This window comes from Anastrepha ludens, chromosome 4 (genome assembly GCF_028408465.1).
Source record: "Anastrepha ludens isolate Willacy chromosome 4, idAnaLude1.1, whole genome shotgun sequence".
NCBI classification, from domain to species: domain Eukaryota; kingdom Metazoa; phylum Arthropoda; class Insecta; order Diptera; family Tephritidae; genus Anastrepha; species Anastrepha ludens.
In genome coordinates, this window is record NC_071500.1 from 55,441,363 (window position 1) to 55,513,451 (window position 72,089).

The 72,089-nt window shown below is 37.2% G+C and overlaps 1 long non-coding RNA gene across 1 annotated transcript; it reads left to right on the forward strand.

The window, feature by feature from the left end:
• Window positions 1–3,623: 3,623 nt before the first annotated feature.
• LOC128862397 (uncharacterized) lies at window positions 3,624–30,747 on the forward strand. The gene is made up of 3 exons (XR_008454479.1): window positions 3,624–4,262; window positions 4,334–4,543; window positions 30,462–30,747. It is a non-coding gene; the product is annotated as an uncharacterized LOC128862397 (long non-coding RNA).
• The last annotated feature ends 41,342 nt before the right edge of the window (window positions 30,748–72,089 follow it).

Consider the following 72,089-nt stretch of genomic DNA (forward strand, 5'->3'; position numbering starts at 1 on the left):
ATCAAAAAGCTGGTGTTATTATTAGTTATGCGCGAATAGCAAATTCAGCAATCGTGGCATCACATGGGTTTTCCGTGGATTTAAAAAAAAACCTCGATTACGCCGACGATATTTGCATCCTTGTGCACAATTACGACGACATAGCACGAAAACTAGAATCAATATAGACGCAGCATCCAAAGAGGAACTGAACATCAATGTCTCTAAAACCAAGGTCATGTGCATAAATACAAATAGCACCCGTTCATTCCTACTAAACTCAACCCCTATAGAGGAGGTTCTAGTTCTGTTGTCTAGGTTGCATTATTTCAATATCTGGCGGCTGCGCCGAAGACATCGGAAACCGAATAAATAAGTCACTGCAAGCATTCGGACAATTCAAAAATATCTGGAGATCCTCATTCTTGTCGCGTGGAAATAAATTAAGAATACTCAATACAACGCCAAAGCCGGTTTACTATACGGAGGCGAAACGTGGAATGCTTCACCTGTTTTCACGAATCGCTGCCTTAGGCGTACACTGAAGAGAAGGTGGCCAGAAATGATGTCCAACGACTGGCTGTGGGAATTGACTAACCATACGTTTATCAATACAAATATTCGGAACAGGAAATGAAATTGGATCGGCCATATGCTTAGAAAGCCTGCACAAGATATTACGAGGCAATCTATCGAAAGGAACCCACAGAGATCACGCAGAAGGGGACGTCCAGCGTACAATTGGAGAAGAGAGCTAGATGAGAAAAAAATATTAAGTTAATTGAATTGGAACGAAATAAAAAGAATATCATTGGATAGGGACAGATTTGTAAGTTTTGTTGTGGATCTATGCTTCACTATGGAGCTGAAGAAATAAATATAATGGACATGTGAGGCGCAGACCGCAGCACATACGAATCAATTTTTGTTTTGGCGCTAGACAAAGCGAGGTAGGAGTTTGCTGAACGTCAAGATCTAAAACTGTATAACAACAGATAAATTTGTATTAGTTGATTAAAAAACTAGGCATCAATAATTTATTCAATAGTTTTCTTGCTGGCATGAGAATTAAAATATTAGCAAAAGAATTTAATAGTCTTTCAAATTTGGATACTTTGTTTAAATAAACATTTAACTAAATTTGCACACAATATAGCAATTTTACCTTACAAATAAAACTAAGAAATTTTTTATGCGGCAACACTCAATATTTTCTTTTTTTTATTTTTATTTGCAGATAATCCGAGCACATAAAGGATTTCATGAATTCACTCACAAAGCAAAATACGGTCACAGGAAGTATGCGAGTAAAGGATTTGAATTTGCAGGTGTGCGTGGTTTTACATATATAAATGTGGCATATGAAGAAGCATACTGGTTCATTCTGGCGTAAACAAACACATTCAAAAGCCCTAATATGAACTTAATAACTCGACGATTTACTATTTTATCTGATACTTAAAGTCGATAAGCAGTAAAGTGCCGCAATAAAAGGGATAACCACGAATAAAAATTAAAGAAAAAAGTTTTTGCTGCACAAAATGAGCAGCAGAGAAGGGAATGAAGCTGCATTGTCGCAAACTTTAATAAAAATGCAAAAATTATAAAATGTGAACTCGTAAAATGAAAGCGGCAGCAATGAAATAATAATAGCAACAAATATTAATAAGAAAAACAACAACAGCAATGTCAACAAAAAAGCGTTTCGCAGCGTTGTAACGTCTGCACGCACACAGCTCAGACCACGCAAGCACAACAAGTAATATCTTTAATTAAACTTTGCCGCTGCGCATGCGCCGTTGCCAACTCAACAACTAGGGACTGCTGATGGTAATTGTTCAGTCCGGGATTTGCCCCGGCACATAATTTTTTTAATTTATTAGAAATGAAAAATAATTATTATTTAATCCGTCGTCGATTCGACGAGCACTGTTGCTTTTTCCATTTTTCTCTCCATTCGCGTGCCATATTCGATTCACTTTTTTTTCTTATTAAGGTTTATTATTATAGAAAATATTATAGCAAACTTATATGTTTCATACAAAAAGTCAAATATAGAAAGGACCACGTAGTTACGATGAAGATTACCTTTAATATCGTTCACCCTTAAGTTTTAGGCATGAGATAAATTCTGTTTTAAAAATTAAAACAATCAGAAAGAAAGTCCGTAAAACGCTCAAAAGAATTCACATAAGTCAAAATTGGTCCATCATGCAAGAAAAAAAGTTTGTCTTGAATCCCCTGAGTCTGCGAAGCGACACAACTTTAGATCAATAAACTTTAGAACAAAAACGAGTTTTCATAAGAAAAAAACATCGATATATACACCCTTGCACCCTTTATTAGGTGTTTGGACGAGCTCCTCCTCCTCATTCTGGTACGAATCTTGATGTTGTTCTACAAATGAAGGGAGCTACAGTGTTTGCCGAGTCAGAAGGGCAAATAGTTTTTATGAAGAGAAAAACACTCGTAGGTTTGACATTGCCTACCGAGGAGTGACCGCTATTAAGAAAATCTTTTTGTACCACTTGGTGTTGCATGCCCGGTCGCTTTCAGACTATAAATGTCGAAAATAGCCAAAAAAAGTACAAAGGCGAAATGGAAAAACTTCCTTAGCAAAAGTTGAATGATTTTTAGCGAGCTTTAATTTAATTTGCTGGCATTAGTGTGAGGGAGAGTACTGAGATCCGGTGGGTAAGTCTAGTACTTAGGAGCATTTCAGACCTATGCCATACTTTAAGATCCAACAGTAAATGACGGAGATATAATGAAAAATGTAAAATTTCGACTCTACACTAGGCAAAAAAAAAAATCAAAAAACAAATTCGAAATTATCTTACCAAAATACTTCAGACTTAGGGGTGTACTCCTAACATGTTTCTGCGGTACGGCTTACTGTACAATCGCAATGGCTACGATGGAAAAACTTGTAATTTGGATTAAAGTGAACATTTCTGGCAGTAAGACTTTACTCCAAATAGTAATTATTTTTTTTATGAAAAATATATTTTTTTATATGATTTATAAAAAATATATGCCACGACTCATATCAATTACCGAAAACTGGTTCCCGAAATCCCGAGATTATCAGCGCCAGTAATGCCATCACACTTTAGGCCGGAGACACTTACTAGTTATTTACCACAAAATAGCATTGCGTGTGCACATGCGCATGCGTGAGTGCTGTAACTTCATACAGCGATGCGTGTGTAGTAACGACTGAGTGGGATGGTGTTGTCGCGTTGCCAAGACTTCGGCTCCCAAAGGAGTGTAGACAAATTTTTATGGGAATTTATTAAACAAACGCATTATGCCATAACAAACAACGCGACAAGCAGCGGGAGGCGGCAACATGTGATCACAAAATACTTACATGTACATACACATATTTAGTATGCACTGTATTTGTTGCAGTTGTTGAGCGTGCATGTGTCGGCAGAAGTGAGCAAAGCAAGAGGGAACAACCCAAAGCCTAATAAAAATAACATCAAAGCGTCCACTTTAACAATATTAATTTGCGCATAAAATTGAGTTTCTTATGTTAATTGAATGCGCCTGTTGCCACAAGGGGCGCACGTGCAACAGCCAACCACAGTCAAGTCAACGCTGATAAGCAAACAACAAATGGTTATGCACAAACTCATTCAAATAAAATTTATAAATGAATGTAAAATGTGTACCTAATATATATAATTCATTCGAATTTTATTATTATTTTCAGTTAATTAATAGCAAATCGTATTTGGGCAAAAATAAATTTTATTTTGAAGGAGCGCAAGCAAAAATGAAATGAAAAAAGAATGCTGGCTATTTCTTGTGAACAAAAATTATATCAGAATAAGCATATAAAAATGGGCAATAGTTTAAAGTTAAAATAAAATGTTGCTTCATATAGATATTTAAGTGCGCACATACATAAATACTAATAAAAAAAATTGTTTAAATTTTACTACTCGCAATTGTGTAGCATAAACTTTGGCTTGAAATTCCCAATTTTACAATTGTTTTTATATTTCAACGAAAATCGAATGTCATAATTCATAAAAAGTGCCTAGTGAAAAATTGTTTATATAATTTTGGAAATGAGAAAAACAAACATAACGAAGCAAAGTACAACAATGACAACCACAACCTTTAAAAATAAAAATAAATCAATTAGGAATAAATTGTAGAATTTACAATTCGTATGCAATTAAATTAGTCAAAAGTGAAAGTGCAAGCTTTGCATGGATTAAGAAATTAATTGGAATTTGCTGGACGGCAGTGTGGAAACCAAAGAAAAGGTAAGTTGTAACATTTTTGTTTTTTACTCGTAATTTTAACGCACAATCTTGCTATTTTTCCTCAAAAGCAGTTCATCATTTGCCATCACATAATGTTCCATATTTCGGTAGGGTAGCGTACGAATTCCGCACCGGAACAACTCCTTGGCTGTTCAGGCAAACCATAAATCGAACCATTTTTTGACTTCATAATAAGAGTGAAATTGCTGTAGAGCCAGAGCATTTGCCATTGAACGAAATAAATTATAGATGGAGGGAGCAATGCCTGGAAAGTATATTAGGTGAGATAAGTCGTTCCGTTCCCACGATAGTCGGCACTGCATAACCGGAACAACCCGGATTTATATCAGGTCACTTCAGCAGCATTCCCCATATACTACTGTGGGCAAAAAGTAAGGTGAATTTGGTTGTAAAATGAAAAATCTTTATTTATACTTGTAAATCAATTTTATCCCCTTCAAAATAATCCCCTCTCGATGAAATACACTTATGCCAACGATTTTTCCAATCCCCGAAACATGCCAAATAGTCCATTTTCGGTATAGCCATCAGCACCTTCTTCGATTCAGCTTTTATCTCCTCAATCGACCCGAAACTCGTTCCCCGGAGTGGTCTCTTGAGTTTTGGGAATAGGCAGAAGTCACACGGAGCCAAATCAGGCGGAACGATATGCGTGGAATTTTTGGCGAAATGATCACGAAGAACGAGTGCAGTGTGAAGTGGTGCATTATCGTGATGCAAACACCAAGAGTTGTTGGCCCATAATTCTGGTCTTTTTAGACGAATTACTTCACGTAAATGACGCACAACGCTCAAATAATATTCCTTATTAACAGTTTGGCCAGATGGAAGGAATTCATAGTGCACCACACCACGAAAATCGAAAAAAACTGTCATCATGACCTTTATTTTTGAACGACTTTGACGTGCTCTTTTCGGTCTGGCCTCGCCTTTAGCACGATATTCGCTTGATTGGTCGGTTGTTTCAGGGTCGTAAGCATAAATCCAAGTCTCATCTCCCGTAATGATGCATTTGAGCTTGTCCTGATAGTCTGAAAGCATTGTTTCACACACATCAACCCGACGACTTTTTTCCAAGAAATTGAGAGTTTTCGGTACCAAACGAGATTTGACTTTTCGTAGGCCCAAATGGTCTTTCAAAATGGTTTTCACAGATCCTTCTGATAATCCGATCATATCAGTAAGGTCTTTAACAGTCAACCGACGATTTTTGAGCACTAACTCCTTCACTTTATTGACGTGTTAGTCATCTGTTTTACATTTTTAATGTACCCCCACAGTTAAAAGTCCGTTGAGGTAGGATCGGGTGACTTCAGTGACCAGAATAATTCACCGAAACGTGTTAGCAATTTGTTAGGGAATAAGTAAATCACGCAGTATCGCTATGGTACCGCTATGTGTGTACTGAAGGAAGGATGTTCTCTCACAATTGATAGCAAATAATCGTTCAGTATGCCTTGATAAAAAACACATTCCACACAAATCGCTTGCCTTCAATGATTTTCAAGAAAAATTGGTCGAATTATTCCACTGCTTGACAATGCATGTCCAATCGTCACTTTGGGACTGCGAAGTAACTGTTATTCGCTCCGTTTATACGTTCAGCAGATAAGGAGAAGTTTAAGATTTAAAACCTAATTCTGTCACCGCACACCCTGTACATTTCTTCACGGCTTTTGTGGCTGGAGGTCGAGCGAGTTAGAAGTTAAATTTGACGTGCCTCTCTTGATACTGTGAGCGTTTTCTTTAAGTGATCGGCTCGAATGTTTTATAACCGTGCCAAACAAGTTCTCTATTATGATTTTACTTGGTTTTACTAGTTTGTAATATATATCTCGTTGACTTAGCTCCCCCAAATATTTCCCCCCATTATAACCTATACTGGTTCTGGACATCAAAATCATTGCCCTTAAAGCGTTTGACACTCGCAAAATATGCTTTTACTAATCAGTGTAGTAAAAAGTTCTCAAACTTATAATCTCATCAAAGCGGGTCCAAATAGTTTTCTGACTAATCTTCAAGCAGTGGGGAGCAGTGATGAAAGAGCGCAAAAACCGTTCCAGCTCGAGAATTTCCATTACTTCGCACTTTGCTGTTGCATATTTACTGTTGTTATGCTGTTGCATTCTGTATTGGGTGCATTATTTTGGATCATCTTGGGTGCATCATCTTGGTCGTAGTGATGTTGAGGAATGCATGCAATTAGCACAATAGGCAATGAGTGTATTCGAATCTCCCACCTTTCTTTAGGATTGGCTTTCTAATTAGGTATTTCGCAATACAGTACCGATGCATTTCGTAAAATTTCTCACTTTTTTATTCACAAAACTTTAAGGTTTACATAGATTTCCTTAAATTCTGAATTTAAGACCATTTGGTCTCCAGAAGTTATTCAATAAGTTTTGCGGTTTTGCCAATTTGTGAATCCAATGTCAGAAGTGAGAACTCGGAAGAGCTGCAAAATATGCTCCCACAGCTGCTATACCCTCACTATTTTATGAAAAACGCTTTCCACGCATGAATTTGATTAGGTCTGAAAATAAATGGAAGTCGTTTGGGGCCAAATCTGGTGAATATGGTGGATGCTTTCATAGTTCGGACTTTCATTTTGAATTCCTGGATTTTAGCGATTGGCAAAATGCTCTTGTGACACAGTGCATTGCTATGAAGAATTTTCTTCGTTTGAAAACTGGGTCTTTTTTCACGAGTTTTTTTCTTCATTTGGTCTAAAAGGTTACAATAATATTCAGAATTAATTGTTTTACCAGTTTGCAAGTAATCTACAAACAAAATTCTTTTCACATGAAAAACAAAACTAATGCGTACACCTTCGAACTCGTTTCGGAGCCGACGAGCCAGATTCACACCACTCTTTAGTCTCTTTTTTTGATTTAGGATCATCTTTAGTGATAAATAGATGCACAAAATTCACTCTTTCTTTTCGAAAACGCTCAAAATGTTGTTAAGAAAGTCGCATTCGAATGTGTTTTTTTGTTCAATTGCTTGCGAAGGTGGCACCCATTGCGCATATAGCTTTCTGAAACCCAATACTCAGTCAAGTAATCGCTAACACTGCCCAATGAGATTCCTAAGCCTTCTACTAAATCTATTGCAGTAACTCGACGATTTTCCAATACGATATTTTGCATTTTTTCTACGATTTCTGGTTTTGTTGCTGTTCGTGACATAGATCGTCTCCAAGACTTGTACGACAACGTTTAAATTCAGCAACCCATCTTTCTACTGGGTGAACGATATGAAATGTTGCCTATTCAAAACACCATAACTTTTTTGTGTGAAATCAGTTTTTATTGATTTCAAAGACAGAATTGTTCAAAAATGATTACAATTTTAACATATATTCACTTTAGCTCGATATGACCACCTTTTGCCTTGACTATAGCCTTGAAACGGTCAAAAAATTAGTTGCATGCGGCACGAATGTGATCTTGAGGTATTTGGCCCATTCTCGTATAATCGCTTTTTTTAGCGCATCCATACTGGCATATTTTTTAGTCCTCACCTTGCTCTCCAAAATGGATCAAATGGTATAGTCCATCCGATTTGCGCCTTGCGAAACCGAAATGTTTGCGTGTCCACGGCTCTAAAGCAGCTTCTAAAACATTTTCCCGATAATAAGTCACATTCACTTTGACATCAGACTCGATAAAAACGTTTGGAGAGAATCCATCAGCGGTCACTGCGGCCCAAACCATTACTTGCGAAGGGAAATTGCTTCGAGTGGCCATACGTAGGCTCAAATTCTTGTATGAGCGTTCGGTCAAGTAAACACGATAGTCTTGAGTGTTTATGAACTGCTCAATTGGGAAATTTTTTTCATCAGAAAACACAATGTTAGGAAATTCGCCACGTTCGTGCAAGCTCAACAACTCCTTTGCTCTTTCGCACCGAACTTTTTTTTGCTGGAGTGAAAGATCGTGTACCTTTGTGTGGGAACTTGTAAGCCTTGACCTTGAGTTCATTTTTCAATATGCGTCGAATGGTGTCTTGCGATATTTTCAGTTCTTTGGCCATTTTTCTTCCACTTCGACGTGGATTTCGGCCTCCATAGCGTTTTGCAATACTACCAATATCAATGTAACGTTTTATAGTGCGATACACAAACATTTTATTCATTTTGAGGTGACTGAGCTCACGAACAATGGTTGGTTGTGATTTTCCAGCCAAATATAACGCAATCACACTATTACGTTTGAATTCCATCATAGAAACAAAAAATTCAACAAAACTGAGACGCAAATGCTTTTGATGGCTTATAAACAATATATTGAAATGTCATTAGAACAATTTTGATGTTGATGTCGTGAGCTGTTTTACAGATACAAACAGTGTGAAGTTAGTAACCCTTCATATCATTCACCCTGTATTATACTAGTTGATGGCAAAATGTGCTTATACACTTTTAACATCCGTTCATAAACTTCCATTGATTTCAAACCTTCCAAAATAAAATCAATCACCGGACGATACTCGATTTTTTCCTTTGTAGAAAATACTGTGACACGTCGATACTAAATGGCTTGAAAAGAAAGAATGAATTGACAGATTAAAATCAAACGCCACTTATGTTCATATGAAGAGTGGCCAACATAACAAAAAACAAATGTTGGCTAGTAGCAAAGTAATCTCTTATCGAACCGTAAAAGTTGTTGAACAACTTAGTATATCGATGTAAAATTATGAGTGTTATCGACTCCATGTGGTTGCAATCTGTCATCTTTATTGTTTTACGATGATACGCATAAAAAAATTACTGCATTTGCTTGTAAAAAATTTATTCAGCATTTTAATAAATTGAAAATTTCTTCTTTGCCCGAAAATTTACTAAAATCATTGGAGCACATTGTTCCAAACCTCTTTCCTTCTTAAGTGATGCGCCCTGCTGGTACACAAATATTTTGCTATCCGTTTTGTAAATCAGGTTACATAAATTTACGAAAGTATTTATTTTTCAATTTGCCTACTGCATTGAACGAGTGCACCAAAACAAATAAAAATCATCAAAACTCAATAAGAAAATAATAATTTAATGAAAATCAAGTTATTTAAATATTTTTATTTGCAATTTATACAGCCTCCACTCTTGCCATATATCTGCACAGTTTGCAGAATCCACTTTCACAGAGCTGATAAGCTATTGAAAAGATTAAATAAATCAGACCCGAATCAATAGCAGTAGCAGTGCGCACAGACAGCTTCAGCTTTCGTATAAATTGCATATTTTTCGGCAGATCAATTCCATGCATAACCCATGTTGCAGTTATCGCTAACAATGTGCTTTTAGGTCAGTGCAAAAACTGCAAACACTTTAAAAACCAACAAAGCTTTATTGTAAAAAATAAAGAAATAAAACAAAAAATTAAATATATGCATAAATAAAATATGTAAAAACAGAAATAATATTTTCAATGCATTCTCAAATACACCCAAACAAACATATTCACATACAGTCAGTTGTCGGTGGATAATACATGGTGCATATATGTATGTATGTATGGATTTATATGTACGCATATGTGTGCACAAGTGCCTATATGCATAAGTAGTAGTATAATATATTGAAACAAATATGTAGATAGTAGTATACAAAAGGATGCATAGAAGGCAAACGTAAATCCCAACGGACAGTAAAGGCAGAAAATTTGCATTCAATGGGCGGAAAATCTGCTGCCTTTGTGGCATAGAGAAAAACGCAAATTCACTGGAGGTGGAGCGAAATTATTTGCACGCTGCTGCACATGTGTGCCGCCGTTATGGTGGGCCGACACGAACACTCAACTCACCCATATATATATGAGCACATAGGAAGGTGCAACAAAGTTTTCAATCAAATTTTATGCATTTTTTATATTTTCAACCCAAAAATGGGCAGAGAAAAATGAACTTTCTTATTTCTTGTTTGGTTATTTTTTTGTTTTTTTTTTGTTTTTGAATACAAAATAGGAAAATAAAACTTGTCATAAAAATGCTGAAAAAGTGTGGAAATTGTTTGCTAATGCGACCTGAAAACTGGGCGTGCCTCAACACCAACTAACAGTCGTTCTACCATGCCCACGTAATCTTGTGTATTATTAATGATGCAGCCTGCTTGCTCAGCCTCCGTGTATCTGCACGAGAAACGAAAGCATTGAAAAATACGTGGCAACTATGCACACGCGATTGCAATGTGGGTCATTTAAACCACGAAAAGTGCGCTAACTGAAAAGCGGGTAGAACAAAGTGGCTTAGGGTTGAAGCGAAAAACTGCTTGAGGACTAACGAAATTATTTGCTGAGAAAAACAGTCTCTTAACGAAAGGGAAAGAAGCTCGGCATACAAAATTTTACTTTGCGAAATTTGAGAAATGTTTGCATTGAATAAAAAAAAAAAAAAAATTGTAAGAAATTTATATGGTAATAAGTGTTGAATAGACATAGAGAGCAGCGCAGCAAAGTAAGTAGCGCCATCAATGACTTAGAGGCAGAAGCAAAGTATTCGCAAAGGTTTTGTGCTACAGTGAAAAGCTGGTAAGAGGAAATCAAACAAAAAACTTAAAAAAACAACTGTGCTAACTATTCAACGTTGATGAATTTGATTGAGAAGATGAACAAGCGCTGATAAAGAGATAGTGGAAATTTTATTTTGTTAAGTGCACAGATAGCGAAATCAAGTTGCCATGCAAACGCGGAAGTAAAGAAAGTAAAACGGAGAAATAATTGAATATTTGGCGGTAAAAACTTATAATGAGAACACAAACTGGCAAAAGACAAAAAACTTAATAATGGTAACTTGAAATAGTTTTTCTTAGTAAAGATTTCATCGAAGATATTTCCAATACGAGGTGGGGTTACTAAATATTAGCAAGGCGCGTACAATCTCGTTTATTTTAGAGCAGATTTTACCTTAGCAAGCAGTTAGGAGTCGACGGCTTGATACGAGGGTTGCTGTTTATATTTCTAGCCTAACAGTGGAAAAATAAATTGTTGTGGTTGAAAGTCAGTTTATTGTTTTTCAAAATGATGAGTAGTTTAAATTTTCATTCATTCAAACCAATTTTCGAAGCACTTTGTCCAATCGTGCTTCCAGGGTGTTTTTCAAATTGTGTGGAACCATACGCGTGCACACCTTTTTTACCACAAACTGAGCATGTAAAATAAAACTGACGCTCGTCATACTAATGCCCAGAGATGCCTCAATTTCGTGGTTTGCGAAGTGAAATTTTGCGCACAGTATCACTATTTCCTGGCACAACAACTGATTTTCTGCGACCTTTCCGGAATTCGTCGGTGCGCGAAATGGGACCACGAGAAAGTTTATTTCATCCGTTTCTTACAATTGATGATTGCTCGCCTTATTATGGTTTTAGTTCATGGCTACATTTTTACCTTATTAATATATTCGTACGTCAAAAATCCTGAAAAATAAGCGCACGGTTCAATATTCACGGTTTAGTATCATTTTTATATCGAGCTGAGTTTTTAGTGCCACTGCAAACGGCGCTAATATGGCTCACACATCAAAACGTTCTGGAAAGATATGTCAAACTCTCCAATGGAACTCCAGACAATACTAGACGGACCCAAAGACAGAAATCCAAGTAGGAATCCTCGTATTGAAGAAAATTATTGGAATCAAAGACTTTGCGCTAAATAGCTGCCGATCATTGACATTAGACATAGCCATACTTCTTCTTCATGGGCTACTGTCGCCTGTGATGATACTAAGTATGATATTTAATTCGAACCCGTTAGAATAATTAGTCTAGGGACTATTTCAGAATTGTCTGGACTGATTGCAGAAAATGCTCCAGTGAAAGGTGAAGGTAATTTGGGTAGGTTTATTTGCGGTTAGCAACTTATTATACATATTTTATTCGAATGTTTTATAAGGGGTAATGAAAATTCACATCTAATACACATCTTCAGCAGCTTTCGATTCATTACTTACTTACTCGTACGTATTTATGTGGAGCTACAACCGTATGTTGGTTTTGGCGGAATCCAAAATAGTGCGCCAACTGTTTCTGTAATGCTTCGCCTTGCTGGAACATTCATACGAGCCCAGCCAGCGTAGCCGCTGGATATTTACTCGCTTAACTATTTCAATGGCCCTATATATATTAGCTCATACAACTCGCTGTTCCACTGCACGCTGTACTCCTCACTAACGCAATGGGGGCCAAAAATCTTACGTATAACTTTTCTCTCGAAGGCACTCAAAAGCTTCTACTCTGCTGTTGGCATCGCCCATGCTTCTGCGCCATGTAGCAGGACGAGAATGATGATCCTTTTGTAGAGTGTCAGTTTGGTCCTTCTGGAGAAAATTCTACTTCTTAATTTCCTACTGAGCCCAAATTAACACCTATTAACAATAGTATTATTGCCCCTTTGATCTCCGAGCCTGCGTCATTTCTGTTGTTAATTCTAGTCCCAAAGTCGACAAAGTCCCTCGCAACTTCGAATCGTTGATTGTCAACACTTATATATTCGCGTCCAAGACGTGAATGAAGTGTGTTGATAGCTGATACTTTTTTTACCCTCATTTACCGCAAAACCCACGTTGCTCGCCTCTCTCTTTAAACTGGAGTAAGTCCAGCATACGGCGCGGTTGGTTTCGTCGTTAATGTCGACGTCATCGGCATTTGTTAGTAGCACGGCACTCTTACGAAAGATTCACCAAGTCATCCCGGTGATTACTTTTCTCTTACTTACATATGTATTCACTAGCTTCCTCTGGCTTCTTATCAGATCGTACAAGCATTAATCTTAACCTGAAAAATTGTTCAAAAATTGTTTCCGTGCTCTCTAAAAATGTTTAAGCCTTAGCTGCGATGGTGCTATCGATCTCTCGATCTTCAACGAGTTATATATTACATAACAAATAATAAAAAAGTGTTTTGGATGATTTAATCCGCTCTACCCAGCTGTAACAAAATAAAATAAAATGAACAGTAAACTTTAAAATATTTCTCATAATCTTATTTTGTTAATAAGTACGCTACCAGTGCAGAAACACCTTTCTTGCTTTCTTCTGTAGAATAGAATCTCGTGAAATATTCCGAAATAATTATATCCACAGAGAAATCATGGAAATGAATAGCAACTTAATCTGTATTCTCTTATCTTAGTCTCCTTATTTTCCTCTCCACCTTTTCCTTGAAAAATTCCACAATGAGCGTATTAAAGTAGACCGTAGAAGTCAGGGCAACCTTCTAACCTATATTTAGTTTAGAAGTATGGCGGCAGCCGAATGAGTTGGTGAGCCATTAACATTCAAAAGAGTACGGGTTTGAAACACCGGATATGAAAACCTAATAATTGAGGAGGTGTTTTATAACAGCGGTCACTCCTCGACTGGCAATGGCAAACCTCCGAGTGTATTTCTGCCATGAAAAAACTTCTCACAAAGCATAATCTACCATTCAGAGACATCATAAAACTGTAGATCTTCCCATTTGTGACAAAACATCAACACGCACATCACAAAACTCAAATAATTCTAAAACAGGATAAAAGTAAAACCTTGAAATCGTTTTCCATTCTCTGGTGAAATTTTTACGCTGCTGCAATTTTAAATTTGCAATATTTTGGTTAAATGTCTTTAGAATAAAAGAAAGAAAGAAAGAAATATGGTTAAGATAAAAATAAATAAATAGTCAAAGCTTTGCAATATGTCGCGCTGCTATTACTGTGCACGCAGGTGTATGTGCATAAGTTTGAGAGAGAAAAATATCTGCATTATTATTCTCGAATTAAAAAACAACTAAATCTAAAATATCTCAGTCTAATATTGTATAAAAAAAAATAATTACTTTAAAATCACGGAAATGCGTTTCAAAATTTGAAGAGGATGCTTAAGTTCCTCTCGTATGTTCCACGTATTGTATTTTTTGCTTTCATTTTTTCTACTCATTGCTAAACCAGCGTTAACTTTCTCAATAAAAATGTTAATTTATGCTCGGTAAAGGTATGCATTAAACAACAACAAACAACTTGACACTCGCACAATCTACTTCAACTGCCAGCAGCAACAGCAACTTCAAATCCAACGAGACCAAATCGCAAAGTTCACTTTGTCTTTGATCGGTTAGCGCTGCAACGTCGCTTTTGATACTCCAAGTGTTATTAGTGGTTTAAATTGTTGTTGTTATTACTGTTGTAATTAAAAACTCTAATGGTTGTTGTTGCAACTGCTTACTCCTCTCTTAATGTTGCTATGAACATGTACATCCATTCGTACTGCCAATTCCCTCTTGCGCTCCCTTAGATTTAAATTTGCCGTGTAGCAGCGATTAGTGGGACCAATAATAACGCGCAGTTGTTATTTTGATAAATGTTATGATGCGTTGCAGTGTAAAAAAATGGAATGGAATTAGTTAAACTAGGAAGTTTAGCTTCATTTCTTTCTTTTTTTTTTGTGTTTTGTATTTAGCAATCAGTTTTTAGTAACGAAAATTTTGTGTACTCTTTACGTACTTGCCTATTAACTTGGCAAGGGCTCGCTTATCACTGTTGCGAGCCTCAAAGCGAAGGCACTTCTCTGCAGATGTACCGATTAGTTCATCTACTCTGTTAGTAGCTGTGCTAGCATTACCTCAACCAGTGTCAAAAGGAGAGCCAATGGGACTTTTATACTTGGACTTTATTTCCTAAGCTCTCATACATACCATTTCCTCGCCCATTCGCTTGTTATTCTTATTTGGCGGTACAGGTCTCGAACTCCATTTCTGGAGCTCCAAGCTATCGCAGCCCTCGAGCATTTTTTCAAAAATACCATAGAGTCTTTGGTAAAACCCAGGGTCTGAAACCTGCTGTAGTTTTGTGAATTTACTTGTCAGACCAATCATATCTTATACCTGTGTAGTTTGGTGGCGTCGGATCATGGTTAAGTCCACTCGTTAGGAACTATACAAACTGCAAAGAAATGCATGTTTATTAGGCCGGGTCTATTTGTGGGGAGGCAAAAAAATCGCCCATTGCTCTGTGAAAATCATATTCTAGGGATCAAAATAAGAAACTTTGCCGAAGGAACCATACCTCTAAAACGAATTCTGATGTCCCCCAATTTGGGTTGAACTTTTAGTGCCTTTTGTGGGGAGGCAAAAAAATCGCCCATTGCTCTGTGAAAACCATATTCTAGAGATCAAAATAAGAAACTTTGCCGAAGGAACCATACCTCTAAAACGAATTCTGATGTCCCCCAATTCGGGTCGAACTTTTTAGTTTCTTTTCTCATGTAAAGGCCAAAAATGGTTATATTTGAAATGATTGTATGGGGAACCCCCCAGGGGAGTTCCAGGGGGTGTGCCACTGGCATGGGTGGATCGGCCGTCCAAAGTGCCATGCCGTAAATGCTATGCTTGATTCGGCTCCTTGGATCTTAAGATACAACAGGAACCAATAAAAGGTATGTGAAGACTCCATCAATATGGTCGCGAAGACGGGATTTCGGCCCACAGAGAGATTTGGAGATGCTATCTGAGCAGTGTCCACTGTTTTTGGCACTTAAGGATGATATTATGCCCATAGTTTCATTTGGAAAGAAGTTTATTGTCAAATGCGTGCGCATTGGATTAATCCAGAGTGCATTTAAATAAATTTAAGCATATTTTCTTTTCCGATCGGTCCAAGAATGAAATAGATTCTGCAGCCGAATGGTACTTAAACGGTAGTATTTAAAAAGTATCATTACGCTATGGCAGGAGTGGAAACTGTTTTCCAAACGAAAACTGTTGCCATTCTGAAAGTAGCAAAATGGATAATTGAGAATTTAATAAAAAGCTTATTTCTGTTGCAAGACGAAATAAGCTTTTGCTTCTAGGGGTTCAAGGGCATCGCGGTGTTCAAGAAAATGAAATTACCGATTAATTGGCCAACTGCGGATCAGCGGTTATCACATAGGGACCAAAGGCCATAATTGGATTAATTTCTACAGGAATCATAAATTGGATCAGCGATTATGTATGCTATTTACATAAAGTGCGCTGCAGAGCTGCAAAGTGTCTTGTAACAAACCCGAACAGAAAACTGTCGAGCCTTCTTGTCAAACTTCAACTTGGAAGAAAAGACTTCTAAAACTCGGAAAACTCGGTTGCTGGTCGGAATTATTACAGGATACAGCTCATGGAGTGAGCATATGTCCACCATTGGAATCATTGGGAACCCGATTTGCCTATCTTGCTTGGAGGAAGCGGATATCACTGAGCATCCGTGTCCGTTTAACACCTTTTCGTCATCACTAGACTGCTCTTGTTCTCAAAAAAAAGGTTTGCTTTTTGCTGCTTGTGGATCATCCAAGCCTGCGGCAAATACCTAAATCGTGTTGTCGTCGGGACACCACACCTTACTAACCTAACATATCTGACTGAAATTTAGTGCCCAAATAGAAGTGAGACATACAGACTTACATATGCTCACGCTTAGTGTATATGTAGAAGCATGCATTGAATATTCATATGTATTCCTCCAGTTATAATGTATATATATATAATGTCACGTGATTCATATATTTTAATTTCCAGGCATAAAAGCTTCGAGGCAAGTCGGGCTAAACAATTTGCACATTTCAAATTTCAAGTGAAGCATATTTGCAGTGTAGCCATCGGCGACGTCAAACGCAAATATTTATAAGTACATATGTGCAAGCCTAAATGTATGTATGTATGTAGTTGATATACCTATGTATATATGCATATGCATGCGATTATTTATGTGTGTGTTTGTGTGCGTGAGTGTGTCATAAATTTTAATATATTCATTCAAATAAACGCCTCGGAAACGCCTCAATGTCTGACAGCCACAAGCTGAGACATACAAACTTGAATTAAGCACCATACACACACGCATACATGCAAATATGCATGCTTACCTATACATACATAGGTACATATGCACATGCATGCAAAACAGCAAGTATGTATGCAAGCATGCATGGATGCATGCACCAGAATGTGCGCACATACAAGTACAAATATAAATACATAAATTACAACAACAGTAACTACAATAGCTGCGCGCTTTTAGGTAAAACACCGATTCAAGCCGATGTAGCAGCGTGGCTGTGGCCAGTCAAGCGCATCGACGCCAACAAAAGCAGGGCGTTGAAATTGACACCTTGAGACAAAGGACAAAATAAAAGCGTAAAGAATTAATGCAAGAAAAAACAATGAATTATAAAGCCTGAATATTTAACCCTTTTCGAGCCGCATATTGTTTATCAGGCGCTATTTTACAATGCTTTAGAGGTTTTGTGGCTACGGTACAGGATATTGGTGTTGTTGTTGTTTCCCTTTTTCTCCTAGCCACATACGTACGAGTATTATTGCATATTTTTGGCGAATTGTTCTGTCACACTTCATAACGAGCGCATATTTTAAATGGTTAGCGCTCGAAATGACATGTGTACACAGCCACAACAACTGCGGCAACAACAACAAGAAATAAAAATGTCAGCAATGAATACAACATGTAAAGGATGTCGTTAGGTGAATGTTGCACGCGCAGCGACACACGTTGGCAATTCATTTAATTATTATGCGCACACCGCATTGTGAAGTGCCATATTTTTGTTGCAAAAAAAGAAGGCGAAAAATTACAAAAATAATGCACATATTTTTGTAAATACGAGTGTTAAGTAGAAATAGCTTAAGAAGGGAAGCACACCAGAACTCAGAATGACAGGAAATCGGAGTAGAGTATATCTGTATGCATGTATGAGTGAACATATGTACGTATGAGGGGTTGAAAACGAGAGAGGAAGAAGAGTTCTGTTTACATATAACTATTTGGATACTAAATATAACTGCAAATACTAAGTTTCAGCCAAATTAGTTCATTAACCCTTGAGATTTTGGGCGCATAAACAAGCCGACAGAAAAGGAAACATCAAGTAGGGATAAAAAAGGCTCGTTCACCACATCTACTACATACATATATCCAAGGCTAGCAATAAAAATGGCATTTCTAATTACAGTCCTATTTCCAGACTTACTACGACATCAACGTAGTTTGGATATATTGATCGAAAAAAAATTATAAAGAGTCTTCCTAGGCGTCACTTTTGCCTAGATGTCAGTAGCGAATAATTCCTGGACTGTAAATGTTTTTTTATGCCATCTCTGACTCTACAACAACGCGTTGAAAATTTTGAAATGTATTATAAAAACAGCCGATCTTTAAGAACAACATATCGCAAAATTCGTGCTTTTTTTTTTGGTGGAAATGATTGTCCGAATCGTCGACAATTCAAAGATTGATGAAAAAATTCCAAGAAACTGGGTCTGTCGAGTATAGAAAAGGTACTGGTAGACCAAAAACTGTACTTTCTGTTGAGAAATATTGTTGCTGTAGTAATTGTTAAGAACCGTGTTTTGAATAAAAATAGGTTAACCTGATAGAATCTAAATTTTTGCAACACAAATCTTTGCAAAACAATATCAAGGCGCGTCTTTTGAAAGACGCCTTATTTTTCCGTTAAGTGCTACACATCCAAAATTAGCGTTGTTTCAAAGCTAACATCTAACAAAGCTAATCTTGCCGTTTTCACAGAATTTCACGCCTCTGCTTTCAATGACATACTTCATACAATCTTTACATGCTTTTCCGAAGATTTTGACAAAGTCAACCAAAGTCAGTGGTGCACTACTCTTTTTAAATGGGTAAAGTCGTATCGTCCTAGATCTATAGCTGTTTCTGCCTATTCTTTCGCTGCCACTTCTGTTGTCCCTCGCATGCGTCTATTACAATTCATTATCTTTTTTAAATATATTTCGAATTATCTACAATTTTTGAAATATATTTTATGTGCAGACAACTTAAACATTTTAAAATTAATTTCAAGTCTTTCTAACTCGCGCAAGTTCCAGTCAGATCACAATAACAAATTTCTATGACAAATCTCGCTTTCATCTATATTTCAAGGAATATTTTCAGATCTAATTTTCTAAGTCTAGGCAATTATTTGCTATCGTATATTTAACTAAGGTATCGCATCACAACACTATGATCGAAGTTTCGGATCTGGGTGCACTTTCTGAATAAAATTCCTGTTTTCTGAGCCATTTAAACTATATAATTTCAAAGTAATATTCCTCACTTGCCCTATCTTGCGTTTTGATTTAGACTTTGCCATTCACATAAGTACACTTTAAGGTTACTACTAACCTCCGATCTACACCTCCGCATCACCGTTGCCAAGTGAACAGATATAAAACAATTCAAAAGAATTTTCTTCGTTTCGCTCTTAGATCTCTTGATTTTGCTGATCTGATTCCCGCGTATGATTCAATATTTGCCTTAATAAATTTGCGCCCTTTGCGAAGTAGAAGGGGTGTTCTTTCACTTGTCTTTATCCTTGATATCAGCAATGGACTGCCCACTTTTTTAAAACGTAATTATTTTCAAATTCACAAAACCGCGGAGTGATAATGTACGAGTATTCTTTCTGTAGCGAATTAGAACGTTTTATGCCTCTTATGCTCCGCTGCATGAATATTGAAAGAATTTAGTAGAACTTTACATTTCTAAGAAAAATTTTAAATTGTCATTCAATAAATTATATATAGTAGTAATGTATAAACTATTAGGTGTGCAACTTTATTCTAAAAAAATGGTTACAAGTGAATCATTGAAAGTATTGCCCATCGCTGGCTACTATTTTTTCTGCCCATCTTTCTGGTAGATCTCGTATACCGTCTGGTAGATCTCGTATCCACGTTTGAGGCTATCCACGGATCAAGCCAGTTTTTGATGTCTTCATATGAATGGAACTGTTGGTCAGCTAGACTATGTGCCATCGATCGGAACAGGTGATAATCGAACGGCGCAATATATGGAGAATATGGCGGTTGGGGCAGGGTTTCTCATTTCAGTGTTTCCAGGTAGGTTTTAACGGGTTTGGCAACGCGAGGTCGAGCGTTGTCATGCTGTAGAATCACTTTTTTATGCCTTTCCGCGTATTGCGGCCGCTTCTCGCGCAGTGCTCTGCTCAATCGCATCAATTGAAGTCGATACTGATTCCCAGTGATGGTTTCGCTTGGTTTTAATAGTTCATAATAAATAACACCAACTTGGTCCCACCAAATACATAGCATAACCTTCGCAGCGTGAATATTCGGCCGAGGCGACGACGTAGAAGCATGACCGGGCAGTCCCCATGACTTTCTTCTCCTTGGATTGCTTTAATGAATCCATTTTTCATCACCCGTTACGATGCGATGAAGAAAACACTTCCTTTCTTGCCGCTAGAGTAGTTGTTCATAGGCGAAAAAACAACGTTCGACATCTCTTGGTTTAACTCATAAGGAACCCAAGTCCCCTGTTTTTGAATCATTCCCAAAGCATGCAATCGCTTGAAAATGGATTGACGGGTAACTCCTAATACTGAAGCAAGGTATTTTTGCGTCTGACATGGATTCTCATTGAGCAATGCCTCCAACTTAGCGTATTCGAAGGTTTTTGGCCTACCTTCACGCGGACGGTCGTCAACATTAAAATCACCGTCTTTGAAGCGACGGAACCCATCTCGGCATGTTGTTTCACATAAAGCAGCATCTCTATTAACTTTTTATAGCTCTCGATGCGCTTCAGCCGCCGTGTTTTTCGAATGAAAGAGGAAAATCAACACTTCCCGCAAAAGACGATTATTCGGCACAAAATCAAACATTTTCACAAAACCAAAAGTATATGACACCAAAACAAAATCACTAATGTGTTGAAGCAGCTTGTTAACCATATGTCTAAGCTTGGTTTGTGTCGTTTAGGTTATGATAGAATCGACTAGCACACACTGCTGGCGGCATCTATTGACAAACAGCGGGAACTTAGTTGCGCACCAATATTATCGTTAATTATTTTTTTGGCTCAGGCCAGCCAATTTAGACTTTCCAAGTTTTTGATAAAATATTAAAGAAAATGTGCGCGTTTGAAAAGAAAATAAATCTCAGAAATCGGTAAAGTATCACCTACGACCATCTTGAAAATTCTCCATGATCATCTTGATATGCCTAAGATTGACGCAAACTGAGCTTACTCGATAACTATGAATCTGAATTGCAGCACATAAGAATAGCGACAGCATGTCTATGAAGCTCAAGTTGTCATATTCCAATTGAAAGTGTATGATATCAGGCATTTGAGATTGAGAAAGCATCTATAGCAATAGATTGGTCACTTATAAAAAAAAATTATTCTTTTTTAAGTTTTTCGTTTGTTAATCACATCAACTACATATATTATTCATAAGATTTAGCTTAGGTAAGATTGTAGCGGATGTCTGCAATGAGACATATCCGATTGTGATACCGCATGCGAACTGGTCCTAAGGGTTATTCGAATTTATCTTTTTTATGGTTGTGTAGTTTTACGCTTTACCAATGAACTCATATCGCTCATTTGCTGCAACAATTTCATACTCCAAAAACTTTCTTTTGAATAAAAATTACCATCAGCTCTCTTTTTATGCTGCGTAAAAAGTTCATAGCGATATATATGATAGTAAGAGGAGCTGATTATTTGAAAATGTGTCTTTATTTAGGGTGATATAGTAATTGAGAAGTTTGAACCCGCTTTTCTGGACATTTTGGTTTTTTGGGATTACGGCACTCTTGCAGAAAATGAGCGATATGTAGTATAACTTTTGCCCTTCAGATTACAGTTAATATCCCAACCTGAAAAAAAAAAATTTCAAAGAAAAACATTTACTGCTGATGATGATAATAATGGAGCGAAGCAGGTTATTCATATTAATTCTGAGGACACACTTTCGACTTACGGTATTCTCAACTAAACCTGATAAATTACACAGATATTTTATATTAATTATATTTTTTCAGATATTTCATATAATAGTACACTAATATACATTTGAATTTAAAATTAAGTTATACTTTCTTGCATTTCATTTTCCGAACTTTCCGACCTTTTCTCGTACACACTTACGAATCTACCGAAATGCAGGAATTTAACGTGCAATACAAATTTACGTAACAGAAAGAAAAATAATGAAAAATATGCCATATATTTAAATACATGGTGCTTTTTTAAGGGCTTGAGAACTTAAAATGGTAATACAAAACAGAAATACTGTTGGAATTTTTTTTTTTTTATAGCGATTTGGTAAACAATTTCGTGGGATTCATTTTTTTAATATGATATCCGGTATATGAATTTTTTTGAATATGACATACGAGACTACGAGTTACATGGATTACATGGTCCATTCGCTCAAACCAGTTTTGACTTTTTGACTTTTTCCAATAAAACTGGACGTATAGCAAAAATGGTGGTGTGAATATTGCAATAAATTAATTGTTAAGTGCGCTTTATGGCAAGTTCCGCCATCTTGTTGGAACCATATCCCGTTGATGTTAAGATGATTAGTTAGCATTGCTCGATAGCGCTCGCCATTCACCATAACGACTGCTCCTTTCTCATGTCGAAATATTCCGCCAGCGTGTAAGCCGAACGTAAAATGGACGAGGTGCTCTATGAATGCGAATAGATTTAGTTGTTTCAAAGTAAATTTCCACAATTTGGAAACGTTGTGCTGGTGTGAAATAATTCATGATGACTTGCCTAAATTTACTGAATAGAAATGTCAACACAATTTGCCATTCTCAGCTGTCAAACCAAAGTAATCGTTATCGCTAGTCCTCATGCAGCTAAAAAAAAACACCCGTTACAAATATATGTACGAAGAATATCGGCAATATTATCTGCTTTTTATGTTTGTATATGCATGCATGTGGTTTCTTGCATGATGTCATGACCACCAACAGCTCTGCTGCGTGACACGCTTCCATGTTGAGTGTGCCGCTGCCGCGATAGCTGTGGTTGTCATACAGCGGCGAGTGTCAGGGATGTCACCGTGTCCACTTTGACTGTGGCACTCCAACAATTTCATCATCAACGGCGAACGTATATGTAAGTACATATTTTCTCAAGAGTATTCACTCTTATACGCCAAGTTGCATGATTCATGGTTCAATGTAAGTAAATACCTTGACGGCAATAGCAATGATTTTGCAGCTGCTTTCGTGCAAATATAGCTACTTCATATATGTAATATACATGTACTATACATGTCTACATACCATAAAACAGCACACAACCCGCTTACCGTATTTTCAAATAATTAATCTGAAAACCGCACACGTGAATCCCGATATGGAGGATATTCTCACCGATATTGTAAATAAATACATTGTATGTAGGAATGTGCTTTAAGGCTGCTTTAATATGTAAGCACATTCAGGCCTCCTCGTATAGGTGTAGGTATGTGAAACGGCTAGTGATGCTTTCCCTATGCAAATAAAGGGTATTTCAATCGAGCCACATGAAATGAATTTATATTTAGGTGAAATATTGTTAATTTTGACTTTAATTATTGTAAAATAATATTTCCATACACCAAATGGCTACCAGTTGGAAATGTATGCTAAACAGATTCCCGTATTTCAAACAATCATTTTACTGGCCTCCTTATATGAGTACAATTAGATTTTTTGTGAAATTCTATATCAGCTGTTACCTCACCTGATTGTAACCACATTGTTTTTCGTTTAACCCACATTTTCCAAATTTATTCTATTCCTCCCTCAACGATGTTCTGTAAGCTTTCATTTTTCAGCTTGCCTTGACTTTCGGTTTTTTTTTTCTTTTGCGATACAAACTAGCAAGTATGGGCACACTAGTAGTGGGAACTGTTTCCCTTTTTAATTTTCTGTAAATCTATCCGACCTCCGAAGAAATCTGAGTACATCTTGTGATGCCAAGGAGCAAATGTGGTCGCTTCTTAACACATCAGTGCCGTAGACCTCAAGCTGGATTCGAGCGAAGGCCGAGCAGATGCACAGAAAGTGATCCGCTGTCTCATCCTCCTCTCCACATGCTGAACAGAGTGCACTGTCTGAGTTGCCTACTTTTGCCATGTACTTCGTGCATAGAAAGTGGTCCGTCATCAGTCCAACCAACTGCCTATAGTCCCTTCTGCTTAATGACAGAAGGATCTGCGACAGCCTGCCAAACTCGCTTGTGGGTTGAAGTATCTCTTTTCAAGTACGACTCCTGATGGCCTGGAGTCAAGAGACATGGAGAGAATCGTTGGGTCGAAGTCCATGCTTCTCTGTTGTCCAATGGCGCACAGAGGCCGTTCCATTTCCATCATGTTTTAGATGGCAGATGACCTTCAAGATCTCTCCTTCGATAAAAACATTAACATGTAGTCGGAAAAGCTCGAGCGCAACAGATAGCCAAAGTGCGTAGTAGTCTCGATAGGGTCCTCCTGACTCCTGCGAGAGAGAGTCTTATCATCCAGACTACTGATGCATACATGATAATAGGATTTATCATAGCTGTGTAGATCCATAGGATCTTGCTAGGAGAAAGACTCCACATTTTCCCAAAGACACCTTTGCACTGCCGGAAGGCCTTTACTTCTTTGGATGCCTTTGTTTCATCGTGTGACTTCCGAAGGAGTTTACTATCGAGGATTACTCCAAGCGATTTGATTTTTTTGGATAGCTAGATTATGACCCTTTTTAGCTTAGGTATAATCCGATCAATCTTCCTCCTTCTTGTAAAGAGGACAATACCAGTCTTGGTAGCGTTTGATGATAGCCCAATAGCACAGCACCAAGTGTCAATCATATCCAGAGTTTTCTGTACTTTTCTACTGATATTCTGTTAATCTGACTGAAATTTTCATATTTCTTCTTTAATTGTCGTCTATCTGAGAGCTTCTTGTTTATTACTTGAGCATATATGCACAGAAGATATCTCCGACTTGACTCACTAGACATTTTTATCTCGTATGTATTAATCAGTATTAAGGGTCATGCGACAAGCTATGAGTATATCTATGTATGTCCAGAAAAGAAAGCGCTGTTTGACACTGTCATTATCGAACGAACCGATTTAATGCATCTCGATATTGTTTATGCTGACTTTAGAGATATCAATTCCATTGGTATCATCCCACATGGATAAGATAAGAAGGTATACCTAAAACGGAGATGCACGGCGGCCACCGTAGCGGAATGGGTTGGAGCGTGACTACCAGTCGGAATTCACAGAGAGAACGTAGCTTCGAATCTCGGTGAAACAGCAAAATTAAGAAAAGCATTTTTCTAATAGCGGTCGCCCCTCGGCAGGCAATGGCAAACCTGCGAGTGTATTTCAGGCATGAAAAGCTCCTCATAAAAATATTTGCCGTTCGGAGTCGGCTTGAAACTGTAGGTCCCTCCATTTGTGGAACAACATCAAGACGCACACCAGAAATAGGAGGAGCTCGGCCAAACACCCAAAAAGGGTGTACGCACCAATTATATACATAAATAATCTAGAATAACTTCTGTACACCGATATTACATTAATCTGTAGACTTCCTGATGAAGGCTAAGAGTTTCTTAATAACCTTTGTAAAGGCCAATACCCTTTTTAATATTAATTTGTTGAGACGTATTATCATCCTTCAGAAATTGTGGGCCTCAGCTCTCAGTGAGTGGATCCATCTGATATAGATGCGAAAGCCGACGATTTTTACTGGCGAGACGCTTTGTGAGCAAACGCACGGTTTACGTTATTCTCTCTCGAGGTCTTACAGCGTTCTGAGCGCACCCAGTCATTTATTAGCCGCCTTGGCGTAGGATTCTCTGCTTTTGGTAACCTCGTTTCATAACATCAAAGTGGTAGCCAAATACCAAATACAGAAATTAATAGCTTTTTTGTCACTAATTCTCCTTGAATAAATACTAAATGCAGTACAAGCAACTTTTTGTCCCAGAAGCTGAAGGCTGTCAAGAAAGTTTTTCATCACTGTACGAGTACCCATGTATAGCTCACATATGTATAATATGATCACTGTATATCGCAAAGCTCTGCCGCATATATTGGAAAACCCTTTATTTAGTTCCCAACAAGATCCTTTTTCTCACAATATTTCTTTTTCGAAAGCAATGACTGAACGAGGTGCAATTGATATCTGAGTGATTGGCCAGAGTTATGCACTTTTTCTGTCATGCCAATGCTTAACCGGGGAATTTGCGTTGACCGCAAATGAAGCCTTACAAAAATTTGTATCAGAAGCTGCGAATATGAGATGACAGCGTCATAAAATGTTTTCTTTTTGTGAAACAGAAGTCTTCATGTGTATGTGTAAACAGTTTTTAAAGCATATAAGCATCGAATATTGGGTTGATGTATTCTACGTATTTTCTGTTCTACTTCTTTTGAGCTTCAACTAAATGGAAAAGATATTAAATTCGTCAGTATTGAAAGCAATTGCAGTGCAGTTACTCTGTGTCCATTTACCCATTTGGGGCACCAAGATTTTTGTACAATCTGTGTCAAAAGAAAAGAACAGGTTTTTTATTGTAACTTCAAGATATATTTCGTTTTTCTTTTTGCTGCATAATACTCACACTCAAGGGCTACGACGCCAGTGCTAACTCAGGTTAGTGTCGTTCGAAACTTTCCCGTAAACGCAACCAAACAAAAATGAGTGAGAGGTACACGAAGCGTTTTGAGGCCGTATTTTTATGTACGCAAAGAGCCGAAAGACCCAAAATTTTCTTACGCCGTGGCTGCAAAAGTACTTAAAAAGTCAAAAAAGCTTGTTGTGGTATGGAATCAGTGGTATAAAGGGTGCAAAAATGCTGATGACTTTTCCGATCGCGGCTTGAAGCGAGTGTAGACAAAAAAGCAGGATAATGTGATCGTCCAACTTTTTAAGCGGGATCCTTTTGTGACTACGCCAAGCACGATCAGTTCTTGCTAAAAAGGGAAAAGATGTGAGTATGAACACCATCGAACGTCGATTGAAGGGGGCGAACAGATCCTACCGTCACACATCATCAAAACCACTGCTCTCAGAAAAACCCTTTGAGAAACAACAAAACTAGAAAATGGCGTCAGAGTATTTGACTGGCCTTCCCAGTCCCTGACGCCAATCCCACTGAAAATGTGTGGGGAATTATGAAAACGCATCTTACCGGAAAGCCAGTCCACGACTTAAAGCAGCTCGTGCGTCAAGTTCGCAAAATCTAGTCCTGTTTGTCGACAAGCTACGCAGAAAGGTAGCATGGTTCAAAGCATGAAGGAGATGCCAGGCTATTTTCGACAACGAAGAAGGCCACACGGCTTATTGAGTAATTTCGACTCATAGTTTTGTACATACTTTCATGTAATAAAAAATTTTAAATATATATCTTTTATACTTCATGAATAATCGCGGTTCCTCTTTTCTGACACAGACTATATGTGGTGTTTTATAGATTAGGGCACCAGAGGATTCCTTAAAAAATTATTAGTATCAACTTGAGTTTTACCGATGTACATTAATGTTTTTGTCTCGCTGTACACTGCCAAGTTGATAAGAATAAAATGATCGATAAATTTAATTGAAAATTATTGTTTTAATGAGCTTTTATTGAAAAATACGTTTTGGGATTTCAGTTGCTCATCATTAAAAGTTTTAGTATTAGAAAGTTAACTTTTTAAATTGATCACACTTTCTTTAGTTTCCTAAACAATAATAGCTGGCGTGACAACAATACAATTTGAGTTTCCGCATATGGAGGTAGTTACAATTTTATGCCGCCTCCAAAAGGCATACTTGTGTAGTTTTTAATGAGAAGCCTTTTCATGACAGAAAAACACTCAAAGGCTTGGCATTACTTCCCGAATGCTTAGGCTGTTTCTGGTACCAGTTTCAGGAGTGCTCTCTGTCAGCTAATATCTCATGCTCTAGTTTATTTCGGCTCTTATGAGCTTATGCGTTTCATATCCGATTTTCTTCCTTGTTTGTTGGTCAGGTCAAAACTAATTACATGACATGAATAATTTTTTTATGCTACCACCTTTTACTTCCTTGTTGGTCAGGTCAAAACTAATTACATGACATGAATAATTTGTTTATGCTACCACCTTTTACTTCCTCTAAGGCATTTAGGGATTCAATTTGCACGAAATATTATTTTAATATCATGGCGGGGCAGTGCTTGCAATTTCGTTCCAGCAAGGATGATAGATTACCAGGCTTGGCCTTCGGCTATGGTGAAAATCGAAATCGAGCGAGTAACTTCGTTTGCCACTCATCAGAGTTTCGGCAGCAGAATTCTTCCAGCTTATTTCACACGTATTCTCAACTCGTCCAATCAATCGTTGTTCAGACCATAGACATGGATAATAAGATACGAAACTCTCTCGTTTTATGTGAGATCACACCCAGGATCTTGTAAGAGACTTGGCACACTGCCAATTCCTGGGCTTATAAAAGCTAATAGGCGAAATGGTGCGCTGCCAGAAATATGACTACAAAATTATCTGAAGCAAACAGTTCGTTTTTGCGTTAATGTATATACATACATTTTGCAAAAAAATTGTATTCAAATAAAAGGGAAAAATAAAAGCGAAAAAGGTTAATATTAATGTTAGTACAAGGTTGGTGTTTCAAGCTAATAAATTATATACGAATAGTTTTTTTTCAGCAAGGAACTGTCAAAAGCAATAAGTTTTCAACTTCCCTAGACAGGAGAAGTGGGCTCTTTAATTTGTGATGTTTTACAAAAACATTTTTTTCCAAGCTATGTAAATCAAAAGTTACCTGTGTTAATTTGTTTGATTTTTTATATGTAGATTTGATTTTATCACATGCTTTTCATCTTATATATCAATAATTGTAATATTTTTTATATATCTTCATATTGTATTTGTCTTTCAATGTTTGATAATTTCATTTAAATATTAATTGGTTGGTTTAAGTACTGATTCATGCAGAATCCGCGTTTGAAGAGATCTTCTTCAGCTCCTTCAGCGAATTCTCCTTAATGGCCTCTATCGACTCAAGGAGGCGTCCGCGGAGTGGCAATTTAAGTTTTGGGAAAGGAAAAAGTCAAAAGAGGCTAAGTCCGGTAAATATGGTGGTTGTTCGATGATATTTTTCGTGTTTTTGGTCAAAAAAATGCTCACAATAGAAGCCATGTGAGACGGTGCGTTATCATGGTGCAAGATCCAATTGATGGTGTAAAATGTTGCGAATTGATTCGTGAGACTTAAACTTAAATTATGGTTTTCCAGCACACTTTCCTAGACTTTGTCGACGTTTTCATCCGCTGAAGACGTTGATGGTCGACCAGGTCGGGACAAATCTTCCACGACTTCTCGGCCCACTGCAAAAGCCTCATACATATCGTAGACCCGAGTACCGTATTTTTGATAAAGCACACTCGCCATGGGCTTTCTGCAACATTTTCAACGATTCGGCGCACAAAACCCTGTTTAAAACACTAAATTTAAGACAAATTCTTTGTTCGATATTTTTCACAGTGAAAATCGCAGAGCACATCTGCGATTGACTGATACAATTAAATACCAAAAACAAGGTAATTGACCGATCACGCTCAAACTCTGCGATACTATAAAGGACAGTTGTACCAACAATTTCCGATATTTTTTGACAAAATGTATATACAAATCCGTATGTCCGTTGTGTTGGTATGGAAAGTGCAAAATCTCAATTTTTATTTAAAAATTACCCAATTGGTTTTTCTACCGATGTGGCATTGCTGGTTAAAGTTATAAGAAAGGCACATTTTAACTTGCCACACATGCTTTTATCACCAGACCCAACTCGCACTAGGTAATGGATTACAATTACAATTGGTCATTTTCCTCAAGGAATTTCTGCAATTGTATGCAACATGACATCAATTATTTTCAACTAACATCGAATTACCTATAAAGAACTCCGTTTACTGGCTTCACAGTTTGTTGTAGCTTAGAGAAATTATATTTCGAAACGACACATGACCAAAACTGGTGCCAAAAGTTCAATAAGTCAGTTAGGTACACAGAATAGCCAGTTTTACTATTATTATTATGAGAAGATCCAGCAATGCGACATGAAATATCTGTGTGCCCATTCATGGAATCAGAGTATTTTTCTGAGCACTATTTTAATTCTAAATAAATTGTCAGCTTGCAATATTGTGAAAGAGGGAGAGAGAGCTTGTAATATTGCTCCTCATAAGCAAATTATATCATAATTCATAAAATGTTGGTGCACTATTACTTACGTAAATGTATATGTATTGTGGATATATGCGAGTGCTCATTGGAAAGCATGTGTGCGTAATACTGCCACACAATTATTTGCTTATTTCAATTTCAATTTGCATTTCAGGTAGCAGTTGGAGTAAACTACAAATTGGCAATGTGCAATAACTTCACATCACCAACCATTCCCTAAATACTAACCCATGTATACATACAAACATTTATATGTATTGTAGATGAATCACATTGTGAAATATGTATGGCCCGAACAATATCCTTTAAATATATAGATGCAGCATGGCCTGATAGTCATATTAACCGTTGTACACTACTTGGGTCGAAATCGGGCATGTGTGCTAAATGTGGATCTGTTTTTAATAATTTTAAATATTCACTGTTTTTCTAGAAAACATTTAGAATTTTATTTATTATGTTATTTATGAACCATGTACTTTTTTCCAGTATAATTAAAAAAATTTAATAAAATTGTTTGCATGGGATTTTTATCATGGGCTATAGTAGCATTCCATTTCTCATTTAGTATCAACTTCTGAGCTTTTTGTGCATTTGAATAGAAATAGAAGTGAATCTTGTTTTAAAAGTATTTTATATTTAGATAAAGTTATGAAGCTACTAAGGGAGCAATAACATTTTATTAAATGTATGTCCAAAAATGGCGATGAAACAAGCAGTACACAAATACTGTGACAGGTGCTAAATTGTGACTTAGTGACACAAAAAAGTTTACCTCGTACCAAGAAAAAACTAAATATTGCTACGAGAGCAATAAACAGAAATTGTTTATGCGTCTGGCTCAGATGTCTGGAATTCTCAACAGACTCTCCAAATAAGGCATAGGCATAGTTACCACCTTAATAATCAAATGGTGTCAGCTCCGTAGTATACTCTATACGTAAATCCACCAGAAGTTAGTGAGACACATTTAGCCTTCTCAAATAAAAATAAGATTCTCCTCATTATTATAGATAGGAAGCTGAATTGGAAGGGCAACTTAACTCAAAGATACGAGAAGGCTTTTATAGAGATATAGGAAGGCAGAGGGCTAAGGCTTACTTATGTAGCAGCCGTCAGACATGTTCTTCTACATATATATACGGATTCAGTTGGTTTTGTAGTAGTCCGATTTAGTTAAAATGGGTAACCTCAACCATTGAGTAAATAATAACGTAGAATCGCAATCTCGAACAAAAATTAAGCTGTATGTAGCATGCCAGTACTGACACCCTATTTCCACTCAAATAGGTATGTTGTCCACCTCGTTTTTGTAAAGACGACAAATCATCGTGTCGAGTTATAAAAGATGGTTTTGCTCGCATACATAAAAAGTAAATGAGCCAGAGCGTTGCAGCTCAATATAAACAGTGGGCAAACATGAATGAATTTTTCCAGAAACTTGTTCCTTAGTGGGCGGAATCCTTGATACTCGAGTTTGTTTCTTGATTTTTCATAGCTTTTAAATTTTCAATGAAACTAAGTTTGAAATTAGGATTGAATTTTTTTTTTCTGAAGTATTTCAACAATTCTTATTACTTACTCAATGTCTCAACCTACTATCTGGAGTGCAAAGTTGGATGAAATTTTGGTGAGAAAATATGGCTTTGATCTTTTGAAAGATGCTCTTGACAAACAAAATTTTGTTTTTGCGTGGCAACTTAATATTTTCTAATCTTAATTTAATAACTCGTGAAGACTTGTTAGGTTTCAATTTGTTATATCCGACTCGAGAATACTTTCAAATAATTAAAGAAATTTTTTAATTTTGGCGCCAAAGCACAACTTAATGTTTAATGTGGAGAAATGTGTATAAATGTGTATAAATGACAACGTTCGCTTATGCATATGTATGTGCATACATATATCGGGTGTTTTTTAAGGGCTTGGAAATTTAACATGATAATACAAAACAGAAATATTGTTGGTAAAGATTTTTTTATTATAATTTGGTTGAGTTTTGCTTACTACTTGCCACCCTCAGTTTTGTTAGATATCATGGAAACTTGGCGAATGAGAGTTTCTGATATGAATCGCATAGAAACATGCGAAATGTGGATACTAAGAAGACTACTGAAAATTCGCTGAACAGACCGGATCTCCAACTCGACAGTACCTCGAAGAATTATTAGCGAAAGAGAACTTTTAAGATGCATTAAACACAGCAAACAGCCTACCTCGGCCTTATATGCAGCAATTATAAGTATAATCTCCTTCAACTTATACTACAAGGAAAGATTAAAGGAAGACGAGCCATCGGAAGAAAAAGAAGTTATCATGGCTGCGGAATATACACCAATATATTGGAGTTCAAAATATTGGTCATATTTTGGAGTTAGAGAAAAACCGAGCTATTTTTTTCAAATACTGTAAACAATTATAAATTTCTATTTTTCTATTTTTATAGCAAACATTCTCTTTTTACCATTTTATTTTATACATTTAATTTTTATCCATTTAATTTTATACATTTTGTTCTATACCTGATCGCTTACGTTCGGTAACGAATTGCAAATAAAGAAGAAGATAATTTCATGGCCTTCATATTTTTAATATAATATCCAGCATATACTCCCCGTTGCTACGAGTTACATGCTGCGTCGATCAGTCCAATTTTTGACTACTTTTTCCAATAAATCAGGCCGTATGGCATTAAAAGTGGTTTGAATATTGCAATAAATCGATTATTAAGCGCGCTCTATGGCAGGTTCCACTGTCTTGTTGCCGACTTGTTTGTTTCAAATCCAATGTTTTTAGCTGATTAACTTCTTGAAAACAGAAAGTTAGTCAGCATGGCTCAATAGCTCTCACCATTCATCGTAATGTTTGCTTTTTCCTCATATCGAAAGAAATAAAGACCAATGATACTCCTAGTGACCTATACATTTCGCCAACATACTTATTTTTATTAAATTTTTTTTTTTTTTTCAAAGTAAATTTCTACAATTTGGAAGCGTTGTTCTATCGTTCAACCATTCATAATGACTTGCCAAACTTTACCGAACAGAAATGTCCACACAGTTTTTCATTCTCATATTCATCCATATCGCTAGTTCTCATACAGCTAAAAAACACCCCATACATATGCAAGTATCTGTATAAACATGCTGGCAACTATAACTCACTTTCATATGAGCATCATGCGACAGTATTGCAATCAAATAAAAATTTGTGCGAATATAAACAGCAAGCCGCGTCAAACACAGGCAGCAGGAGCAATGTAGTCAATATAGGAACTGCCGCTGTCGGCGGTGGTACACGGTGCTGTTGGCAATTATCTTTCCACTAGTGTTGCCAGCTCGCTGGCGTTTGTGATGTTGCTGATGGTTGTATTTGTGACAAGTTTGTGTCGATTAGCATAAATTTACAATTTTTACGACTGACAGACGCGCACAAATAGTTAATACGAATAGCGCATGCAAGCACACACTCACACTCACACATGCTAACATGTGTGAATACGTGAATACTAAAATGCAGTTTAAAGTGTGCCACATGTGGCTAGAAAATTGCTGACTTGCACAGCTGAAAATTATTACATGGAATTGGCAATGAAATATGCAATTTTTATAAATTTTATTGAAATCCATTTTGGCCATTTTCTTCGCTTTTTCGATGTCGATTACTACGCAAACCACCCACGGTGTTTGGTTAGCGCGCACATTTGCGGCTGCAGCTGCGGTTGTGGCTGATTGGAATTCATAGCGTATCATAGCAACACTATGGAAATATGTAATTTAAAAATTGCACAACAACGCAACACTTCTGGTCATTTCCGTTTCACTATCTCATCAACCTATTCATTTAGTCAATTTTTTTCTTGTATTTTTTGTCGAAAGTGGACACAATTCATTGGTTGTTAATATTTTATTGAGTCCAACGCAGTTGCTGACGTAGGCCACAATGACGCGACAGGATATCAATTAATACTTACTACTTGCCACCCTCCCGCTGAACGCCACAAAATGGCACATACGCAGATTATTGACTTAACTATGATTTTTGCGGTCACTTGTGTGGGAGTGGCGGTGGTTGCATTAGCAAAAATATTTTGTGTTGTAAAGTTCTACACTCACTCTGGCAAATGCTCACTCATCTGCATGGATTTGCTGCTATTTACGCACGTCTAGACGCATGTGGCGCAAAATCGCACAACTTCTGGAACTATGAGTGCACACACATGCATGCATGCAAGCAAGCATAAAATGCTGCATGCGAATATACTAATACACATATACACATTTAACTGAATATTTGTATCTACATATGTGTGTACTACAACTAAACTGCCCCATGTTGCATGCGTACTTAAGAAGCCATACAAGCCGAAATGGCTTGTAATTATCGTCTGCTTCTTTCGCTTTTGGCCGCACGTAACTGTAATGTATACCATAAGTTGTTGCATTTACATAAACTTATATATAATTGCATGAATGTGTGTGGTATTATGATGTGTCTAGGGTGAGTGTCAAGTCTGGTGTTAGTTGCAACACCCCACTGTGTTGGTTTTTTATTTCACTGCGTGTCCGTGCGCTTATTTTGGTCTAGAAAATTTCCATACTTCTTGGCGTACATTAGAAATATCTGAATACAAAGTTGCAAATCCATTTAATACGTTTGTGGCTTAAAGCCAATTGTGCGTAAATTTGAACGCAGCGAGTTGTCTACTAAAATAAATGGTTTTGTGGGGCTTGTAGATATAAAGTGTGGAACTAAAGCGCTCCCACATTAATGCCATTCAAATAGCGGATAAAGAAGTCCGTTATCATTTATTTTGAAAGCTTTCCCCTTTCATTTATTTTCCCCTTATCATTTATTAACTCTAAAATATGAGCCAATGGTAAAAAAAATTACTCAAAGCACAACAAAAAGCGATTTTCTGTCAATGAAACGGCATCTCCACAATGGCTTCCAAATTTTCTTCACCCCAAATTCGTTAATTTGGCCTTAGTATATGATCATTAATATTATATAAAAAGCAGCCGCATAGTTAATTTTGTGAACTGAACTCCGATTTTCGAATCTATAGCTCCATCTCCTTTCATTGTTTTGAAGTATGTAAGTCTACTTATGGTGGTAGGGCGAAAAGTGTTCAGCGTAGGCTAATTGTCAACTGTCAAATTGACAGCCTTTAAAAACGATGTTAAGAAATTTTGCAAATAAATCCTTAAAAAATAACCTACGCATACATAAATAAGTACAGGGTGGCGCAAATTTAATCATCCAATTTAGGTTTTGTGTTACTTTTTTACTAAATATATAAAAAAAAATATTTTTAGTGCTGAATCTGAAGTTTTTATTTTGACCTCTACGCGCTCCACTGCTTGCTTGCCAAATACTAAACGGTCCGTTTCGTTTGTATTTTTTTTTTAATTTCAGGCAATAATCGTGAGACACAATTTGGATTAGGCACCTACAATCATCAAACGTGCTGTCCAATTCATAAGCATCAAATATTATTAAAGTAGTACGGCTTTGCAAAAATAATAAATCTTCCGGTGGAATGATTTCTTTTGCGCCACCCTGCATAAAGTCATGGTACAGAAGCAAAGGAATTTCCCAATAAAAATATGGTCGCAAATATTATATTTAAGTCGGGATTTAAATTTTTTCTTAAGAAAATATTGGTTTTTTAGCTCATTCTATTTTTGTAAAATTAAACATCAGTTTCCAGTAGCTCATAAATCGCGTTGATTTTTGGCAATTTTTTTGGGTTTGGGGTATTTTCTTCTTTCATATAAAAAAAGTCGAACATTCTTTCCTGTCATCTGACGTCAGTTAACACGAAGCACTAAAGGAAAGAAAAAGTTTTTTCTAATAAATGCCATCTCTCGTTAGAAGAGAATGTTGAACACTTTCGTTCCCAAATGTTCCGTAGTGTGCCTTTTGGGGATAGCCTGAGGCAGCTCTCCAGTTTAGGTCCCATTTCTACCTCTCTACCACTACATCAACAGCACTGGACTGCTGTAGATGGTTTTCCGTTCTTCAGGGTCCGCCATCTTTTATGTCGGTAAGAAAACATTGAAAAAAAAAAACTGATTTGTATAAGTGAGGTATTTTCATTTGCTTTGGTTATTAACAATTTTTTAAAACTATATCTACAATATCAATCGAGTTGCCACCTTTATTAGCAATCAGAAACTGAAATTTTTTATTCTGCGTTTCTCATCACCTTATCAAGCATTTCGGGTTTTATAGCACGAATGTTTGCCTTAAGCTAGTCAATAGTCTGCGGCTTGTTGGCGTAAGCCATATTTTTCAGATAATCCCACAAAAAGAAGTCCGGGGGGTTAGCTCAGGAGATCTGGGGGGCCAGTCGACGTCGTCTTTTTTTGACACTAGACGTCCCGGGAATTTTCGTTGCAGAAATTCAATTGTTGCATTCGCAGTGTGGCATGATGCACCGTCTTGTTGAAACCAGTAATCGTCTAAGCCATTCTCACGCATTTGCGGGCAGACATAATGAGCCAACATCCATCGATATCGGTTTCAATCGACCGTTTCGTTCTCTCGCTAAAAATATGGCCCCATGATGGTTTTGGCGCAAATGCCGGCCCAAACAGTTACTTTCCGGTCGTGCAATAGCGTTTCATGGATCTCGTGTGGATTTTCAGTTCCCCAAATGTGGCAATTTTGTTTATTCACGCTGCCAGAGAGGTTAAAATGTGCCTCGTCAGTCATTAAAATTTGCTTCCACAAATTGGGTTCTGTGTCAACCATTCGAGCGACTGTTTGGTCGTATTCCAAGCGGCGTGAATGGTCTGTCAGCAATTTTTTTGTGTAAATTGCACTTTATACGGAAACAAATTTAAATCATCTTTTAAAATGCGCCGCATGTGGTTGATGAACGGCATGTTGACGATCTCCTACTGTCCCGTGCTCAAAGAAATGCGACACCAAACGACGAATAGTATTGCCAGACGGTGTTTGTTTGCCGCGATACTTTTTTTGATATGCGTCTTGAGTTAGAACAATAGAACGACTATTTTTGATGTATAGCGTTACTATTTCAGCGCGTCGCTTCGGTGTAAAGCGATCCATGGTTGAAGTTGTACTGAATTGACGTATCGAACAACATACATGTTGTTAAAGTCGATCGGTTGGTAAATGACAAAGTTATTCAGCGTTTACATACCGACTTAAAAGATGACGCACCCTGTACATTATAGTATCAAGTGTACCCGTGTTACTCTTGCCATCTAAACTACCTATCTACCTTATGCAAAAATTGAGAACTAATATGTCTACCCTTATCACGTAAGCAAGTTATGGCTTTGTTAGCCTTAGAAACTTCATCTAGCGAATTCAATACATCCCTGGTAAGAAGATTTTTACAATCTCGAGTGCTAATATTCTCGCCGAATGCTCACTGAGCTGACTCGAAGCCCACCTGTCTACTAGCCGTGAAAGCCCTCATCCTACTTATATAGTTCCCAACATTTACCTTGTGACCTAGCACTCTTATGGGCTCAATTCTTGATTGTAATCATGGTTAAGATAAATCTAATTGTTGTACATGTCGGTTTTCAGTGAATTTGACAAAATGAGTTCCTGAGCAGACAAAATTCTAGTGATTTATTTGAATATTGCTTGCTTACAAACATAACTACTCTTTCTATTTCCTTCTAATGTCTGTATAAACTTAACCTCACTTTTTATTATTTTTTACAATTGTGTTTTATTTTGATAATTTCCTTATACGTCTTTATCGGCACAACTAGTGACTCACTCCAAAAAAAAAAAACAAAAAAAAACAAATAATAATAATAAATATTAAAAAAATATCTCATGAATTTAACCTGTACCCCATGCTGAAGTCTTATAAAGTTTATACTTTAATGTTATTTTGCTTAATTATCTATCACCGAAATCTGTGACTCTATGCTCGAACTCGGAACTCTAGGAATTGATGATGAATCTTTGAGGACTAAGTCTAGTAGGTTAAATTCAATTCTCTCTCTTAGCTCTCCTAAAATAATATCCACGATAATTTACTTTAAAAAATCTAAAAATCTTTTATAATGTGCTTAATTCTGTATTCTATCATTAAAATTAGTAAAAAGTTTCTATTTATTCATACTTCACTAAAAACACCATCGCAATCCAAATATTTAATTTCGCTTAAGCCAATCTTGCTCACATCCAGCGAATTATCATACATTCTTAACCACTCCAATCCATCTTCATTAACAAATTACTGTAATCTTCAACAACAACACATTCCCACTGTACCCGTTAAACAGGCCATGATACAAATAAGACACATCAAAGTTCAAAAAGTCAAATTGTCTACGTTACTTTGATATTATAAAATTAAAAACTTCAAATAAGAAATGTACAAATGAACTGTCATTAAAATCGCCACATTCCTTGAGAGCAACCAACCAGCGAGCAAGCCGAACAGTCAGCCATTTATCCAACCAAATAGTCCATCCATCATTCAATGCAAACAACTTAAAACTAGCAGACAGTAGAAATGTGTGCATGTGCGAGTATAAACTAAACGTCTGTTGTTGTAATGCAGAGACATTTAAAATGACAGCTGCAATGAAAACAAAAGTTGTTAAAAAATTAGAATTTATGTTAACTCTCGACTGCTGTAAAGTAAAAACTGGGAGTAAAAAAACCGAGAAAAGGTTAAGTGCTTTAATATAAAAGTGCAGCAACAACTACGCTAATACAAAGCAATAAGCAAAACGAAGTATGGAACGGATGAATGACAATTACTAATGTCAACAATGACGTCTGCATTAATGCACCCCTGTGAAAGATGTAAGAGTGTATGGGTGAATGAGTGAATTGGCGAGACAGCGCGACAGTGACATTGTTATGTGAGCGGAATAAAAAAAAAACACAAGAAAAACGGGGCTAGTGAGGAGCGTACGAGAAAAGCACACGGGGTGTAAAGTGCAAGAAACAACCATTTGTTAGGGATGACAATAATGATATACGGGCATTTCCACAGTCGAGCACGCGACATACGTGCGCTTTTAAAGTTAAACAAATTATGATACAATTTTAATAAAATAATAATATTTTGCATATTTTTTCTAATACAATTATAAAAAGTAATTTTTTTTCTAAGTGAAAGCTACTAAAATAACTTAAAATGTAAACTAGGAGATACTTTCTTAGAAGAGATCAGGAAGAACAGATCATAAATGATGGTTTAGGTGCAAGAACGCTACAACAAAATATCGATAAAGCCAAAATAAAGATTTACTTTTAATCGTGCTCAGTTTAATTTATTTTATCTCTCTTCTATTTATTATTTATTATTATTATGCATCTTTTAGAAAACAATATTATCAAAGAAAAGAAAAAAAAAGAAACACTAATTTTCAGGTTTCAGGCTAACCTTTTAATAATCAAGTACGTAATGTTATAATAATTTTTGCGCAAATTGTTTAAAACAGTTTACTGGTCGATCTTTAGCTCCTGGGTGATGTTACGACTGCTAACCTGCCACTAAACTTCAATTATTTCTGTGATTTTATCGACATTTATTTAACATCACAAATATCTGAACGGAATCGACGAAACCAAAATTGCGCGTAATCGGTGGCCTGGCTTGCATTTTCGCCTTTATCAAAGAAATACTGTAAGATGTACTGAATTTTCTCTTTGCCGACTTCCATTGCTAACACCCTGTAACTCACAACTGAATGGAACAAAAAAAAAATAGCAAAATATTTGTTTTAGTACGAAATTTCACCTTGACAACAAGCGTAAACTTAAAATTGTTTGATCGATACTTTACGAGATATCGATCACTACAGCCATCTACCAAGAAAATAATGGATTTCTTTTTCCCAAACTAATATATGTAATGGCATTATATACCATAATGCAGCAAATCAACAATCACCTGTTTATGGTTACGGCGAAAAACCAAAAGTCAATTGGCCTGTACTGTTACGGTTATGACTGCGACATTATAGCATGCCAGCTCTAATCGATTACAGTGTTGCCCATAGGTTGGTTGTATCACCAGATTTATGTTGTTAGGGTTATGGCGCCTCTAATTTAATCTTTTGGCTAGTATTTATTCGGGTCGTGTAAGTTGAGAAGTTATTACCCTCGTCTGCAGATAGGCAATTTACAAAAGTAAGTTGTACTATTTCCTTAGTATTTTATTCGTTAAATCACATCCTTGTAAAAAAATGTGCGACCAATCTCTTAAAGGTGTACTCCAGAATTAGTCTCCAACAATTATGAATCATTTTTTTGAAGTTACGCCGAGAAGAAAAAATAAATAAGCACTGCACTCGCAAATGATGGCAATGACATAATGGGAAGACTACGGCTCAAATCAAGTATAAAGTTACTTGTAATATTTAAATTAAAAAAAAACTTAAATTAAAAAATTACAAATCATTTGGAACAGGAAAAATGATAATCGAAATTTGTTTTAGCTGCGCCAAGATTTGAACTCCAGACCTCAAGTATGTGTGGTACATCAATGCTACAACCGACCAGCTAACAGGTCAGTGATACAGAATTTCCCCGACTAGTCTCACTTCATGCTAGTTCGGGTACAAAAGGGTACAATTAAACTCTTCATAGGACATACTCAAACAAAAAGGAACAGTTTATTCCTTATGGAGAGATTAAAAATAGTAGTGGCATATTCCCTTGCAATCCCCTTGCGCATTTTTTGCAGCAATATTAAATCGCACACCACTACAACCATACACATGTCATCATGCTCCCGCCCTTTAGAGTAGAACATTTGCATAGACCAGAGCGATTGAGCTAAGAGGCTAAAGATTTTCAAAATATGGTTAATGGTAGTTCGTACTGATACACTTCCATATGGCCCCACCTCGGTAGCTCAAATAACTTGCCCTATACAGTATTTATATTTTGACAGATGGTCACTCCCTTTAATCAGCTTACCTAGCATTAGCAGACTGTTGTTGATCAGCACAACCAATCCAAGCAATAAAGCTCAAGTAAATAATTTTTGGAGCACTCAGTTCTCAATAAATATATTTTGGTACTTGTACATAAAAAATATTAGCAAGCTTCTAATATTTATTATGGCAAAAATAAAGAAGCTGGAATGACATTGTGATCTTGATTTTGGATATAAAAAATTTACCACGCAAAAAAAGCATTATTTTATAGGCTTGCCACACAATATTTCAATGCTGGGATGTCACGTGGTCGAAAAATAATGAGTTGACTTAATTTTCTTTTATGGATAATTACGAAGGTATAATCGCATTTTTTTCTTCGGCTGACAACTCACACATAAGTGCCTGGAAGTGAATATATTTGACCAATTTACCAAAATATGGTTTGTTTACGATTCTTGATTTTTTTTATCCGCTATCAGCATTCTATTAGAAAGTAAACTCAACTCACTGCACAGATACTCGATTGTTCAATAAGTTTTGCGGTTCGATAAGAAAAACACAAAGGTTAGAAATATATTTTATTATTCAAAATAGTATTTCTGAGCATTAATACACTTGTTGGTTTCAATTTATGAATTATATTCCTAAAGTGCAAATAAGGATGTTTTTAGGTCTGAAATTTGTTAGGTCTGCAAAAAATTGGAAGTAACTATGGGTCAAATCTAGTAAATACCATCCGCCATATCGAAAAATTTAAAGTTTGATTTTTCATGGATTTTAGTCATTGTCAAAATTCTCTTGTGCATTGTCCTGATAAAACTCACGATTTTTTTCCTTCAACTGGTCTAAAAGGTAACAATAATATTCAGAATTTGTTGTCTTACTAGTTTGTAAATAATCCACAAACAAAATTCCTTTCGCAACCGAATAAACTGATGCTAGCAGCTTCTTGGCCGGTTGATAGACACAAACTCGTCTCGGAGCCTACGAACCAGGTCAACGTTCACACCACATCTTTAGCCTCTTGTTTTGATTTAGAATCATAGAGAGATGATCCATTTCTAAATATTGCTGAGAAAGTCGCATTTAAATGCGGTTTTGTTCCATTTGTTCCATCTTTCTGAAACCCAATACTTCAATCAAAATATTGCTCATACTACTTAATGAGATGACCTGGGCTTCACCAAAATCTTTTTCAGAAGCTTCTCATACGTTCACATGAAGAGTATACCAACATAACAAAAAAAAATGTAGACTAGTAGCAACGCCCTCTCTTATCGAACCGCAAATCTTAACAACTTAGTAAACTACAAACAACTTATGGGAATTTTGACTACGAGTAGTTCCTTTCTATGTGCCATGTCTCACTTGCCTTTACCTACTTTATAGAAGATTAGGCAGTTGAGCATTTTATGGTAGGTACGTCTGCTCCAGCTTTGCGGTATAAGCCTCTTAGAAAGAATTCGATTATAGACTGATTTGTGCATCAAACAATTTTATGTTATATGTACCATATACCAAGAATATTCCCTATTCTTCAAATGAATCCAACTTCACCCAGCTATTCATATTTTATAAAATGTAGTGGAGTTATACGTGGATTTGCTATTTTCCCTGTTGGCATGCTTGAAATTACTTTTTTACTAACATCTTTGGGGAGCCGACGTTTGCTGCTCAAATATGCAATGTAGGCAAAAAGGCTGCGATAAGAGTGAAACTTCAGCTGTGTTGACAAAGTCATTTTATTTCGATTTCCAAAGCCTTACTCTCCCCCACTGACACTGACTTATATACATATGCACACTTCTCTTGTGCGCCTGCACGTATGTTTGCTTCCCTACATGCCTACTGCTGACAATGTCAGCGTCACTGTCAGTGTCAGACTTTGAACGACCGTCAACGGAGTTTCGCGTGGACTGCTTTTTTCACTGATTTCAGTTGTATTTAAAAAAATTATATTTTATTTTTTTTTTTTGTTTCCATAGACGCACATAAACAGACAGTTTGTCTCCGATAACCCTTTCAATTTTGAAATTTCTTAGCTATTGTTGTTGCCACAACTGTTGGTTGCTTACTAGCAACTTTTTCCCATTGTCACTTGTCACTTTCGATGCGAACTCATGCGTTTTTGTTTTCAGCTACCCACCGTTCACTACTTTGCCACAAAATGAGACTCGCAATGTTAAACGGCATGCACTCTCTGACTGACTATGTAGCGATTGCCGACAAATGGCAGCGACTGAACGACACATTGAATACACGCACTCGCAATTTGCAGCGATAGTCGTCATCTTTATCCACATCATCTTCGTCAGCGTCATTGTTGGATTGTTGATTGGCATTTGACGACTTTTGATGCGATGTGCACGCTTCTGTGGCAAGCAGTTCCTTTCCCATGTCGATGAGCGCTCGTCAGGCGCATGCATGCAAAAAAAAAACAAAACCAACAAAAAACTGAAAATACAAATACTTACACGCACACTATATTATGGATTGCTGCAATCAGTTAGCCAGTTTATTACGCTTTTTGTCTTCATTTTGATATGGCATTTCTGCAGTCGCAAGTGACATGCAACATTGCGCATGCGAGTAATCAAAGTGGCATGTTATCTATAGGAAACAGCTATGGTCGTATATACTCACCTGTGATTTTGTGTGGGGAAGACATGCTGCCGAATGCGTGCAAGTAAATTATCTGCACGTACTGCCTGCCAATGCACGAATGGGCTAACTCACCTGGCTGCATCGCCTTTTCTCACTCTGTCACAAGTTAATTGCCATTTACTTTGCTATGGAACTACTTACTTATCGGTTGTAATGGTGCAGCAGTTCTTTATTTCGTACTGTTTTCTCGTTATAATTATGATTATAATTTTTTAAGTGTTTTGTTTAAACACCTCCGAGTAATTACATGATTGCATGCGTAGTCTTGTTGACAGGAATTGATTGAAATAATTTGTTCATGATGAGCTGTTTCCGTAGCAGACATGTAAATATTACGAATGTTGCAGCAACAAAAACAAATTTGCAAGGCAACTAAATCTAAAACTTTTTCCGACTTACGTCGTATTTTTCCAGGATACTCATAGTACACAACATCACAAATTAATTCCAATTTTTTTCTCAAACAAAAAAAAAATCGATACGTGCGCGATTTTGTAACTCAATGGTAGTAAATCTGTGTTTTTATCACAATCATCACAGAATTTTTTGTAAAGGATTTATAATTTTCAGTTAGGACCCAGCATTAAAAAAATAATGCTAAACCCATAAAATGTACGGCTTAGAAATATTTCTAGGTGTCAAATGAAAGCAAAATAGCAAAAGAATTCAAAGCTTTTATTTTTCAAACAATTCCTGCCAACAATACAAAAACAAATTTTTTTTAATTTTTCGCCCCGCATAAAACATATAAACGGAGCGAGGCTTATAACTATAAAATCATAAAATTAATTATAAAACAGCAAAAAATTAGAAATACCTATCCAATTGTAATATATTTTTAGATTTAAAACTGTAAAATTTTTACCTCCACTTTGCTTTAATAAAATTTATTAATTATGTGTTATTAAAAATATGAAAACAAAGGAACATTTTATCAAAAAAATTGCTCTTTTCTTGTGTCGGGTATTTTTGTAACACCTTCAGAACTTAAAATGATACTTCAAAACATACATACTTTTGGAATGAATTTTTCTTTTTTTATTATAATCTGGTAGATAATTTCATGGCATTTATTTTTTGATATAATATTCGACCTATATCCGACGCGGATAAAAGTTCCTTTCATTATTTCAATTTTTGACTAATTTTTTATATAAATCTGAATAACAAATTAAAATGGGCTCAATCAGAAAATATGCGTGCCTATTTTTAAAGTTTGTAACCCAACCATTGCTAGCGTGGATTTTGAATTTTGACATGTAATAACTGGGGTTTCTATTTTAGCATATCACTTGTTTGATCCACAAATCAATTGAACAACGCCTTTTTCATTTTTCTAAACTCAGACATCTTAATAGTTTTCCTTTTACCCTGATCGGAATCAGATCTTCGCAATCCTGCAACATTTCCCTTATCAGGGTTCCTGGGCACAGGAATATTGAGGGAAATGAAATTGCCGATGAGCTTGCCAGGAAGGGGCCAACAGAACCAGTTTCAGTTGTCCCCTTCTCAGACATCGGTGTCCCCTTGACCGCTGTTAGAGGGAAACTGCAATTTCAAATTTCTTTCTAAAAAACGCAAGACAGATGGAAGTCTGTCTCATCGTGTGCTATTTAAAAAAAACACTATGGCTTCAATACAATAAAAACAGAACGCTTAAGATGATGGCAATTCCCCGCCATTCAATATCGAAACTCATTGCGGTGTTCACTGGTCACTGGGTGATCTGTGGTCTTGCGGAGAAGCTTGGAATTCCGTACAACCCCTAGTGCAGAAGCTGTGAGGAGAGAAAGAGACTGTAGAGCACTTTGTCTACAAATGTCCGGCCCTGGTGGCTAGGCGCTTGATATTCCTTAGCGCGCCCTTTGGGGATGGCTTGAAGAAGTTCTCCAGCCTAGATCCTTTTCATCTCCTCCACTACATCCACAGCACTGGATGGCTGTAAATAGTTTTCTTTTCCCTAAACTTTTTCGCAGGTAGCGGTTCACGTTATGCTATCAAAACGGCACATATGTGCTACTTGAAGTGTATCTGTGGGTGGTACTCTTGCCATCTAACCTATCTACCTACCTTCTATTGCTCTATGTACGTGAACGTTTTTATATTCATTAGCGTATGAGACTTTAATATGCTGCTACGTTTAGCGCACTTCCCCCATATTTAGGACAACACGAAATAATTGCGCATTTTTAGAGACGTGTAAATAGTGATTTATCAATATTAATAATCCTGTATACACATTTCAGTTTTCATGCCTACTTTTCTCAATGTTGCCACAAGCAATTGTTGATTCGATATCACACATTCCATGTCGATTGGCAGACGATTTCTCTAACGGTCCTGCATTTTGTCGATTAATGCTTACGAGAAACTTTTGCTCGACCAATCGAGCAATCTGGATCGAAGCGATGAGATATCAATGTGATCGAAAATTTTGTCGTTTTTTTATGACGAATGTCTCACGACTCGGGTGCGATCAAAATCGAAAGTATGAAATGTAAATAATAAGTGGAAACTTAAAACATTGTAAAACATTTTGGCAATCTCAAGAGCCTATACTAGATTTTAATTGATTTCATTTGTCTCTAGAGCAGGCAGTTAATGCAATCCAGTCCTTCGACATTCAAATGTACCGAACCCATGCATTTGTTCGATATTTGCCTAGTCAATTTGAAGCTGGTACAGTTAAATGTGGGTATAGCTGCCAATCTGCAATTATTCGTTTATCCACCTCTTTTTTTTTCTTTTCGCCAATTTTTCACTGCATGCCAACTTGGTCAGTGGGTTTATTGCGTGCCTGCAATTTGTAATAAAATGTTTTTGCTCAACGACATACAACTGGGTGGGCATAGCGTACTAACTGGCTGTCTTGTTTGCAATAAAAACGTGCAAATACAAATTTTTGATCCTTTCCTCGGAATTGCACCGTCTTTCTACTAATGTGATATCGATTCGCTCAACCACATACCAAAAAAAAAAATATGCGGAGCTATTGTGTTCAGCATTTTAATTTAACGCACACCTATTTTGCAGCTGGCCGCTGACGATGTTTATGACTTTGCTAATTTCGACTCAGCTACCTCTTATTACTGGCATTAGTGATGATTTGCGTTTCCGCTTTCGCATTTCTGCCACAAGGTGGCGAGGTGAAAGGCATTTCTCCATATAACATTTGATCATGGCATAGTGTGCCACATGCCACAAACAATAGCCAAGTGGAAGTTTTCTCTCAACCAAAACTATGCCACCAACGAGGACGGCAAAAATTGTACCACACTCAATGCTTTTCTTTGCTCTTGGCAAATTTTCACCTTCTCAACACATGCGCTGCTAAGGCAAATATTTGTGGCAATGCCAAGTGAATACATGCATTGCATGTATGCCACAGCTGTGGTTGCTGCATACTTGCGCGCACTCATTTTCATTTTGCCTCAGACCCGGCAAATAGGCTCACAAATGCCCACGTTTCGGTTTGGTTGCACGAACTTCTAATAAATCGACAGCGAAACGTAAATGTAAAACGCTTCCTTTTAACGCCTGTACGCGGTGCGCGGCCTTTGTAACAACGGCGGCGACGCTTTCCGCCATTTCGCCAAACAAGTCACATCTCCAACCGCACGTCCGGGGTGCTCACTAAATCTACTCACCGACGATTTGCGCCAATCTGTTTGTATATGTAATATTTTTTGCTCCTCACATGCAACATGCCATTTTCCTTTGGCTTGCGGCGACCAGTCATCCAGCCAAGTCGACCACGCGAACTGACGCGTCGCTCCTACAGCTTACCCCTCTCTAAATAAGTATATGCACATGTACATATTTATGTATATACAGCATCCTCCTCTGCTACGACTTGGCTATTGCAGCTGCTGTAATTTCTTGTTTTGTTGGGTTTTTTGTTATGCCATTGTTGTTGCTGGCTGCATATGCAAATTTATGACTGCTTGTTTTGGCATCAAAGGAACCCGTTTCTACACTACTTGCTTTCCGCAATTGGACACCACTTTAACCCCTCATGCGGGACACATTGAGCCCATCGAATGCATCGGCAAAGCTCCTTAAATTGCTTTAATGTGAGTGTGGCATACGCAGGTTATTAAATTCTGAAGCGCATATGAACGAGTATGTGCTGGTGGAGCTGCATATCCCAGTAAGCGAAAACGTGCGAAACGATCAAATGTTGAAAGGAATCCATAGAGGAAGCAAGTAAGGCTAAAAACAGTGCAGTTAGAACTTTATATACCTACGGACATTTTACAAAAAATTTAATTTAGTCTTAACCTACTGGGCGCGGTTTATCTCATAATCTAAATAACATTTATCCGACATAAAGACATCCGACTAGATTGGGTTGGTAGTAATAAGTGTGCAAAAAGGGGTGCGGCAAAAATAAATAAATTAAAATTTTTTTAACTAATTTGCGTAATTCTGCCTCAATTATCATAAAACAGAGATATTTATTTCCTTTTATGAAAATTAATATTAAATGCCTAGTAGGCGTGGTTACAGACAGATTATTTTTTTTGTATTCAACGCCAAACTACCTTGGAGAAAAAGAAGTCCATTATTTTCTCGATACATAGCTGTAGTGATCGATATCACATACAGAGTCGATCAACAATTTTAAGTTGAAGCTCGTTGTCATGGTGACATTTCGCACTAAAAAAATTATTTGCTGTGTTTTGTTTTTTCCATACCGTTCCGGAATTTTTGATGTAAAAGAAAATGTCGATGAAATTACAGAAATAATCGAAGTTGACCGGTATGTTAGTAGTCGTAGCATCGCCCAGAAATTAAAAATCGACCATAAAACAGTTTCAAACCTTTTGCACAAAAATATTGAGTTTTTTTCCTCAAACTAATATACGGGTATATACCAAATTTCACATAAAAATATTAATTTTATTTATTTTGAGCACTGACGGTTGCTGGTGTACTACCTACAGCTTATGCTGCTTATCTGCTTTATGACAGATGGAGATGTTCCGTTGCCTATGAAGTGCAGAAACAAGTTTTTAGTAATTTGATGTTTCAGTCCACAGTGAGCTTCAAGCCCGGAAACAACTGCATTGTAGTCATGCAAAAAACGCCACTCGCCGTGATCTTTGATTGCTCCGAAAATTCTTCTGAGTACTTTTCGTTCGAAGGCTTGCCGTTTTGTTTTATCTGCTTCAATTAGCGTCCACGATTCCGCTGGATAGCATAATAATGGTCTAATGATGGTTTTATACAGAGACAATTTGCATTGTCTGTTGATTAGTTTTGATTTGAAGAGTTTCGTTAACGACGCATACGATCTGTTCGCTGCTAGAATTCTTTCATCGATGGTGAGGCTTATTGAATTGTCTCTACTCAGTTTAAAGCCTAAATAGGTAAAGGATTCAACGATTTCAAAAGAAACTTCGCCAATTTTCAGTTTGCCTGATGTTGGTATATTTTGTCTGGACATCATCATATATTTCGTCTTATCTTCGTTGATTTTAAGACCAATTTTACTAGCAGCAATTTGAATATCAGCGAAGGTTTTGGTTAGGGCGTGGATATTTTTGCTAACAATTGCTATGTGTGGGTAGTTCTGTTTAAAATATGTCCAGTCCTTTTTGCGTCACTTACTTCATCGATGGCACAGCATAGCATAAGGTTGAAGATTGACATTATCTTTCTGCATCCCCCTTTTTGTTCAATTTCGCTACCATGTCTACACTTAAGTAGAAGTTTCGCTCAAGTTCGTTCCCACTCCATTTAAAGAAAACCAAACTTCAATTTGCCAAATCGCACCCTTAAAAAATCAGAGTTATAATCCTTCCCATTTCTCTAACCATCCACGGATGGTTTGTTTTTAAGGCAGTAGTCTGGTCAAATGATTATTATTTATAGAAATTTTTTTTTTGAGGAATTTTTTTTTAAGAAAATAAAATGCGATCGTTTTGATTTTATAGTATGTTACTATTGACAACCAATAGCATACAAAAACAATTTTTTTTATATATTTTTTGTAGTATGTAGTGTGGCACCAAAACTAAGCATCTTAAAAAAAAGATAAGTGGCTTGTGAACAGGATTTTGGCTCTTCAGGACGTCTGAAACGAAAAAGTTAAACTGATTATTATTCTGTAGGCTTATCATTCTGGCAAGCGAACAGTCTATCGGAGAACAAGCAGCTAAAATAGGCATCCTTCACAATACATACTGTCACAGTTGTAAACAACCGGAGAAAAAGGAAACAATCTTCCCTTTCCTCTGTTAATGCCCTGCCCTATGGAAAGACAGAATATCAACCCTGGGCAAACCGCTGTTTGAGAGTTTCGAACAAATATCTGGCTTAGATGTCAACAGACTGGATATAGTCATGCTGTAAATAACCTTTAAACAAGTTGGTAAAGAGGATGTGGCAACAAAATGGTGCGGAAGCGCTAGTTGAATTCTGGAAGTATCACCACTTAAATCAACCACTCAGCCAGTGTTACGTCTTTAAGATACGAACTGAGGTCACTATTCGCTTAACCTCTCTTCGCAAAATATGACATATCACTTGATAGCACAGGTTGTCCCCTGGTTCATGAGGTCTACTCACCCTAATTTACTGAAGACAAATGAGTATTCGCGTCGATATCGCTTCTGAATGTGAGCTTTGGTCAATTAAAAAAAGGGGTTGTCTGTAAATTCGGTTTACTGACGATAGTTTAACGTGACAACGTCATAAGAAAATACTGATGGAATGGTTGCATTTTTCAAAAGAAAATTTTAATTTTATTTGTTTGATAGATATTTTGTATGGATATAGAGAAGGAGGTAAATGGAATCGCAATGGAATTGATCAAGTTACATTTACACAAACGAGAAAAATTGCGAAACATTTAGCAAATTCATGAAAGATATATTCAATTTCGATTGTGCATCAGACGTTAATAAGTCAACAACACTAAGAGGCACCATCATCGATTTGCCTTTTTCAAGACACTTTACACTCGAAACACTCCCTTTCATTTCCTACTTTTTCTATCATCGTCCTATTCTCAACAGAGAAAAGGTTCATTACCATGCACACAGGAAGAAGGCATATGCAAATACAAATATGTGAATTTATATACATATGCGCATATACGTACATATATATGCTCAATCAAGTAGGAGAGAGCCAGATGTCGAACGTTGCCGAACGCGGGGGCCGATTCTGCCTCTTTGTCGTTCATTCCGCGCTCTCGCTTGCAATTCAAGCAAGGTAACGACGCATTTTTTGGTGCGTGCAGCCGGCTACATCGAATAAGACGTTATCTCGTCAGTTTGGATGATGTCTGTTAGCTTAGCAAGAAAGAGATAACATTAGCAATACATTAAAGAGAATAATAAATTATGAGGAAAATATATTCATTAGTGTCATTCAGTTCCCTTTCTTTCAAAATGAGTCATCAGGCACAAGAATACTACAGAGCCAAAAGAAGATTCTCAACTTCGCAAACCCAACAGAAATATCTTGTCGCAGAAAAAAGTCCATATTCGTCTTACTCAAAATGATTCCGTTCATCAAGAATTAAACAAATCGCACCAGAAGTGTGGAAGGAGTAGAAGTAAGAAAATAACTAAAACAGCTATGGATTGATAAGAAAATATTTTAGGAGAGTAGACCACCTTTTTTTAGTTCTATGTAGTCGGAAAGAAACCTTGTATTTCTAGACATACTAAATGGATAAATGAAATGAGTAAATGAAATAAATAAATGAAAAAAATACACTGAGGAGTACCTAGAGCCATCAAAGGAATTTAAATTCTTATACAGATACTACTGGATTATGCAAAGTTTGCAATACTTACATTAGTACTTACTCTATGCTTTTTCTGTTGTAAAGAATGAGAGTAACAGGCGTCACCTTCGATAGTATGATTTACTCCCTGAGCTTACAATTTTTTAACTACGCAGATGCCATTTGGTTACCGGGATATTCGCTTGCAATGGATAAAGTTGTGGACTTATCAGTATAACGCTCGGCGGTATGCCTTTCGACAACAACCTTCATAGCATAGCACTATGCTCAACAAACCAGTTTTTCGGCTAATGAAATGCTCTTGAAGCTCAAGAGAAGCTTTCAAGACTCATAGGTTTGCCCTAACGTATACGAAATGGACTTCCATCACCCGTTCAGTAAATACAGAATAATTGGCTACATTGTGGCAAAACATGATTTTTGTAGACCATTTTATCAAATGCGAAACAATTAGAAACCTCTTATGACTTCCATGAAATCTGTATAAGAGAAATGTTTCCTTTACATTCGAGATGTTCGATCTTCCCCTTACAGGAGTTGACCAGAGGAGAACTGCAACATGGCGGCGACAGGACCTTGATCACGACCTGAATATCAAAAAAGATATTTATGTCTAACTCCCAACGATTCCTAAAGATTTTGCATAGCTGCAGAATCGCGAAGACCTCTGCTTGAAAAACACTACTAGTGTTTGACAGTTTAAAGGATACGGAACCCCCCCGCTTCAACTCCAGATTCCATCGTGGATTCGTCCGGGAAAAAAAAGATACCTATGCCCGTGCAGACTCTCTCCTTCTTCTAATCTGGCCTGAGGGAAGGAAACATCTGCCTCAAAGTACTACCATGTCCTACCACTGATTGCTTCCAGAGGCCAATCTCCTTCAACCTAATAGCGCACTGAGCAGCAATGGATTGAAATTGCAGATCAATAGGAAGTAAATGCTGAATGAGGTTAAGGGTGGGTCATGTTCTGCACGCCCAGTGATACCAATACATTCAGTCCTTTGCACGAGTACTTCTTCCGATTTGGTTTTACAATAAATTGAATCAGCTTTGTTGATTAACTACAATCGTAAATGGCTCACAGAATTGGTCCCTTTGAGGCCAACCAGTCATCGGAGCAACTGTCTTGCTCTTCGAGGAACATTTGAGTGCATACATAAGGTGTGTGTCTTCTTTTGGTTGGCTGAGTTGAAGCAAGTATAAATGTATTTGTGTAGCAAATGCATCGCTGCCGTTAAATAATTTTTTTTGTTTTTCCTGTTGTTTTTGTATGTTTCTGAACACTGCCTGCTCTTTGTTTGGGTTGACATTAATAAAGTTGTTTGCCTTTGAACGCTTCCCGTATTTGCTTTCTTTGTCGACTTAAATGCATATTTCATTTCAATTCATTCCCTCTATTTATGTATATTTTTTGTCCTCTTATTTGTGCTCATTTGGTTTCGAGGAAGTAATGAAAAGTTGCACGTTGCTCCTTCGTTAAATGTTGCCGCCACTTGGTCTCCTCCGCCTCTGCGTACTCGGCTGAGTTGGCTACATGTACGCCTAATGACTTCATTTACTTACTCGATCCTCATTTACGATTATTGTATCGTACAGCTTCAGCGAAAACTCAAAATATTTTCTTATAAATATTGCACTTGCATCGTAAGGGCTTTGTGTGCTCAAGGGCGGAGCATGAGACGATAATTTTTCAAAGTAGGTGGAGCCCGACTTTTGCAATTCGCTACTGGTTGCAGCTGATGAAATAAGTTTAAAGGCCATTCGAAGGACTACTTTGTACGCAATTCGTGTGCTTAATTTCGTAAATACGTGTGTATGTATTTACGCATAATACTTGCATATGTATGTATGTTAGTTTGTATGTCCGTGGTGAAAATTATAAAGTATATAGTACGGTGGCCGCCGTAGCCGAATGGGTTGGTGCGTGAGTACCATTCGGAATTCACAGAGAGGTCGTTGGTTCGAATCTCGGTGAAAGCAAAATTAATTAAAAAAAAACATTTTTCTAATAGCGGTCGCCGCTCGGCAGACAATGGCAAACCTCCGAGTGTATTTCTGCCATGAAAAAGCTCCTCATAAAAATATCTGCCGTTCGGAGTCGGCTTGAAACTGTAGGTCCCTCCATTTGTGGAACAACATCAAGACGCACACCACAAATAGGAGGAGAGCTCGGCCAAAAACCCAAAAAGGGTATACGTGCCAATTATATATATATATATAATAATTTTCAAAGAATTACTGTACAGTAGACCGTATAAATACTTTATTCACAGAAACTTTTGTTCAAAATCGATCTGGGCGAAATTATTTGGTCCTCATAAAGGGTTTTAATCAAAGAGTGGCAAAGTGTTATATGCACATTAAACAGCGATGCCCAGCAAATTTAACTTATTAAGCCAAATGACATCAACACCAATTAAAAATACATCTAGAATGGCAGAAATACTTTAATCCAAAATTATTTTATTTCTGAGCTAACAGCAATGCAATTGTGGACCAGAAAATTGACATTTTTAATGTCATTGGAAAGGATTCAGCGACTCGCTGCCCTATGCATAACAGGAGCAATGAAAACCACTCCTACGGTGGCACTAGAAATGAGACTTACCACACCACCTATTGAGCTTAGGCGGAAAATCTGCGGGAAGGTTAGTGGCTGCTGAAGTATCAGGTCAGTCCATAAGTTCGTGCGTATTTTACCCATTTCACTTTTGTACGATTTTTGCATACAAAAAATTATTGGCGAAATATAACGGAACTATTAACATTTTCTTTGATATATTGTGCATTCAACAAGTGATTTTAATCGCGGATAGAAGCACGTGTTGTTAAAAAATAAAATGGAATCTTCGAACGCGTATAAGAGGCATATTTTGTACTTTTTTTTTATAAAAGTGGTAAAAATGCAACAACTGCTGCTGCAGAAATAAACACTGTTCATGGAGAGGATACCGTGAGTGTAAAGGCTGTGCAAAGGTGGTTTTCAAAATTCCGAAGTGGTAACTGCGACGTGGAGGATGCCCCGCGCGCTGGTCGTCCTGAAGTCTTTAACTCCGACGCCTTGCTCGAACTCGTGGAAGCTGTGCCAAATTTGACAGTCGATATGATAGCGCAGAGGTTAAATTCATCGCATGGAACAGTTCACGGCACCTGGTTCAGTTGGGAAAGGTTTCAAAGCTGGGAAAATGGGTTCCGCATAGACTTTCCGTCGCCAACCTTCAGCAGAGAGTGAATGTGTGTTCTCAGCTGGTGCAACGGCTTGAAAATGAAAGTTTTTTGAACCTTATCGTTACTGGTGATGAAAAATGGGTCCGTTACAATAATCCTGTTCGCAAACGCCAATGGTTAGATAAAGATGAAACACCAGAACCGACCCCTAGAGATGGCCTTCACCCCAAGAAGATTCTACTGTCTATTTGGTGGGATATGGCCGGTATTGTTTATTACGAACTTCTGGAACCAAACCAGACGATAACTGCTGATTATTATTCCCATCAGCTATCAAACCTGAATGAGGCACTTAAAAAAAATCGAGCGTCTTTTGTGAACAGACGCAAAGTTTTGATTCACCACGACAACGCAAGACCTCATACCGCAAGGCAAACATTAGGCAAGCTGAACGAGCTCGGATGGGAGCTAATGTCGCATCCACCATACTCTCCGGATATTGCACCTTGTGATTATCACCTTTTCCGTGGACTTCAATCCCATATGAGTAACAAGAACTACTCCTCAAAAGAAGCTATAAAAAAGGATATCGAAGCGTATTTTGGCTCCAGGGACAAAAAAATTTTGGAGCAGGGAATTAAAAATTTGCCTAAACGTTGGGAAGACATTGTAAATAATGAAGGAAAATATATTATTGATTAATAAATACTTTAAACATTTTTTTTTAATTTTAAAACCACCTTTAAAAAACGCACGAACTTATTAATAAACCTGATATTTACTTACAGAACCTTCGGACATAGCTCAATACCATACTCGCCGAAGGTTCCACAGACTACATGACTCCGCGCTTTGATGGGGAGAGAAGTTTTCACACTACAATTAAAGTGGAAGGATGGCACGAAAGCATGAATCCTGGCCGTAGAAATCCAGACGACTGTAAGTCTTCACACGGAGTGGGAGCGGGTATCTACTGTTCAAAACTAGGGATTAGGCAGCCAATCAAGCTACCGGATTAGAAAGCTGTTGCTGTTGGGAAAGCTGCGAAGCTAACCCATACATGAACGGGAAATAACTCAATAATTAATATTTAGATAGTGAAGCAGCAATAAAAGCAATAAGTTCATATTGTGCCGCTTATATATCACTACTAGACACAATCCTTACAGCACCTGCAAGTTCCAATGGAGTATATTTACAGGTTCGTAAGATGATAGTTCAATCTACGTTGTCCTGTGGGAATTGCTGTGATGATTCCAAATTACTCTTATATATATATGTAATTCTAGCCAAGTCCCCGAACTTATGTTAGAAATTATCGCGGTGTAAAAGGCACCAATGTCAAAGGAAATCCGCCAAATGTCGTAAACAAAAGAAGTACACCGTTAAAAAAGAGAGAAGTTAATTACAATCAAAATTAAAAAAAAAAAAAAAAAAAAATAGATAATTGGCGCGTACACTTCTGTTAGGTGTTTGGCCGAGCTCCTCCTCCTATTTGTGGTGTGCGTCTTGATGTTGTTCCACAAATGGAGGGACCTACAGTTTCAAGCCGACTCCGAACGGCAGATATATATTTTTATGAGGAGCTTTTTCATGGCAGAATTACACTCGGAGGTTTGCCATTGCCTGCCGAGGGGCGACCGCTATTAGAAAAATGTTTTTATTACTTTTGCTTTCACCGAGATTCGAACCAACGACCTCTCTGTGAATTCCGAATGGTAATCACGCACCAACCCATTCGGCTACGGCGGCCGCCACAATCAAAATTTAGTTACACTAAAAAGCTTGAGCTATGTGTTTGCCCAAGCGACTCCTCTTATTTGCCATGCGCGTTTTGATCCTTTCCACAATTGGAGGTTCTTACAAGTTCATATCGCCTCCGAACGGCAGATGGGTTTTTTCTGAGTAACTTTTTCTTGGCAATCGTCTCTGGATTCTTCGCATAGCATTCGTCCTTAACGGCTCCCCACAAAAAATAGTCCAATGGGCTTAAATCACAGCTCCGAGGCGGCCAATTGGTATCGGAATTCAAAAATGGTAGCCAAAAGTTCGAGTGTAACTTTGGCAGTGTGACAAGTTGAACCGTCCTGTTGAAACCAAATGTCGTCCATGTCATCATCTTCAATTTTTGGAAATAACTCGTTGAGCATGTCACGGTAACACTCGCCATTTACTGTAAACGCGGCTCCTCGCTCATTTTCGAAAAAAAAGGCCCGATGATGCCGCCAGACCAAAAACCGCACCAAACAGTGACTCGTTGTGGATGCATTTTCTTCTCTACAGTAACGTGTGGATTTTCTGAGACCCAAATCCGACAATTTTGCTTATTGACGTAGCCGCCGATGTGAAAATCAGAAAAGAAGAAGAAGGCTCACCTCCTTGGAAATAGGTTTTCAATATTCCCCAATTTTGTTCAAGCATATAGCGTCCCATTTCGTAAATGTCAAACCTTTAAGTAAATTATGAACACATTTGACATGTCATTTGTGTTACCATTCTCAAAAAAATAAGTGGTTCAAAAAGCAAACGCTGTATGGCCCACCCTGTACATTTGCAGGTTTGCTATTACCTGCAGTGGCGTGAACGCTATTAGAAAACCTTTGGTATTTCATACTCGGGGTCTCGGGGTACTACTGACTGGTAGTCACGCACCATCCCATTTAATTGGCACTTACACCCTTTTATTGGGTGTTTGGCAGAGCTCTTCTTTCAATTTGTACAAGTAGTGTTCGTCTTGATGTTGTTTTACGAATGGAAAAACCTAAAGTTTTATGCCGGCCCCAAATGGTAAATGGTATTTTATGAGAGGACTTTTCCATGGCAGACATACACTCAGAGGTTTGCCAGTGCTTGACCTGAGGTGGACGCTATTAGAACAAACCTTTCCTATCACATATCTCTATATTCGTATTCTTATTCCTTTTTATGTATATTCATATTTTTATTCATATTCGTATTCATATTCATATTCATTCTCATATTCATATTCATATACACATTCATATTCATATGCATTCTCATACACTTACCCATATTCATATCCATATTCTCATTCTCATTCATATTCATATGCATTCTCATACACTTACCCATATTCATATCCATATTCTCATTCTCACTCTCATTCTCATTCATATTCATATTCATTACTGCACTAAAATCTCAAATGGAGCAGTGCAACTTTTCCGGTCTGAAAACTCATTTAACCGATGTAAGTGATCTCTTCAAACTTCTAATACACTCATTCACTGAGTTTCCAGACACTTAACACTGCCAAGCAATTTCCTTTCCACTATCTGCACTTAGATCTTCCAGCCCACTGCAGGTTAAATTTTTCACTGGCTACTAAACCATCTTACTCGGCATTTGTTGTAGCCGGAAAAAGTTAACAACTCAGCGTACTGCATCGAAAATATAACAAATACAACAGCAGCATTAGCAGCCAGAGTTAAGTGCGTCTGCACGCAATGAAAAATACACCTGGCATATTTCCGGAAAACTCAACTTGGAGTATAATACCGTACATAAGCATAGCTACACAATTCAGACACCTTCCTGTGGTATGCAGGTTGGCCGAAGCCATGGTGGGGAAGCGGTAGTAGCTTTAGAAACAGTAAGTTGATGTAGAAACTATACAATCGTTACTACTGCGGCCCAAAGTTGTTGTTTTTTATTTGCTAGTTGCTGACTGTTGGCTGCTGCTCGCTGAAAGTAGTGAATCTTGGCCCCAACAATGAACTTTTGAACTGCAACACAACTCCACTCCAACCAATTCGGTTGTCTGCCCAGTTGGTTCCTATTGCTGTTGTTGTTTTTACTTATTGTTGTTATTGCACCCGCATACAACTTAAATGCAGCGTTGGTAGCAATTACACACAAACAACTGAGTCGTTAAATATGCCAACTGCAAAGCTGGTAAGGATAAAGTGCAAGCAAAAGATGAAAAATATGTGAATAAAGAAAATCAGCAAAACAAAAAATCATAAAATGTAGGAAACAATAAATGGCAGAATATTATTTATTATTGCCGCGATTGATGCTGTTGCCGCCGCTGCCGTTGCTGCTGCCGCTTGTTCAACTTTCAATGGCACTGTTGTTGCCGCGCCACGTGCAGCAGCAGCGAACGGCAGCAATAACGAAAAACCATCGGCACAGACAACGTCGCCTTTAGCGTCCAGTTCGGTGATGGCAGCAGACAGCTAACAACGAAGCACTTGCCGATGAAGCAATCGACAACCAGCAACAGAAGTTTTAATGAATTATTGCCCTCATCACTTGAGTTGAATGATTTTGTGGCGGTGGCAGCGTTGGGGCCGGCAATGCAGGCACTGGCTAACTGCTTAGCCGCGTTAGTGCTCGGCTGGATGCTGCCATCAAAGTAAAGCCACGCGAATGCAACTAACAGCCAAACCGTTGTACAGGGAATACCGAGAGACAGACAGTCAACGAACCATCTAACTAGTTAGCTTTGACTAGGCGAGCAGTTATTTACTGGAAGATGAAATAAACGAGCAGCTGGGTAAAAATTGGCGCAAAGCAGTAAGAGGCCATAAGAAGGTCAAACTATTCTATTATTCTTATCGTCGTCATAATCACCGCAACAACCCGGCCGTCAGCCACACAGAACGGCAGCAATATCTTAGTAAGAATATAATACATACACACACAACACATAAACATATACATATATGTATGCATGATACATAGAAGCACATGAACATCCTGAAATCACCCATACTTGTGTAGATACCATTTTCAACCACTTCAGAGGCAGCGCTTGAGTGCGCGTAGAAAATTGAATGCAGTCAAGTAGCAAAAACCAAAATCGGAAATTACCCACAAAAGAAAGCTAAATATTAGCGCGTTTATACTGGAAAAACGTTGCAAATGTGTGGTTGTTGTAGCAATTGAAATGGAAAATTGTGGCATTCAACTGCGCTCTATGTATAGGCATTTGTGATTGCGGGTGTAGGTTGCTAGATTTTAGTTTCCGTTGATGCTGACATTTGACCACCAAAGCGTAAAAGTTCCACTTTCACTCCAATTACAACACAAAATAAATACTTGTACATACAATCGAATTAACGAACTGAATTGGCAACACTTTAGCCTCTAAAGGAGAGTTATCAATGATAAATGACTTGTTATTTGGAAAAATGAAAAAGGTTGGGTCAGGTTATTTTAGGAGAGGAGCTTATATGGAGATATCCATATTTTAATTTGGCCTCAAGGCCTGCTAAAGAAACAATTCTTTCTAATAACGGTCACGACTCAGCAAGCAAAGCCAAAACAGTGAGAGCATTGTCGCAATGAACAGCTTCTTGTCAAACTTCTCATCTGAAATGGCGCAAAGCTTTAGATCTCTCCTATATGTCAGAAAATAAAAGGTTTTCCAATAAGAGGTGTTATTTTGGTGAAAGATCAATGGTTTCGTTGCTTGTGTGGCACGTAGCGACGTCTTGTTGAAAATAAACGTTGTGCAGATCAATACCATCCAATTTCGGCCATAAAAAATTGTGCTATCTCTCGATAGCGCAATCCATTCACCGTAATTGTTGCTCCAGCTTCATTTTCGAAAAAGTAAGATCCAATGACTCCGCCGGACCATAAACCGCACCAAACAGTCCCACGTTGAGGATAGAGAGGCTTTTCAACAATAACTCTTTGATTTTCTGAGCCCCAGATCCGACAATTTTACTTGTTGACGAAGCCACCGTGGTGGAAATGGGACTCATCACTCAAGATGATTTTTGGATGAAATTCCGAATCATTTTCATGCACTTCAACGACCCAATGAGCAAATACACGCCGTTGTTGACGATCGCCCGGCTTGAGTTCTTGTGTTAACAGGACTTTATAAGCCTTAAGACCCACATCTTTGTGCAAAATACGGTGTAATGACGTTTGTGGAATGCCTAATTCCAAAGAACGACGAGGAATGGACAAACCTGGGTTTTCTTCAACACTTGCGACTACAAGAGCAATATTTTCGGCTGTTCTTAAGCGACGTGCACCGGTTTTACTCTTCACATCACTAATTTGTCCCAACAGCTCAAATTTGTTCACCAATTTCTATATTGCGGTCCGACAAGGTGCTTCACGAGGACCCAAAAATGTTCGAGTTTTATTTATTTATCATTTTTATAGTGAATTTTAAAAATTTCAATGCGTTGTTTAAGCGTGTATCGTTCCATTTTTATTAATGGCGTAGCTTCTACTTGTCAAATATCAAAAAATGACAGCTTCAAAAGTGACATCTACCGAAATAGAGGGCTATTCAAAATAACACCTGTTATTGCAAAACCCTTTATCAAGATGCACACCGCAAAAGAGACGAGAGGCCTGGCAATCAACAACTAGTTGCATATGTAAGCGTCAATTGTATACAGAGTGTGAAAAAAATTATGTCATATTATTAAAGAGCTAATAGTTTGAACCAGGAAAAGAAAAAAACTCTTAATAAACAAATGAATTTCGTCAAATTATGATGTTAAACTTGTTTGAATGATTATTAAATACTTGAAAAACACTTCAAATTCTAAGTGATGATTGGTACATCTATTGCTCTCGTTGGTTTGTGGGTATCTCTCTGTAGAAGTCCTCAAAGCATTAAATAGATTTACGTTTAACTCAAAAGTACTTATAGGATATAACAATCTGCCTGATTTGGGTACCAGCACACGAGGGACTCGAAGAGAACGAGAAGGGAGCCTGTCGAGGGGCGACCGCTTTAGAAAAACCTTTTCTCAAATTGGTGTTTCACCAAGATTCGAACCTATGTCCTCTCTGAATTCCGAATGGTAAGCACACCAACCCATTCGGCTACGGCGGCCGCTCTGCTCGAAACCAAGATAAAAAAGAGTCCATTAGAAACTTAATCACCATTTGTGAAGCATCAGGTGGCAGCCTGGGCTCATACCAAATAGGGGATGAAGACCTACAAATGATTCATCCAAAAGAGTGTCCTTTACGAATCTAAGTAAGCTCTTAAGCTCTAATCCCGAGAGACTTTCCAACCGCTCATATTGTATAAGGTGTTCTAGAGTTTCTCTCTCTTATAGATCATTGCAAAATCTGCAATTATCATTGTTTGTAATTCCTATATTGTATGCATTTGCTGCTAACAAATTGTGGCCTGTCACTATACCTTTCCTTTCTAGACAGGGCAAGTACGAATCTGGCGTACGAATCTGCATTCGTAGTTTTGCAAGTGACTAGATTATTCCACCTCCTGTCTATCCGTCGTGTTTTAATGTGCGCAGCCATGCCATTGTATACCGTATTTAAAGGCTTCATTGTCGTTTTTTTTGTTCGAATTGTATGTAAATAACGCCTTTGGCAATCTCACCTACAGTTTCGCTTCCTGCAATGCCCTTATATTTTTAACTTTCAACACCTGTTTTGCGAAAACTACGACTTCCATTGATACGAATTATAGATTGCCAAGTAGGATATATGTGTGCCTTTCGAAATTTATGCACTTCAAAGAAATGGCGCGCACTGTTTTCGAGATTGCAGGTAATAATTGCACTATTGCCAAAAAAAAACAGGTTTTTTGGGAATATCTCGGAAACCGTTCTTTGAAAAAAAAAATTAAATTCATTTTTGGTTTCAGCGACCTCAAATTAGTTTAAAAAACGCCTTTTGGTTCAAGTGTTGCTGTAGGAGTAATTTTAACTGCCCCTTTAGGGCAGAGGTGCACCAAGACGTTGAATATTTTCCATAGGTGCTTTGTGTGTTGTTTTTCTTAACGCAGTCCATCGCACTAGAGCACCATAGAGTAATATTGGCTTTACTACAGCCGAATAATACCAATACGTTATTGAAGAAGATAGGCCCCATGTAACTCCCAGCATTCTTGTACATGCGTATAGTGCGTTACTGGCCTTTTTCTTCCTCTCCCATATATTATGCTTCCATGATAGTTTGCTATCTAAAATTACTCCAAGGTTGAAGTGCACAAAAGGCTTAGTATAACTCGTATAACCATTACCATGTTTATTAAGACTTCTTTACTACTCTTGGTTCAAACTTACTTTTTTACTTATTTTACTTTGTTTTTTCATCACAAGAGCTCCTCTTTTAAATAATTAAGGAACTATTTACTTTCACAAATAAATTTTAATAGGTCCGATGCTTCAAATTTCGTAATTTTTGTCTGCTAACAAAAGAAACGTGACTCCAAGTATTCCGGTCTCTTCGAGTGTAGCCTCAAACAGCGACATTGCAATCCGCGAATCGAACTACAATTCTTCTCTTCTTACTTGACCACTTCGGCAGAGAGAATACAAATTCTGGTCATCATTTGAGCTTGAGTGCTGTAGTCTCCTGAAAGAGTCTGAATTTTTGTATGGCAATTATTTTGCCTCTATAATAACAATTATAGCAGTATTTTCGGTTAATGATTTTTTTTCGAACATGCAAAATTTTTTTTAACATCGTTACTTCTGTTATTCTACCATACAACCACTGTTTATACCCTGGAAATACAAGGTGTCAGTGCAACAGTCCAAAAAATTAATAAAGACATTTAAAAAATCCAATTACTATACCGATTATGCAAATTTAAAGTTCTTAATGCTTAAAGCGTTTCCTTTCCTTACTGAATACCTACGAACCAATTTAATAAGTTTTCTATTCGTCCTGTGTTGATAAAAATTTTCCTTAAGCTCCACAATAATTGACGCTGTCCGCAATGCCAGTAACTATTTAGCGGTAAGAGGTATTTTTTATCTCATTGTCAGAGGCATTCTAAGTGGTTTTCTGCCACATCCGATAAAATTGGAACTTTTAACAAAGGATGGAGACTCGACACCAACTCGACTTTTTATCTTCCCTAAATTTCTAGTTTTGATTTACCTAATATTTTTCCCAAATTATTAAATGAACCGCTACTATGGAGGTCCCGAATTAATAATTTTTATACCTGCATGCACTTGTGCCCAGGGGTATTACTGTTTTGTTCACATAAAGGTTGTAAGTACGAGTAATATAAGCATGAAAGAATCGGGATAGGTATCGATACAAAATGCTTAGAATGATGAGAACTCGGCGCTGGAGGACACGCTGTAGTGTGGAATCAGCTATAATTAGGACTCAAATCAGTTACGACAATTAAAATTTTTTTCATACTCAGGATTACCGGGAAGTGTTGTATTTTGTCCTATGTCTCCGTCAGCAGTCAAGATTAAAATAAGTTGCATAAAATATGCAAAAACGCGCCTAACCGCAATGCGAATGACGTTTAGCCAAGACAAAAAAGACACACTGTGGACCATAACCTGCGTGCACAAACGATTCACAACAAGTAATTTACAATTACGTTAACCATCGTGCGTTAACAGGTATATTTTATAATCCCCTAAAATTAAGGAGTAAATAAATAAGATTATAAAAACCTAATTTTCAATGCATTGGCAGAGAATAATATTTATGTATTTATGAATTTACAGCATTTTAATACTTGTTGTTAGTTTCTTTGAAAAGATTCAATAAATAATAATATAATAAATGATAGCAAAAAATGAAAAAACAGAAAATAATCCCGAAATAAAATTGTTATGCGATGCTCAGCACGTACGAAGAAAGTTTTACGCTCCTAGGAGAAAACTTTAAGTTCAAATGTTGCGACCAAATTCCCATTCAACGCTCCAGCTCGCAGCAACCACACTAAGTGGAAAATGATAAAAATAACTCTTGAAACTCTTATTTACTGTAATATTTTCTCAACGAAACTTTGTCATTGATAATATCCGCAAGATAATAGTACGAATGAATAGAGCTGTACTGAACACATCTCCATATGTACGAAAATATGTACATACATACACATATGTGTGTGCAAAACCAAACAAAAATCTTTTCTACACACAAATATACTCGTGCGAACGGTGGTTATAACCCAGCTAGACATTGCGCTATAACTGAAAGTCGAATTAAAAAATTTAGTTAGGAAATTTAACAATGAGAACGCTGATGGTGCAATGTTAAGTCCAGATGAATTCTGAATGGCCTGAATAAACCATTCCAAGGCTAGTTTTATGGAACCTTTGAGCATTTATAGCCTTTTGAGAGGCGACTACTATTTAAACAAGTAAGGATGTGCTGGAAAGTCCACCATCGACCAAATATTCACAATACGCCAAGTCTTGGAAAAGATTTATGAAAGGAGAATCGACACACACCATCTTTTCGTCGAAAAGCTGCATTCTACTATACGACTATGCAAGATGACGTTGCTCAATACAAGCAGCGCCGTCAGAATTGGAAAGGACCTCTCCGAGTCGTTTGATAGCAAACGAGGTTTCAGTCAGAGTGACTCGCTGTCATGTGACTTTTTTAACCTGATATTGGAAAGGATCGAATGAGCCGCAGAACTTAATCGCTCAGGCACAATTTTTTATAAGAGCGTACAATTGTTGGCGTCTGCCTATGATATCGACATCATCGGCCTTAACAACCGCGCTGTTAATTCTGCCTTCTCCAAACTGGACAAAGTGGCAAAGCGAATGGGTCCTGTGGTGAACGCAGACAAATCGAAGTACTTCCTGTTATCAAACAAACAGTCGGAGCACTTGCATATCAGCACTCACGTAACTTTCATGGCAGAAATACACTCGGAGGTTTGCCATTGCCTGCCGAGGGGCAACCGCTATGAGAAAAATGTTTTTATTAATTTTGCTTTCACCGAGATTCGAACCAACGACCTCTCTGTGAATTCCGAACTTTCTGTTGAAAGTTTTGATTTTGAAGTTGTAAGAGACTTCGTTTATTTAGGAACCAGCATTAACACCGATAACAAAGCCAGACTTGAAATCCATCGGCGAATTTCTCTGGCCAACAAGTGCTACTTTAGACTAAGGCAATTGAGTAGTCCTCTCTCGACGAACAAAAGTAACACTCTGCAAGGCTCTCATCATGTCCGTCCGAATTTATGGCTCAGAAGCGTGGACGATGACAACATCCGTTGCGGCGTCGGTTGGAATATTTGAGAGAAAGATTCTGCGGAAAATTTTTAGACCTTCGCACGTTGGCGACGGAGCGATGAGCTATATGAGATTTACGGCGACATAGAGATGGCGCAGCGAATAAAAATCCAGTGGGTATGTTGGCAGGGTTATGTCGTCCGAATGGATACAAACGCTTCGGCTTTGAAAGTATTCGATGAAGTAACAGCTGGTGGTAGCAGGTGAAGGATTTGGACACAGTGTTTTGATCATTCAAGTAGTCTGCTAAGTTTTTGATCTGTCAAACTTTCTAAGGTTGATGAGTAAGATACATGATGGTTGAACCTAAGCAGTTTATTCGTGTTTTGCTACGCACAGGGCAGTGGCAGAGTAGATGTTCTAGAGTTCCTTTCACGTTGACTTCGCTACCTATTGTTCATGTGTCGTTCTGTCTGGAGTGGGACAGTGTCCCATCAGTATCTCCACTACAAATTTACTCTCCTTCCTGGGAAGAGATAAAATATAGTTTGTAGACCTGACGTTGTGCCTGCGTAGCATGATTTTCGCGATCCTGCATGAGCTGGTTCTTTCCCATCTTGAATTCGCTTTGCAGAGAGGTGGTTGTATACCGCCGAGCTAGCTACAGGAAGATTTGCGCCTGCTTTGGCTAGTATATGCTCTTTTTCGTTTTCTTCAATTCCCTTGTATCCTGGATCTCAGTAGAAGGTGGCTCGCTTCCATCCTGATCCTGTACGCAGTGTGAGTTTGTCATTACAGCTGCTTTTGCTTTGATGGCTGCTTAGTTGTCGATACAAAAGTTTTTTTAAGAGTTCGGTGGAGTGTTCTCTATGGCTAAGTCCGCTGCTTTTGTTGCTGCGTAGATCTTGGCTTAAACACACTGCAGAAGTCCTGTAATGAGAGGAAGGCCTGGTTATGGACAGAAATTTATTCATTTATGCTCCAGTTAGCGTGCGCATGGACAGACAGATGGATAGACAAATAGACAAGCGAATGGGTAGGTGAAGCTGAATCGGTTACTCTCTTCAATATGGGCATTTTGATATGTTTACGCAATTAATCATACAATTTAGTTTTTGAATAACTTTTTTTTACTAAATAAATAAAATTATATTTAGTGATGGAAACCTTTGTTTAACCTTTTCGCACTCAATTACTTACCTGTTTGTATACAGCTGTCTAGTTGAGACGTGTCAAATATGATTGACGTATGTCGCCATTTGTAGAAATTATAAATCTTTCGATAGGGTGATTAATTTTGTGCATCTTGAGTATCTATATTTATCTGGATTCCTTTACGCTGTTATATACATACAATCATTAAATGAACGAACCAGTATTATACACAGCGCACAAGTGTTCCGTTATTGCAATGTTGTTGTAGAAGGTTTCCCTATTTCACTTTATTTTAGTCTGAGAAGGTATGAAGTAATATGCTTTAAATGATTTACTAACTCTGTGGAGGACGTGTCCATCGGCGGAAACCAGTTCATGTCCACTTATGAAAACATGCAACTGGGAATAAGAAGCCACATATGAATGTGCCGTTTTACATACGTACGTATGTATGTATGTACTTACAGGAGTTTGCAATAAGCATGGCCATCAGCATCATCTGACTACTTATTTATGTAATCATGAGTTTGTTCAACACTTTCACACTGTAAATTCAGCTGGGACCCACAGCGGACAATGGTTATCTTACTGAGCCAAAGGCAGAAAAGCAAAAATAAATGAGAATATACTTATGCATGTATGTATGTGTGTCTGGCAGTGAATGCTGAAGTTGGTTGAAAGCAAGTGGCAAGCGCTGAAGGAGGAAGAGAAATGCGGTGAAAGAAGGAAGCGTAAATACAAAAGTGCGGCAGGAAAGCCGGAAGGATATACGACAAGTTCGATGCCACGAGTGACCACTTGCACAACAACAATCGAAAAGTTTATCGGCCTTAAAGGGGGTAGTAGTATAATTTTTTGTGGGAAGAGTAACTTAGTGAACATAAAAAAAATCAAAACTTTATGCGAGTGTGAAAAACTTTAACGATTACTTTAGCATAAAGTTGTAATGGTGATTACGAATACGATTACGTCGGAAAACGTGTTGTGATTGTGTTTGAAAAAGTATTAAGCATTTGTTGCTTTCTTATTTTGTAGCTATTTTTTTTTTTTGTGATAAAGCTTTGAATTCAAGCATTGGAAATGGAAGTTAAACCGAACAAAGCCATTCTTAATATTTCATTCAAGTGTAGTAGTGGTGGCTTATTCAGAACGCTCTCATCCTTTTTGTGCGCAATTTAAAAGCTTTACAACTGCAATTTTACTTCATTTGCACCAAAGAGCTCTTAAAGAGGGCATTGCTTCGAGACATTTATGTAGTTTCAAAAAAAATTGTGACAGAGAACTGGAATACGAGCAATGAAATATCTTCTCAAAGAATTCTTATTGCTCATTATTTCGGTAATTCCATTAAAAAAATGGTGAATAGCAAAATACATGGCGCTGGACTTATGAACTGCTGAAAACACCTAAAATAATTGACGAAAACCGTTCATTTTTACGTTAATGTCGCGGTACACATATTTTACAGAAATTTATATTTGACTTTTCATTCGCCAACTTACTATTATAAGCCGATAAAGATTTATTCAATTTATTGAAAATACTGACGATATTATGAAAGCCCGAAATGGATTATATTCTTGGTGCTTCTGATCACATCTTTCTTTAAATACAAAGAGAAATCCAAAATAAACAAGACTGGCGTCATAAAAATGTTTTTGATGGTTCCACCTTTTTAATGAGTTAGTGCGTTAGAAGTTACATCGCTTGCTGACTTCCAGTGAAAATTTGGTGACATTCGGTTCAGTAGAAACGAAGTTATTGCGTCTAAGGTGTCAGTATGTTTGTGTCATCGGTACATCTTTGTGCATTTCGAATAAAGAGCTAATATAAAATTTTGTTTTAAAATCGGTAAAACGTTTACCGAAACATTTGAATCGATGAAAAAAGTGTATGCCGATGATTGCCGGTCTCGTGCCAGAGTTCATGAGTGCTTTACACGTTTCAGAGATGGTTGTGAGGACATAAATGACAATGGGCACATTTTAAGCCCAAAATCAGTAATCACCGAAAACTCCATGGAAATTGTCCGTAAATTTATCAAAAATGAACCGAAATTATCGTTAAAATTCATGGACTCGGAGTTGAATATTTCCAAAACATCGATTTATCGCATTTTAACTAATGATTTTGGCTTACGAAAGGTCTGGGCACGTTTCATTCCGCACAAGTTAACTGATGGCAAAACATTGCTCAGATTTCAATATTCGAAAGACCTCATTAAATAGGCGAGAAAAGGCGAGAACCTTCTTCACAATATTGTAACTGGTGATGAAACTTGGTGTTTTCAACATTAACCTGAAACTAAGCGTCAAAGTGCCGAATGGAAGGTCCTAGACGAGTCACCACCCGAAAAATCGCGCTTGTTGAAGTCAAAAATCAAGTCGATGAACATTTATTTTTACGATACCAAGGAAATTGTCCACAAGGAGTTCGTGTCAACGGGCCAAACCATCAATGCAATATTCTATTTTGGCGTTTTGAAGCGTTTGTTGCATCGCATTCGTCGACTTCGGCCTGAATACCGCGAAGGAGGAAGCTGGCGCTTTTTGCATGATAATGCACCATCTCATCGATCCTCTCTTGCGACTGATTTTTTGACTAGAAATCGCATTTTAACCATCAATAGTTCATCGTATTCGCCTGATATAGCCCCCTGTGACTACCTATTCGGAAAATTGCATTTCGAAATGAAAAGAAAACGTTTTGCATCCGTAAGGCCATTCAAAAGGCTTGTACCGACATCCTGAAGGGCATTCCGGTCAATGAACTTAAACAATCTTCCGAAAATCTTTTAAAAAAGCTTTTAGCTTTAGGCAAAAAAGTGTATCGAGGCAGGAGGCGACTATTTTGAATAAATAAACTCGAACGAAGTTATCAGAACAACGCTCCTGTCATTTCTTTTTAGTTCAGTCTTGTTTATTTTGGGCTTCACCTTGTAATACTGCTTTTTCACCAAGAAAATGTCAAAAGAAAAGATTAAGTGTGTTCGAGAGGGCAAACAGTTTTTAGCTTCCAAAGACAGGAGAAGGAGTTAAGTGATTTAGGGTGCCTTTAATTTTTGATGTTTTACAAAGACATTTTTTCTAAGCTACACAAAATTATAAGTTATCAATGTTATTTTGTTTATTGTTTTAAAAATTTGTTTTTTTATCTTATATTCAACAATTGCAATATTTTCAATATATCTTTATAATACTGGTTTTCGCTTTCGCTGATTGTGCTTATTTTTATTGTATGTAATTATCTCTATGTCTGATTTGGAGGTGTGGAGACTGCAAATTTCCCAATTTCTGTTTAAAAAATACCTAATTAATACTCCCTTCGGTGTGGCATCACTGTCTAAAGTTATGAAAAATGGACATTTAGACTGCACTTTCACAAGAAAAAGAATATCGCATCTTGTCATCTATGGCATCAAGCACTTTCGCCACAGAAAATAAACAAACTTTTGTATGTAGAGTTACTTATTTGTGAATAAATCAATGAATTTTGAAATTTTTTCATTAAACCAAATAATAAAAATAAAGTTACGTGTGTTAATTTGAGAAAGCATGAAGGGCACTAAAGTGATGTATTCCATCGTTGTTGTCTATCCACTTGCTTGCGCTTATCCTTTGCCTTTCGCGTGGCGGGATGGCATAATTTTGTATTGTTTCATTCTTATTTAGTTAGGTTTCAAGCGTTCATAGACCCCAGAAGCTAAATAGTTTAATTAAATAGCTCACCATGAAAGGCAGGTAGCCCTCCTCAATATTTCCGTTTTCATATTCACCCAAATCCCTTTTTTTGTATTGCACGGTCGATACGTTGCTTAGAAAAGCCTGCAAAAAAAATTGTGTAACAAATACCTACATGCGAGATATGGTAGCTTTGGGAATAGGCTCCACAGTTTTTAAAAATTCGTTTCAGATGAAAAAACTCTACATAATAGAAAATAACAATAATAATAAAAATAATAAAAAATTAAAACTCGATCCATAAGTGCGAAACATATATGTAAAAAAATATTAAAATTAGTATTGAAAATCAATTCAATTATTCATCGCTACTTTATAACGAGCGTGCACGTTTATAACGGCCTCGACCAAAAATGAAGACATCAGTAGATATGTTAGATATGTTCAGTCCATTTGTCGGGTTTTATTCAAGTTTTCAACGACTTCTGTTGGTTTTTCGGTTGTAACAAAGTTTGTTATTAGCCATGGTTTTGTTTTTAATTTCTCGAGTTGCTTATACAGGGAGGCGCAAAATTAGTCAACCTATCGGAAGACTTTTAATTTTTGGAAACGGCGCCGTACGTCAGTCATATTTGACACTTGTGAACTAGACAGCTGCATTACAAAAACAGACAAAAAGGAGTGCGTCAAAAGGTTGAATAAAAATGTCCACCGCTCGAAATAATTGTTTTTTTATTATGCAAAAAAATGATTTAAAAACAAAGTTCGGTGATCAATAAAATACCTTGGGCAATACTTGCTATCCAGTTAATTACGATGAAATTTTAATGCACTGCCGTATCTGGTTAGTTCTAAAATGCACTTATTGTCTTGTTTTTGAAGGAGCATATTTATGTACAATATGTTTTTAATTAATCTTAAAAGAAAAATGCTTACCTAATAAGGCATTCTTTTAAGGTTTAAGATTTGTGTAGAACCATTTTCTTTTAATTTTTTTCATTTTGGGATTCGTGCAAGAATAAAGATTTCGTGTAAAAAAAAATGTTAGTGAACCATATTATAATATATCAAACTCATGTAAAACAAAACTGTTTAAAAAGAGAGTTATATTATTATATATTCCTACCCCAATCAACAATAACACTTACTTCCCATGGACTTTTACGTTATTTCCATCGCAGCTCAAAGTGCAATCAGGTTAAAGGAGGTTGGCATCTGGAGGCAATTTCTCAAAAGACAAGGCAGCATTTTCCGGCAGTTAACATCGTATTTCTCCGAACTTCGAACAGATATCTCGATCCGCAAACTAAAGTTGGAGGGTCGTGCTACGTCAATCTTTCCAAATCGACAAGATTGGATCGAGGAGAAAATCTGCACCGAAGCTTGTACCTCTGTCTTCGCAGGAGGGGGTTTTCTCTAAATCAGCCAATTTATCCATCTCCTTTAAACTGCCAAATACTGCTAGTATTTTTCAAGCAGAAGTTTTTGCGATCCTGCAAGCAGGAGCGAGGAAGATATTAACAT